Consider the following 72,089-nt stretch of genomic DNA (forward strand, 5'->3'; position numbering starts at 1 on the left):
TTGCATCCCTTCGATATTCCGTCAGAGTCACCGCCCTCGGAATAGCTACTGCACCGGGATTCTGTGAAGATCCTCTGACAACTGCTGAAGTCAAAGTGGCAGTCAAAAGACTAAAGCGCAGGAAAGTTCCTTGAGATGATGGCATCCATGCAGAATTTCCGCTCTGTGGACTGAGCGCTGTATTGCCGTCCTTGTGTGACCTTCTGCACGAGGTGTGGAAAAAGAGCAGTGCCCCAAAGCCTGGAGGGATGATACCGTTGTTTCTCTGCATTAAAAGGGTAACCCACAAGACTGTAATAATTACAGAGGAATCACTCTCCTCAGTGTTCCCGAGAAGGTGTTGGCGCAAATTCTCCTGTACAGGATTAGAAGTCTCATGCTAGAGGTTTTGCGTGCGCAGCAGAGTGGATTTGTTCCGGGGAAGTCCTGCTCGGAGCATATTTCAACTCTTCAATGCCTCCTGCAATAGTACCAAGAGAAGAATATACCTGTTGCCTGCTGCTTCATCGACTATGAAAAGGCATTTGACAGTCCTCATCGTGAATCTCTGTGGCAAATTCTGCTAGGCTATGGTGTCCCACGGAAACTGGTCGCCGTGATAAGTGCTCTCTACACCAATACAGAATGTCGCGTGAGAGCAGCAGGAACATCCTCTGACCTCTTTGAAATCACGTCAGGAGTCAAGCAAGGATGTGTACTTGCGCCCTTTCTTTTTATCATCATGATGGATTTCATAATGCGTAAGACGGTTTGCCCCGACAGTGGGATACGTCTACATCATGATGATGACACAACCGATATATGCAAATAAAGACTGTGCGACTTGGACCGAGGGAAGTGGCACCAACTTGTGCTTGCCCTATGCCCCAATGTTGGGACGTGACAGGGTGGAAGAAGAAGAAGAAAGAAGAACATACCTATACTTCAATTAAAACAAAATTCTGCCACTGTCATAGAAATGTTATGCTTCCAATACAATAAATCTTGAAGAATACTTACTAGGTGTACTATCAGGACCCCCTCAGCATATCCCAAAATTAAAGTTTTTACGCACTTGTACTTGCTTATAATATTATATTTTCAATTATACTATTTGTATACTATGTATATTGAATATTAGAATTAATTATTAGAATTAATAATTTAGTAAACATTAGAAAAAAAATAGTTACGGGGATTACTAATATTTAAAAAAAAATCTATTAATTAATATTCATTGAATAATAATATATTTTATTTATAATTTCCTAATGTCTCATATTTACTTAAATATTATGAGGTATAATATAATATTATGATTAAGAACAATATAAGCTTGCATATATGAATAAATTCTCAAAGTCATTAAATATTGTATCAAACAGTAAGAAATAGTTTTGAGACGATAGTTCCATGAGTAGCAAATAAATCTCTTTGAGACTTACATTCTTAGTCGCATGCTATGATACCAGATTAAAATTTATGTAAAACTTGTGTGGGTATATTTCGAAGTAATCTGAAGACTTTCGCCAAGAATTTTGTAGCCGTAATGATGTACTTATATTGTAACATTGTTCAATATTGTTCCTAATTAAGTAGGTATATAGCGTGGGGTGATTTTAGAGAGGGTTTTTGAATTTAGGGAGTTTCAACACTTCTACCTATTGTAAAGTTTATATTGTGAAGGAAAACTATTCCAAGTAAGAATTCAGTATAAGCATTATAATAATTTACATAAATATAGTAAAATAAAATACAACATCTTTGATATAAATGCTACCATAATAGTATCATTAGTATCATGACTGTATCGATAAAGCTATACCTCAGATGTTGAGGAACGGTCTAAAAAGATCGTGACTAGGCGATGCGCGGATTGTGAAAATGACGCGTACCGAATGAAATATAATTTGTCATGTACATTCAACATGCGTCCATTTAATGTTCTGTTTTTTGTTATATTAGTAACAATAATAATATATCCATTGACATGTTTTCCTTTTCAAGTAAATGGGTAACGTTTTTTAGTCATCTTTACACGATTTAATAATAAATACCCCCGTCGTCATCACGAAACAAATTTACGTATTCACAGCTCTCCGATTGCCAGCGAGTCCAAAATTTCGTCGCACCAATAGTTGAAAATTATTTACCGTTTCACTGAAGTACCGTCTTAAGAAGATACATAATTGAATATTATTTTACATAATATAGTTTAATGTCAGAAAATATGGACTTAGTATATTTATTTGTGAAATTTAAACGTTATAAATATTTTTTATATACGAGGGTGGGTCAATAATTCCTTAGAAAAAAGCATTAAAACAGTTTTTATTTTTGTATTTTTTTTTTATTTCTCAACATAATCTCTTTGGAGCTCAATACACTTGGTTAGACGTTTCTCAATTTTTTTTAAACCGTCAGAAAAATAAGTTTTCGGAAGGTCCTCAAAATAAGCATTTGTCCGATCGATGACTTCTTCATTTGAAAAAAAACGTTGTCCACTTAGCCATTTTTTTAAGTTTGGGAAAAGGAAAAAGTCACTGGGGGCTAAATCTGGCGAATACGGTGGGTGGTTGACCAATCCGAACTTCAATTCTTCAATTTTAGCCATTGATCGTAAACATGTGTGAACACGGGCATTGTCCTGATGAAAGAGGATTTTTTTCCTGTTTAAATGAGGCCGTTTTTCTTCAATTTTGTTTTTTAGCTGGTCCAGTAAAGATGCATAATAATCCCCTGTTATTGTTTTTCCTTTTTCCAAATAGTTAACGAAAATAATTTCACGTGCATCCCAAAATACAGTAGCCATAACCTTACCAGCTGATTTTACGGTTTTCGCCTTCTTTGGACATGGTTTGCCTTCGCAATCCACTGTTTTGACTGTTCTTTCGTCTCGGGAGTATAGTGGTGTATCCATGTTTCATCTACAGTCACAAAGCGACGAAAAAATTCATCCGGATTGCGTTGCATGAGCGACAACAGGGCTTTAGAGGCCACCACCCTATTTCGTTTATTGTCGACTGTGAGCAAACGCGGCACCCATCTTGCAGAAATATTTTTCATGCCCAATTTGTCATGTAAAATAGAAATGACGCTACCTTTTGAGATCCCTGTAACCTCAATTATCTCACTCAACTTTAATCTTCGGTCACTTAACACCATATCGTGGATTTTATTGATCATTTCTGGTGTAGTCATCTCTACAGGACGTCCTGAGCGTGGTTCATCCTTTGTTGATGTACGACCACGTTTAAATTCATTTAACCAGTTATAAATAGTTGCAAGTGAAGGAGCAGATATGCCGTGAACTAAATCCAACTCATTTTTTATTTCCTTTGCTGTTAACCCTTTTATATTAAAATGTTTAATAACAGCTCTAAACTCAATTTTCTCCATTTTCCATTTTTCCATTTTCCACAAGCAATTTTTTTTTTTAAATGTATATTATATAATAAAAGATATTATCTTAGATATTAAAAAAAAATAATAAGAGGTACGTAATTATTTGTTTAATATTAAAATATCTGTGTAATACAATATAGCAATATGAAAATAATTCTAATAGGAGTAAAGGTCAAACAAGACCACTAAATTAAAATTGAATCCAAAATATGCAAACGTTATTAATGTTATTAATATGTAGTAAAAAAAATCTAAATTGGATGGAACAAACGAACAACAAACTTTGTATTTTATATAATACTAATTGAGAAACCTTTGCAGGTGTGCGCACAACAACTGACAAAAGTTTCGTCGCAATCGGATGACTGGTATAGGAACGCATACGAATAGAAGAAGAAGATAATTTTCTAATTCAGAAATCTTCGTGGGCATGCGCACGGCAACTCACCAAACTTTCGTCGCAATCAGATGAATGGTATAGGAACCATACTAATAATAGAAAATAGAATGAAGAAGAAGAAGAAGATTATGATTATGACCACTTACCAAAATTTCATCGCAATCGAATGAATGGTATAGGAACGCATACGGGACAGACAGAAAGACAGACAGACAGACATTATTTTTATACATAAGATATAGCCTATACTCATTGCGCAAGTGCAAGCAATAAGTTGACAAAGTTTTATTGCAATCGGATAAACGGTTTGGCAGCGCATAAAATACGAACAGACAAACAAACAAATATTGATTTTTATATTATAGATAAAGGGATTAAAGATTATCGCAAGTGATATGGGAAGGTGAAATATTAAACAAATATATTTTAAGGTATCAGCATGAACCCAAAAACAAAACTGGAATGGAATGAGCATATTGGGCATAACATAGATATATCACAAACAAACAAATAAATAAGATGAGTGATAAGAGTACCCACTCTTATCAGTCGATCAGAGAACTGGACATGTCGCTTGGTCAGTGGACAACCGATGGACAAATGCTGTCATGTAGTGGTGTTCAAGAGGCCCTAAATGACCACAAAAACTCTCAAAAATCTGCTGGAAAGACGAACTCTTAAGGTTTGTCAGATGTAGGAGGCACTAAAGTACCCGAGGCCAAGAAGAATGGAAAAAGCTAGGAAAGGCTTTAATCTATAAGTGGATCGGTCTTGGCTGACGAGATTGAATTTCGACCCCTTCGTACGCCCTTTAAACTTAGGAAGATCAATATTGGTAGATTTAAAAATATAATAAGCCTATCATCATGAGCAGGGAGAAATACATAGGTAATAGAAACGGTACGTCTACCAATTGGAATAACTCGGAAGCATAGCTATTAGAAAAGTATCTGTACCAAATTTGATTACCAGGTACCTACCACAACCGTCCTATTATTTTAAAGTAAGGTTCTAGTCCTATTTTTTGATAAAAAATATATCTATATGTATTTAATATTTTAAATATATTTGGGATTCAGGAGATGAGGTCAAACCTTGATTGCTGTTGCTTCAGTGGATTGAAATTTGCGTCATTATTACTGAATTGATAAAGTACAATTAGTTTAAAGATATGTGTGACGGTTAAAAAGTGCAAGATGAGACGCGGCAAGAGAATGCTCAGTCCGAGGCGTGATGAGAGAGTGCCTCAGACCGAGATGTAGTGAGAAACTGCATAATATACACAAAAATTTGATTCGTTATTATTTATTGACATACGCAGAATTGAATAATGCGTTGACATGAATATTCAATAATATTCTATTATAGATGAAATGAATATTAAGAAAATTAATCATATATTATTGACTTCAGCAATTATAATAACAAATCTATATGCTGACAAGGTATTAGTTGTTAGTCCTACACACACATATATATTATATAGCTATGATACACTATGATATTTTTCCAACAACTCGGTATTTGATAGAAAAATAATATGTTAATATACATACGTCATGTATTATAGGAATACGTAAGAGGATAATCTAAATAACGACTAAATGTATAATTAACTATTTCTTTTATTCAACGAATAATTCACAAGATTTAAGAATATATCATTCTGATTATTGAACATAATATATAATTTAGAAAAACACTTTCTGAGAGTATATTATAACCAATAGAAAAAATCTTTTTTTGAAAAAAGTAAGCCACCCCGGCCGGGAATCGAACCCTGCATCTCCTGGGTTTACACCCCATCCGTCGCATTTAACCAATGTGCTACGACGTGACATACTAATTGCGACAAATTTTAACTATTGGTAAATTTTTAATACCTACTCATCAGCGCTCTTCCAAATCAAGCTACTTTGGCAATCGATTTTTGTTTCTTAATGATAATATATTCTTAAATCTTGTGAATTATTCGTTGAATAAAAGAAATAGTTAATTATAAATTATTAACAAGTGTAAGTAGGTAGTTACATCTAAAAAATATTGGAGAAATTCCACGACGTCGGTTAGTAATCGAAGTAATAGTAAATAGTTACCTACTTTGATTTAAGAAATAAAAATCGATTGCCAAAGTAGCTTGATTTCGAAGAGCGCTGATGAGTAGGTATTATAAATTGACCAATAGTTAAAATTTGTCGCAATTAGTATGTCACGCCGAAGCATATTGGTTAAATGCGACGGATGGGGCGTAAACCCAGGAGATGCAGGGTTCGATTCCCGGCCGGGGTGGATTACTTTTTTCGAAAAAAGGTTTTTTTTTTATTGGTTATAATATACTCTCTCAGAAAGTTTTTTTTCAAATTATATATGTTCAACAACTAAATGCTTGTATTAATACTATTCTCAGATTTTCTGGATTTCCCTTTAACGTATAGGAAATCAATATACACGTTTAGGTTGCATAGTTATTTAAACGGGGATCATAACACGGATGTCAGATACTGCATTGAACAAACAGGAAACATTCAGTAATTATTGAACAAAATACTGCGAAACCACGATTTAAACCTTGAAGTAATGAGAGAATAGTAAAATAATAATTTCCTCTATTTTCTCCTATATTAAGCAGTCATAGTCTCTCACTCAACATATTATGCCATGTAATAGAATAAAAGCTTTTGTTATGTTGATTTTTGGGAGTGTCTTATATCGATATCATGGAAAAAATCATGATTAATAATGTAATAACCAAAGAATAGATTTAAAAGGCGCAGAAATTTTTAGATCTACGACACCTGTCCTTCGTCATTCGTGGTGAAAAATAAAAATGAATTGGTAAATAAAAATAATGTAATGTTTGTAAATGTATGGAAATATTCCGATAGAAATGTTCGTATACAATTTTCATGTCAATTTCGAACAGTTTCTAAAAATACAATGTTCATTTATTCATATTATGGTCTAGACTAGGCTAGCCCTTAGTTTTGTCTTTCAACAATGAACTAGGTTAATTTTTTATATTTTTTTATGTGAGTAATGATTTTTTGTTTCAAAAGTAACAGTTTACTAAAGTGGGTGAAGTGAGATAATAGTTACAATACTGATCGATCAAATATTATGTTTTATAACATGCTAAATTAAGAGTGGTACCTATGGATATAACGTATAATTATTTTGTAAGTTTTGAAATAAAATTTCATTCCCACAAAAATTATGATAGTTAATATAGTTTGATAGAAAAAAAGCAGAACAATGTATTTCAAAGATAATGTGCAAGGATACCAAGAAGAAGGCGATTTTTTGAGTGAAGATTTTTTTTAAGAATAAGTTTTACTAAAGTGTTTTTCAATTTGTGTTTGGAGTCAGAGTATGGACCTAATATGTTGAGCAAGTGGCAATTATCCATTTCTCGTAAAAACAAAATCAGTTAATTAATACAACCTCTACTCTGTGGATCCTAAGGAACGAACATGGTAAAGTAGTAGTTTACCAAAGCAGAACAACGTATTTTAAAAATAATGTGAAAGTGTACCAGGAAGAAAACGCTTTTTTGAGTGAAGAATCTGTTTAAAAAGGAGTTTTACCAAAGAAAGGCCACTTTTTAAAAACTGGAATGAATAAAACCGAGGATAAAGAAATAATGACAGCCAACTTTTATTTAAAAGTCGGAAAATAAATAACAAGCTCAAATAAAAAAAATGACCAAGTACCATGGTTTCCAAGAGTACTGTCATAAAAATATAAAAGACATTGAAAAGGTCAAGTGACTCAAAATAATATTAAATGAAAATAAGATAAGCACCCACCAACGGTTTTTTTTTTAAATTTCTATCTTAAGTATAAAATATAAATTAAAATGTTAGCGGTAAAGAGTTTTGGGCGGAAATTTCCCCTTATATTGTGTTAATTGCGTTGGATAAAGTTTTTTCAATCGCTCTAAATTCAAAAAGCCCTCCCGCATTTTTAAACTTTACTTCAGAAACTCTATAATTATGAAAGTAATGTTAACTGGCAATTTATAGGCACATTGCCATGTAAATTCTTTATCAAGAAATTACGATCATAATTAGGCATTTAATTAATAATTTCTCTTAACATTTTGATCTTTAGTTGTTTAAAACAATCTTGTTTAACGTTAAAAACCAAAAAAAAAAATATTAACCAACATTATTAAATTGTTATCATCTCATTAATCTATTAAATATACCAATTTGATTTTGAAAAAAAAAATAAGTATTTATAAAGGTTGGTGTATAATGGGAGAAACTAAATACGTGGTTGCATCTAGGGGTTGAACAAAATATGTAACTGAGTATATAAAAGTGCTATTGAGAGGAGTGACCATTATTTAAGTTACCTGAATTTTTTTATTAACCCATAGCTTACGGGCCGCACAAAATTGTGTTTTTGCTAATTACTTTTCAAATGCAAATTAACACGTTAATTACAAAATTAATTAAAAGGGCCCGTAAGCATTGTATTTTAAGAGTGGATGGTAGGCTTAAATATAGAAAAAACAATGTTGTGTTACAAATGTTGGTATAACCAAGTTGCTACGTTTCATGGTACTGAATTGACATTTGAAATAAATTCATATTGTATCTAATAAATTCAGTTATTATAATATATGGTTTATTAACTTGCATCATTAACAATAATATGGAAAGGTTGCTGCAGTTGTTTAAAATATATCTTTAAACCATTATTCTTTCTTTTATACTACAACAGGTTATGCCTAATAACAGTAGTGTAGTGAAAGAGAAGTGTATTTAATAATCTAAGAAAAACAATCACAAACACCCAGGATTTTGAAAAAAACACATAAAAAAAACTGCGACATCACCGCTATTGAGTTCAGGGACCCCGGATGAAAGGCCAGCTCTCAGCCTGTCTCAGCCACGTGCAAATTCTCTTCGTTTTCAAATTCATCACTGAAGATGGACGAGTCATTTTATGAACTTGAGTATTTATAATGCGGTCGAATGAATATATCCCTACAAATCAGCAAAATCAACGATTTTTAAAGCTCCGAGACTCTTGAAATTTTGTAAAATACTATGATTCACAGGTATTAAAAATGCGTTGAACAACAGGCATCTTTTGTTCCTTACTAAAAATATATTTTTAAAGGAAAATATGTTGAATTATGGATATATGAGATGTTAAGTAAATTATTGAAAGAATATACATATTCTGAATTAAGTAAATCGATTCGAAGCTCCAATATGGGATTATAAATAATTATGGTAAAGTGGTTATTCACCTCTGACATTCCGTAAATAAGGTCTCAATCTCAAATTAGCGCTTATTATTATTCCAAAAAAATACATTTAGGTTTATTAACGTCTAAGGTTTTTTGAGGTCAACACATTCAAATAAGATACGTTGTTAAAAAAATAAAACTAGATTTTTATGTACGGAAAACACTGGAGTATTATTTAACGCTAATAGGAAGAAAATTGCTCGTATTTAATGTTAATAGTAGTTGCACATTTGAATTTAGTTTTACGGACAAATGATTATAATATTATGATGGTGTGAAAACTGCCTGATATATTATTTTGTATATGTCACGTATTATACTTAGCACCTTAATTTTTCTAACGATTATGTGATAAATTTGCAACTCTAATAATATACATAATATATCTTAATAGCGTAGTATGGTCGACGTCAATATTATTTACCGGTGAATTTATATCTAAATCTTAGTGAAATTATTTTGAATAATACCTATAAATACAATCGTGATGTAAATATTATAGTATAAAGCAAGCACATAATAATATTATACATGCCTAGCGAATAATGCACACAGTAATATTATAATAGTTAAAGACATTCAAAGTGTCTAAGGGTAGTCGCTGAAGTATAATTCTAATTGGCTATCTATGTCAATTACATGCCAAGTCAATATGCAAGACAAATTTGTAATTATTTAAGTAACAAAACCCGACCCATCTCCATTACAAACAAGAGTCAATGAATTTAGTATGGATATTAATAATATATTGGGTACAGTCTTCAGTGTGCATCGATGTCATGTTCAATGTCGTTCAAAAGCTTTAAGAGGTATATATTATGGCAGGTTTGTGTCTAGAATATACTTCGTATATTGTCATTCGCGCACATTATTCAGGAGCATTCTCCTCCATTGAGTATTACTTTTTCTTTCTTTTCGTCAAGACCTCATGACTGAGTATCGCGACCCGGATATTTTTTTTTCTACGGGTTAGTCTCACTCCTCTTGGCGTTCTACCACACACAAGACCTGTGACGACTGGAAGAACCGTGGCACTCATAAATTTATGTCAACTGGGGCATCCAATATTCTGATGCTGCATGTCTAAAAGAAAAAAAATGCTCGGACGACATAAACGGACACTAATGATCTCAAGCAGAAGAAAAGCATCGGTTTACTAGAACGAGCGAATGAAGACGCTGACTGGGGGTAGGGGTAGTAGAAAAAGTTTTGTTCACTCAAAAGATGACAAAATTTCAAGGTGGTCACGATCCTTAGTCATAAGGGAATGGTCAAGAAGAGATACTAATATAGTGAATATAGTTTTAAATAATCACACTTAATACAAACTCTCGACTTCTCGGTTTGTATTTTGCATAGACTGGCTGTTTTATTGATAATTATGCTCAATTATTGGTTTCATTATTGTGAATTGAAAATCTGATTACAACTCAGCATTCTCTCAAATTAGAAGTATGATGTTTCCCAACACATTATTTGATTAAATATCAAAAGCACACATAAGAGAGCAGATAATGAAAGCAAATCTCGTTGATTAGTACGATTGCAACTTCACTGAAGTGTTTTCAAACAAATGAGCAAACATCAAGCTGGTGATGATCGATAGGATTTGATATAAGAAAAATTCCAGTTAGTTTAACAAACACATACATTTTAATCAAAATGGTTAATAGATTAAGAATATAAAATCGTTGATAATTTAAAAGTTTGTTATTACTATTTTTATTAATGTGTCGATAGATTTCAAAATCAGCCAAGTCCACTTTTAGGTATTTTTGACTTTTTTGTGAATTTCTGAAGAACTACTGCTTTCTAACATTTCTGCATTATTGAAATATGGAACTTATCAATTTTAAATATTCTATACTCGAAATAATATAAGCTTTCACCCTTGTGCCTGTGTATTTGAGAAAACGGAAAGCTGTTTTTCTCCTATTCATTTATTATGGACTTGGCTGATTTTGAAATCTAGCGACACAAATATGATGCAACAATGTTTATTTCTTCAAAATAAAAGTTGCTGAATAAAAATTAGCTAGAATTTATGTGGGAGATCTCCATAATATTTGTTTTCACTCAATATTTTATCATTTTTAAGAGTTTTGAAGTATTGATAAACCCAGCTGTTTAAAAATAATAAATCTATCTTTACTTATCCATAGATTATTGTCAAATATTTTAGCGTGTAATAATGGGAAATGACTTAATAATTTAAAATTTGACACCATTCTTGTGATAATAATATGGTTTAGAAATATTGATATTAACTGTTAATGATTCCTAAGTGTTGCGCGAGGGTAGAAACTTAAAAAATGTCCCCATTAAAAAATGGCTTCTGATGCCGTTGCTTAAATAAAATTTTGAGTTCTATAATCTCTTTACTAAGCCTTGTTTTATCAAATTTATCACAATATGTATAAGATGGGGTAACCGAGTAACGTATTATATGGAAGCACAATGACATTAATATGGACGAATCATCTGGAAAAGAAAATCACACTCACTTTATTGCCGGGTCTGCCGAATGGCATAATCTGTTCTAACGCCATTACAATAAAGGTGATATTGCTATAAATTCCTGATGCTTTTTGTTGGGTCTGCTGAATGGTTCAGTTCGAACGGATTCGCTCAAATGAACATTGACATTAGAAAAACTGCTCTAACGCCATTACAATAAAGGTCATATTGCTATAAATTCCCGATGCGTGATATCGCATCATGGAAATTGCGTGACGTCTACCTATACAGGCGAATGCGCGAATTTACTTGCTAGCTACTGTATTGAGTGCGTCGTCCATTAATAATGTCATTGTGGAAGCACCGATAAATCTACTATTATTTAGTAAGTGGATGAAAGGTAAAACGGAGTACAGGAAGGCCACATATTTGTTGACTAAATAGTTTATATTATTATGAAGACTTACTAGAGTAATTATTGGATAATGGAAACAGCAGATTGAACAGGATCAAGGAATCTCTTTGAGGCAATTAAAGAAGAACCTACTAAGCAAAAAAAATTGATATGAAGAAGTACCAACATTGTTCGATAAAACGGGTCTAGGACGATTTGGCACCGCGAACTGGCCTCCGCCGATTGGCCTCCGGTAATTGGCCGCCGGTACAATCGGACGCCGGCCCAATTAGACGCCGACCCGATTCGACGCCGACCCAACTGGCCTCCGGGAGATTGGACGCCGCACAGTTGAATTAAATGCGCAAAGGAATAGACGTACGTTACGATTTGTTGGAGTAAATAAGCAAGTCAGTTTAATATGCTTCTATCTTCTCAGTAGTCGTACCTTATACATTTCGCGCTTGACACATTTTTAATATAGATTGAGAAAAATTATTATGCCTTATGATGTTGTGAAGAAAATAATTCTTCCCTCGCTAAAACTTAAAGATGTGCATAATCAATTAATTTATTGTCTATACATGGGTACTTATTTATATTTACAACAAATATTAAAAATAATGTTAGATGTTAGAATGAAAATTACATTATATTTCAGCGTTTTATCGACTTAATATTATAATAAAGCTTAAACATGTATATTATATGCATAAATGCGTATTTTAATGAAATTACAAACAAAATATTAAGTAAGTTATCTGCTAAGTATAAATGCTTTAGTAGTTTGATTGATAAACTACTTAGGTACTGGGTGCCAGACGAAATCTCGAAGGCCGAAATCCCGAAAGCCTAAATCCCAAAAGCCGAAATCCCGAATATCGAAATCCCGAACGCTGAAATCCCGAATGGCCGGAATCCCGAAGGCCGAAATCCCGAAAAATAAAAAAAATACAAACATCAATAATTGCGCAACTTTTGCAAGAGACACAAAAACCCATTTTTTGTGAAAATATAAAAAAAATGTAAAATACAAACATCAATAATTGCGCAATCGTGAATTGCGCAATTTTTGTAAGATGCACAAAATCCGTTCGTTCTACAAAATGGTCTCTCCTGAAAAAAATTGCGCAATCAGAAAAACCCATTTTCCGAAAAAATGGGATTTGTCTCTCTTACAAAAATTGCGCTCACGATTGCGCAATTATTGATGTTTGTATTTTACATTTTTTATATTTCCACATAAAATGGGTTTTTGTCTCTCTTGCAAAAATTGCGCAATTATTGATGTTTGTATTTTTTCATTTTTCGGGATTTCGGCCATTCGGGATTTCAGCATTCGGGATTTCGGCCTTCGGGATTTCGTCCGGCACCCAGTACCTAAGTAGTTTATCAATCAAACTACTGAAACATTTATACTTAGCAGATAACTTACTTAATATTTTGTTTGTAATTTCATACTATCTTAAAATACGCATTTATGCATAATACTCGTAATATACATATTTAAGCTTTATTATAATATTAAGTCGATAAAACGCTGAAATATAATGTAATTTTCATTCTAACATCTAACATTATTTTTAATATTTGTTGTAAATATAAATAAGTATCCATGTATAGACAATAAATTAATTGATTATGCACATCTTTAAGTTTTAGCGAGGGAAGAATTATTTTCTTTTAATAAACATCATCAGGCATAATAATTTTTCTCAATCTATATTAAAAATGTGTCAAGCGCGAAATGTATAAGGTACACCTACTGAGAAGATAGAAGCATATTAAACTGACTTGCTTATTTACTCCAACAAATCGTAACGTACGTCTATTCCTTTGCGCATTTAATTCAACTGTGCGGCGTCCAATCTCCCGGAGGCCAGTTGGGTCGGCGTCGAATTGGGTCGGCGTCCAATTGGGCCGGCGTCCGATTGTACCGGCGGCCAATTACCGGAGGCCAATCGGCGGAGGCCAGTTCGCGGTGCCAAATCGTCCCATTCCCCGATAAAACAAACCCGATTATTCAGACAATGATTGTGTATTCTTTTACTTTAATCTGTCAAGTTCCTCATACATTTTTAACATAAAGACAGCTGGTGAGAAAATGCTATGGAATATTTTTCAGTGGAAGTAAAAATGCACTTCGCGACACTGCATCTACTGACTCCAGTGCACTGAATGAATTGTTAATGAAGTTGGTCTTTCAAAGGCACATGTATGATGTGTGTTTTTTAAGCACGTCGTACTAGATACAATATACAGGGTATTTATAAAATGTATTAACGTATGTACCTACGTTTATTGAAGTTATACTTCTTTTGGCGCGTTTGGGTAATCAGATCAGAGTGTATTTTTGGCGTGTGACATGTAACACATAATTTATTTTTTCACAAGAAAAAAAACGCACTTGATTGTATTCGAACCACCGATTGTTCGGTTATCAGCCGAACGCACTACCTTTACGCCACAGTATGATACTACAATCGTGACGATTATACATTATAATATTATAGTTTATAATTGTTCCATTGCCAAGGCAGCGAATTTATTATTGTGGGCCATTTGCAATTCCTTACGTTTTAACGATTGAACGTCAGAGTGACAGTTGGTACTTTAAAAATAAAAAGAACGAGAAACCATTATATAACTTAGTAATACAAGTTAAAGTGTATAGAAATAAACCAACGGCTACAACAATTGTTTTTGTTTTGTTACGCCAAAGAAGTATTCTAACGCGCGTCCATAAGTACACACACAGATTTTTTTTTATTTTTATGTATTTCACAAATTGTATTTTATCACTGAATCATTAGGTTGTTTTCATGAGACATCGTATTAAATGTATACATTGGTGCTACATAATAATAATTTCTGTATTAACTGGCAAAAATATAAAGATTTTAACATTCCAATATTAAAGGATCGTGAGACATTTATACGCTAGAATAATGCAATGCTCATCGTATGTATCATCATTGAAAAATCAGGTGTAAACAAATAATTAGGTTGTTAAAATATTAAAAAATAATTAAGTGATTCTAATTACGTTATTTTATAATATAATATGCTTTATTTATTATATGCTAATTGTATCAGTGTATTCTGATCAAGGCAAATTTTCCATGAATAAATACCTATCCCGTTTTTTTAAAATCTATTAGCAAAGACAGAAAACCACTAGTGTTGACGAAAAGGCAACAATATGCAGTATTGTAATTTTTCCAATTCATATTTTATCAAATGAAGGGACAGCTAGCTGATAATAAATTGATAAATAAGAGTAAAAGTATCTATCGGCATTGCTTTAGAAATTTGAATCATATGCTATTACACGCAGAGAATACTTGAAAATATACTATAAATGTAAGAATAATGAAAAAGTTAGTTGATTTAAATTTTACAACATTTCCCAATTTAATGAACTATAATACTATGTTTTACCATTTTCAAAAATATTTTCGTTGATTTGAGTGAATTAAATAGAAGTTCAAATTCAAATATTATCTATTGATGATAGGTGCCTAAATTTTAGGTGTCCTCAGAAAACAAGACAAAACCAGCATCTTACGGTCAATGCAATGGCGTGAGCTATAGGTCAATGTTATTTATTTTGTATGTGAAAGTTCCGCAATCGGGAAAATTCCTCTATGCGGTGCTATCTTTACCACTTACTTGTGCCAAAGACGGATTTTTTGAAAGAATAAGTCATCGTTGAGCAAAATGGGATGGCATTTCATACATACACGTAGATCAGGTGTCATTGCTATTGTAATCGTCTGAATTATTCAATAGAAATCATTCTACGGAAACAACTTCTTCAGCGTTTGAACCCGATGTACTACAACAACCTTTTAAATTTAAATGCTACCAAAAACATCGAAGCTAAAGTCAAATATGAAAAAGAGACTGAATATTAATATCAATTCTTATCAATTTATTCAACAATCACATTGATACTTAGGATTTTTTTTGATCTTGAATGGAATAAACACCCAGTATTCAGCACCAACATTCTAAAACAAACTGTCAGCATTATGTGACAGAACGAAACATTTGCATTTGAAACCTCATGCATTTCTTCGCAAATAAAAAGTAGTTTCTGGGGATGTAGATTAAATATTTATTTATATAAGAACGTTTTATTATCACTATTTAGACGTCCTAACAGAATATAGTTTTATAAAATAGCTGCAAAAACGACTGAAGACTATCCACGGTATTTGTAATTAAATACCATTTAAATATAAAAATAATTAAACCATTTAATGACATACGTAGTGGGCTGTAAGTGTATATACATTATCAGAGTTTTTTTACTTTAACGCCACCATTACGTAACATCACCTTAGATTACCAGCCCATTAAGCTGAATGTATTTCATATATAATTTTGAAAAACACTTTCTGAGAGAGTATACTATAACCAATAGAAAAAATCTTTTTTGGAAAAAAAGTAAGTCATCCCGACGGCTAATTGAACCCTGTATCTCCCTACTTTACGCCTCATCCGTCGCATTTAACCATTATGGTCCGGCGTGACATACTAAAAGCGACAAATTTTAACTATTGGTCAATTTTAATACCTACTCATCAGCGTTCTTCCAAATGAAGCTACTTTGGCGATCGATTTTTGTTTCTTAAATCAAAGTAGGTATATTACTATAACTTTGATTACTTACCGACGTCGTAGAATTTCTCCAATTTTTTTTTATTTTTCTATTGGTTATAATATACTCTCTCAGAAAGTGTTTTTCAAAATTATATAATATGTTCAATAATCAGAATGATATATTCTTAAATCTTATGAATTATTTGTTGAATAAAAGAAATATTTAATTCTAAGTTATTAACAAGTGCAAGTAGTTACATCTAAAAAAAAAATATTGGAGAAATTCCACGATGTCGGTTAGTAATCAAAGTAATAGTAATATACCTATTTTGATTTAAGAAACAAAAATCGATCGCCAAAGTAGCTTAAATAGTTAAAATTTGTCGCTATTTGTATGTCACGCCGTAGCATAATGGTTAAATGCGACGGATGAGGCGTAAATTCGGAAGATACAAGGTTTGATTCCCCGTCGGGGTGACTTACTTTTTTTCAAAAAAGATTTTTTCTATTGGTTATAATATACTCTCTCAGAAAGTGTTTTTCAAAATTATATATGTTCAATAATCAGAATGATATATTCTTAAATCTTATGAATTATTCGTTGAATAAAAGAAACAGTTAATTATGAATATATTTCAGTTAATAATATGCACTTCACATTTCGGCTATTCCTTGAATAATCAATATTACATATAATTAAAATCTTGTTACTTTCAAAATCAAAGCAACACATAATATAATAATTGATATATATACGGAAGATTTCATTTACCTGCTATATAATATAATTATGCTAAATATTATAAATGCATTTTGCAAACAGAGCGTCAAATTCCATTACGAACAAAAGATCTAAAAGTAAATACGATAGAAAAAGACATATATATTCAATTGTGAGAAAGATGTGTTAAAATAAGGCATAAGAACGATAAAATATTATGACTTGTACGCTGTAAGAAGATAATATATAAATATTCATACGATTATCATTATGTTTTGATGCCTTTTTTTATATTTTTTTTAGATAAAACAGATATCAAATAATTTTGATGAAACATTCGACTTATTTACATTATTAGCTAAAATGAGCATTTTTCTATTTACTGTAATATTTTTAATTTTTTACGGTTACCCAAGGTCAAATTACGGGATCAGATGGAATTTATAAGCATCGTAAAGGGAAGGTTAATCAAATGGATAATTATAAAATGTTTGTAAGTGAATCAAAAAAGATTTCAAATTTGTGAAATTTTCGAATTATTATCATCTAGTATAAAGTAATAAATGGTAAATACTACCATTCTTATAATAGTCCAGTGTGTAAGGAACTGACTTTTCATACTAGGGAATTTTGAACTCGATATCTTGTAGATAATTTTTGTACTAGACGTTGAGTAATAATAATTTCAAGATAAAAAGAACTTTTTATATACATCGTTTTTACATTTTCTGTTGAATCATTTAAACTTGACTTAACTAGCTTAAACGATCAAAAAATTTGTACTTGATATAAATACTGAATAAATATACTGAAATGTCATTTTGACACTCCATATTGATTTCCATAGTAACGCACGTTTATATTAATATTAATAATTTAGTTGCTAGGACCCAATAGCAACCAATAATAGTTTTACTTTTTACGGATTTCTTCCGAAATAACTTTTCATACAAAACAGAATTAGCTGAAAATGAAATCAATTCTCCTTAAAGATGGCTAAAAATATTAAAGAATGCATTGGCATCGTGATCTGATATATTCTTAAAGTTTCAAATATCAAGCTAGTCAGGAAGTTAGTTAAAAATCGATTGCAAGATTTGTACCGGACAAACAACCACCGGAAAAATAAGAACACGAGCTAAGAAAAACGTTGTAATAAAAAAAATAGTAGTAGTGCTTAACTTTTTTTAAACAATACAACAAACCCTGTAGGCCAATTATAGTAGTGAAGTTATAGAAATAGTTGTTTTAGTGGTGACAGTGAAGTAATCATAGAAACAAACCGGTTTTGTAAAAATCGTACGGATGCCTTGGGATTATTGTAACCTCACCGAGAATCGAAAATAGAGCCCCCAGATAAGATTGAATTACAAGGACAGCCATGCTAAAAGAGTTATCTATGTAATAGGGGAAGGAGATATAATAGGGCGTAGGACATAAAAAATGATGCGAATTTTTGCTTACTGGGGCATAGCGATGTGTCTTTTAATAATAAAAATAATATAATTAATCTGAACCTATGTCATTCTATATATTGATACCTGCATTATGGTTGATATCCAAAAATAAAAAACAACCAACTAGAGGTATAATATAATAAATGTAATTTTAGGAATTACTTTTATATGTATAAAATAGCTAAAGGAATTTTGACAACATGGAACGTTAATATCCAAATATTCCAGAAAGGGTTCTACACCGAGACCGTGGCAACATTGTAGTCCGTTGAATGGGATATATTGATATGCAATGTAAAATCAAACCGATGTGCAACACTCTAATCTTTGTTGTTAAATTGAAGATATCCATGACTTTCAGAGTCTAATTCACGACTTGTCAACACCTATTAGGCAATAATTGGAAACTTGTACACTATAATAATAATTCTCCCTTTTAAGTAATCGACATGCTTTCATAGACGTTGTGTTATGACGTATTAACTCGTATCCCTGGCTACATCAATACAAATTAGGGTGCTGGTTACAATTAATATTTATTTCACTAATATTCGATATAGTAGTGTTCTTAACGGCCCATACGCTCAGCGTGGGTCAAAATGGAGCTTTTATGGATTTTTCAGAGCATAACGCTGGACATTCCTTAAACGTTGAAGATAATCTATTTATATGATTTTGAAGCCTTATTATCCATCATATTTATTTTAAATATTTGATGACTTGTACCTAACAGACTTTTTTTAAACGGTACATGTTCAAACACGCGCAATACCATGATATTACTCCCTACTTAATTTATCGTTTGTCAATTAATGGCTACGGTTGTATGTTGTAGCTAAACCACTGGGAAATGCCAATAGTAATGGTTTATTTAAAAAAAATACTACCTTATTCGTAGGTCAATATTTATTATTAAGCAATCATTATTCATAGGACGTTTATCACACTTGAATGGTCAAAGACACAGCTTATAATCAGTGTCTTTAGAATTATCTTTAGATGTGTTAATCGTGCCCATTTTTTAATAAAAAAATGCATAATTCTTGTCAAATTTGGGATCACAAAGATTATAAAATATAATTTTTTATCGTAAATATGTCACTATAATAGGTTAACATTAATTTTACTTATGGTTTTGTCAGTGCGTTTAAAAATTAATAAATCTAAAAAATCTAAACACCACTGTACATGGATGTACTGAAATATGACTATATTCTAAAACATTAGATCGAGAGGTTTAAAATAATACATTTTTTTGTAATAAAAATACTTTATGCAGTCATGAATGTTTAAAATAAATTAAAGGATAATAAGGCTTCAACATTATATAAAAAAATTATCTACAACGTTTAAGGAATGTCCAGGGTTATGCTCTGAAAATACCATAAAAGCTCCATTTTGACCTACGCTGATCATGTGGGCCCTTAAATATATATTTATCAATAAAAACGTTTCGTAACTCTGAGCCATTGTATACAGACGTCTTTTAAAATTCGCTTTCGGATTTACATACGGTGTAAAGATAATATTGCTAATCTTTATTTTATTTTAATTATTACCGAATATAATACCTATGTAATAATTTATTTTATATAATCATCACGTGACAAATTCTTGCTGAGAAACTTTTGCAAAGGAAAAATGGCATGGAACGATACATCTTTATCTATTTCAGAAGATTAGAACTCGTGAGTTATTGATCAAAAGCGCATCTTGATAACCTTTGATATATTAGGGTGTACGATTGTATTGAGATATATTTATATCAGTATACAGAAGAAAGCTACGTTGTTTTAAATTCGGTTTCAGTTTTGTTCGAAAGCCTACGAAGCGCATTTCAAATACAAAATGAAAGCTTTCGAAAAATAAAACAAAATAAATAACTCGACGCGCAGGAATCACGCCCAAAGAAGGTTTAACAAACAACGAACAGTGGTTTGAGTTTTATTTGTCCTTTAGACCAGGACGCCTTTAAGAATGTGTTAGAATTAAGAGAGATGAATGAGATCTTGATCCAAGAAACAAGAGCAGTAAAGTTAATGAAGGAAAATAAATATTGTTATATAATTAAAAAATGTGGCCTTCTTGAATAATGTTAAAAGTCAGGTCCCTAAAGAATAGCAAAAATAATCATTCCTCGGTAGGTTTACACTTTACAATGTCCTTCTTAACCGTTGTTTCCTAAATTGACCGCTACCGTTCCCTGTAGACGTTGGAGAGATCTTGGGGCCGTACCTAACACCGAGGGCAGTAAGAGACATTGCGGACTATACATGAAAAGTGAGAAATAATATAGATCATAATATTGGAAAATTGGTAGCAATACACCAGTCTTACCATTCTTACTTTTTTTTATTTTTAATACTGTGGATTTGGTCGATTACTTATTGCAGCTATATTCTTATTGGATGATAGATTTTTTTAAAGGAAATTTTTTCCTTTAAGTCTTCTCTCACCCTCAGAGGATGCGAGAATAACCCGTATTGCTATCAAGTATTTCACCATTCTATTCACGTTACTAATCCAACACAGTCTCAGCATTTTCATATATCTTTCAGATTTATATTAAAATTATAAACAGAGTTTGTTAATTAGTGGTTTACATTTTTAAAAGTTGTACATTTTTTTTGATATACCTATAAAAATATCTAAAAAAAATACTTTGAAAATAAAATTTACAAGTATAAATTATATACAAAAATACTACTTCCAATTTATTATAAATTACGATATCTACATACTATATTATTTTTCTTAAATACTGATACCGAGTGAAAACCTATTTTGGTGTGCCCTAAGAAAAAAACTAAGGGCGTCACCTAACAAGATTTTTGGAAACCTATGATGTGCGCACATATTTTATGAAACGTCAATGTGTGGCCTACTTGAAATTAATAACTAGATTTATAAAGATATTTGTAAATAATTGTACTGTTAGGTACTTTAGAAGACATTTGTATTTTTTTCAAGAGTTCAGTAGTGATGAGAGATTTTAATATGTCTATCTACGTCATGGTATACGAGTCTTTGGATATACGGTCTACGAATTGAAGAGGTATCGAAGGGTTGATTTTATTATTTTAGACATTATTATAGATACATGGAGCAGGAGGCGAACGCCAGTGTAACGGAATGACTGGCAGAAGAAAATCGCCGGAAAATCCATAATATCCATCGCAATCATATTTAGAGCATAGATAAGAAAGAATAAGCTGGTTCTGATTCGTCAGTAATGAGAGTTATGACGAAAAAGATTTACCACTTCCGGTGTCTTTATTCCACGGCGGAGCCCCCTGGGTGCATGTGGCCCTCCACTCACGATACGCTGGCAGGAAGAAAAGTACCTACCCACTATTAGCTTCTGACGATAATTTAATGTTAAGGTTCCATTATTCTGAAAAATAAATCGACAACACCCACGTTCTTTTTAGATATAAATAAATAAATCGCTAATGACAAATCTGTTGTATCATAGAATATTTTTTTTTTAAATAATATTGTACTACCTACATGGATGTCTATTCTAAGAGTTCTTATTCACTTCAAAATTTTAATTTAAAATATTACAACATAAGCATCTGTGGATTCCAATTCTTTTGGTATACGGAAAATATGCTAAAATGCTTTTTGATAGGAATGAACGAACATGACCCAAAAACCGTATAACAAAAACGGTGCAGATTTTAGGTTATCTTTTTAAATTATTTATTTATATGTTTATTTAGAAAAAATAGTAGTATGACATTACAGCGATTGGCCAATGCGACGCAATACATAATAAATACAAAATATAAAAATGATTTAATTACAAATAACAACTAATACAACAATATAGTAGAAGAGAAAGTATGTTCTATTATTCTATGTTAGTATTAATAAAAATGATAAAAACAATTTTATATATTTGACACATCCATGAATATTGTTTAGTTTAAAAAAACAACCTTTATGGTGCCATTGCACAGGTTAATCGCACAATACACAGCATCATGAAACATCACATCCATCCTGCAACAGGGTGTGATTAAGACCGCAGAATTACGAGTAATATTGGTGGTAACATGAAAATAATATTTGGCAGTAAAGACAGATTGTAATTGAACCCATGAAAAGGAAAAAAGAAATACTAAGAGCACTCACTCTTCGGATGGACAAGAATTGCACACCTACCCAGAAGAAAACAAGTCGGAATTTTTTTTAAATTACCTAATATTATTAACATAATATACTCGTACTAAAAGAAAATATATAGTGAGCTATCATCTCGATAATATTATGTATTATGATGATATTTTTTTGAATCAAAAATAAACTATAGCATTTTGTTATGTATTATTATGTTTATACCATACTACTATACCCGTAAGAATGCCATGAACGATCATACTTTTACACCATCCATAGCTCATGTTTAACTTATTTCCCTCTAGATTCTAGATTTTGCACCCTCATCAAACGGGTGACGTTTTGATAAGGGTGGTATTACGAATCTCAAGGAGCCCCAGTTATTCGGGTAAATGTGTATTGTGAAATTCGCAGATAAAAAAAATGTGACCAGCCCTGGAAAGTTTTCGGAACGGGTCCTGTGATTCGAATCAAATACTAAGATTCTTAATTAAATCAGGATTAAATGTAAGTATCGCATTGTTCTTTTATATAAAGAAAACTAAGCCCGGTATATATCTACAATACATATGTAAAGACTTTCAGAGTGTTTATAGATTTAAGATTTTAAAAGATTACCATTAAATTGTAACTTTAGTATGTAATTAACTACTTCAATATAAATTGATCTACGAGGGACAGTGAAATAAAAATTGCCACATATAACTGATTGGTTGAATATAAGTAGACGTGTAAACGAGTTGAGTACACTGACGTTAAAGTTTATTATTATGTAATAAAATTGTAACTGGTTTTTAATATGTTGTAAATAAAGTTTGTTCTAAAACGATCCATTAAAAAAATTTCAAGAAAAAAATCAATTTTTATTAGTTTTTAAGTATTTGAATGAAGTAAACTAGGCCAAAACATTTAAATTATATACATTGCAATAGAAATAATAACAACTTATTAATATAGGATATCATCATCAGCTAGGGTCAATCCACTGCTAGATGAAGACCTTCACAAGCTTTTTTCAACTCTTTTGGTCCTGTGTCGTTTGCTGCCAAGTATTTCTGCCGAACTTTACCAGTTCGTCAATCCAGCGGCTCTTAGAGCGAGCCTGTGGCCGTTTCGTGCCCCTTGGGTACCACTGGATGACGGTATTTTTCCAGTGCCCCGTCCATTTCCATTTCAGCTGTTTGGCAACATCTATTACATCGCGTACTTCTGTCTGCTTCCTAACCCATTCGTTTCTCTTACGGTCCTTTCGCGTGATGCCCAACATACACCTCTCCATGCCTCGCTGTTTGACTCTTAGCCTTTGGACATCTCTCGTGTTGAGGGTCCACGTCTCTCAGCCATACGTGAGCACGGGTAACACATATAAGGATATAATACAATGTAACTATAAATTTGTTGATGTAAAACTTTTATTCCTCATTAGCCAGAATTGTCGATCTGCATTATTTATAACTTCATTCTACCAATTTATTTTGAAGCGATGGTCACATCAATTTGCATGAAAATAGATTACTGGTTGCACACACCGCAAGACCCAAGGGCCAAAAGTTAGATGGACACCCTCCTTTGCCATAATACGTTCGTGATTCGTGAGGCGTACGTCTGCTAAGCTCCCATACAGTTTGATGTCACTCGTCTTGTTTCTGTTGTTCATTCACTTGTCACGAGAGGAGGACATGCATTATGAAATAACAACGAGCGATCGTGAAGGGTATCGGGACACACTTGACATTCAGTGTATAAATGAAGAGACTAATCGAATAATTTGATTTGTCACGAGTGACGTAGACATTTCGGAAAATTCCGTGACATTTCATTAAAGCGGATATCCGAAATCACTCTTCATCGTGAGATTCAATGACAGATAATTTTCGATTCCTGTTCTAATTTCAAAATATAAATCACCAATTCTATTTCAGAAAACTGAATATAGTGTGGAACCCCAATATTCATTTTAATTTTATATTTCATGTGTGCAGAAAAGTATAACATACCTAAAGTAATATATTATATAAAACATACACATACTAAAAAATACTTATTTACTCTCATTGTTCTATCAAAGAATTGTAATCGCAGTGCACAGTTATTGCTAATATTTTTAATGCGATACGGTCAACTAATGTTTTATTTAAACCTTAATGTCTTCATTTTTTGTATTTTAAGTATATGAGATAGCTAGCACCACAACCAAAACTTGTAAGTTCGTGCCGTGGCCCAATTATAAAAGGCCTTATGCTGTACCCTATTAGATTTCAACTACCATCAGGCTGATTTTTTTAACGTCTGCTATCTAATAATTCGGCTGAGCTGCATTTATATGAGTCACGAAGGTCTTTAAGCCCTGAAATGCAGTACCTATCACATTACTTTACAATATACTCTTACATAATAAAAATCTTTCGCTCAGCACTGCAGATTTTATAACGTGGTCAAATTTTTTTAGGATAATACTCGTATTATTGATTCCATATAGAATATTTCAGTTCTTTTTTATATACATGGAGATGTTATAATATTTTGTCACTCACAACTTAAGAAATTTTAAGGATATTATATAATATATAAATATAAAGACACATCTTAAAAGCTTCAGCTCTAAATAATATTTCTTAGTTTAATAGACCATAAATATATGCTATATAAAAAGGTTAAGATGACATTCCTAAGCGTTAAACAAATGCAGTCTCAGGTTTCGGTTGAGGTTTATTCTAATTGTCACATAATAGTGTTTCGCAAGCTCTAAACTGAGCCCCGAATTCCAAACGCTTTTGAAAGCTTAAACATCCAGATCTCTAAATTAGTTTTTCATTGCCGGTTTCCTGTTTTATTTCGTTGCGTCGCGTTGGTTACGTCTTAAAAAAATCGGTGCATATCGTTAGGTCACCTCAGTGCTTCAAATTGCCCAAGTTTTTTCACCGTACTTTTCCCTTATTTTGACTAGATCTGCGTATGTATGATGTAACTTTTGAAAAGATAGGGATTTACATATTATTTTAATAAAAAATATCTAAAAATCTTCAAAACCGTGTTTACACATATTACATATTTTATATTAGGTATCACCATCTGAAATATGTATTATTTCGTGAAGCAATTAAAACACACTGACAAACAGCCAAACTTACTATAATTCACTATACTAAAACTAACTACCACACAAAAGCAATAAAAGTACCAAAACTAGTAGAAGAATGCAAAGAAGAGTTTATTGAGATAGTATCATGACCTTGCCAAAAACTTTAAATTATTCCCAATACAATTTTTCATGGAATACATACCCAAAGCAGATGATCCGTATGATCTGTTGAAAATCATTAAATAATAAAAACAACACAAAACACAATATCCTGTTTACTAGAAAGATTAATTTAAAAACTCGTTCTGGCAAGGATAAAAACTGGTTTATTGAATTTATGAACGAAGAACTTGGTCCAAAAATTCACAATAATCCCGTGCAACCTACCATGCTAAATACCAGTGAGATAGAGCACAATATTAAACCAGGCATCTCTAACTTAAGAGCATAAACTATGCTACACACAAATCATGGTTAACATTTTTAGAGATATGTGTAAATACATATATATATATATATATATATATATATATATATATATATATATATATATATATATAACAACTCTATATAAAAATTTAAAAACTTCAATTAACTCCTTTTCTTTCTTTCAACATTCCCTTACTCAAGCAAATGAAAAATCGAAACACTCAACTTGTTAACGTGACGTATGCTATTCAAAACCCTACCAAAGGACATTCAGCATTGCAAATGGCTTTAAATTTTCTTTGATATTGTATTACCGTCATAAGATTTATAATTTTGGTCTTAATGTATTTATACTTTTAGGATTGAATCGTGCATACATTTTAGTTAGTGTAAACTACTCTGCATTAAATATATAAATATATATTATAGATGTTGTTTAATTCTATAATAAACAATAACTAATTGTTATAATATTAATTTTCAAAATAGTATTGCAATTTTATTTGTCTCTAAATAGGCTCTGTGTGATGTTTTATTCTTCGCAAAATTAGGTATTAATTCATCCCAACTTAAATAACGCTAAAGTTTTTGGCTTCCCACAAAAATGAAGACAAGAAAATTTTCAACGATTATTAATAATTATACGTAGAATTATTTCAATAATTGCTTATAACTAAAATTGTATTCTGATAATATTTCAATTAATTTAATTGTCGAAAATATTCAGGATTGTAGTCTCACTAAATATTTAAAAAGGTATGCCAGATATTTGAATTAGCGGATTTTGGGTAAAGGAGTAAATCAGATTTTAATTAAATATTTGCTTCGCTTATGTACGTTGGCAAAGAAAAACCCTTAAATTGTGGGAATTAATTAACTTTTCAGCGTCTTTCGTTGTTTCGAGAATTCCTTAAAAACGGTCGCTCTAGCACTGTGAACTTAGGGAATCTGAAAGTCAGCACAAGTTTCGAATTTCGATAGACGACCGACGCGCTATTTTTATGATTACCGGAAAATTGTAACATAATTAGTTTTTAAACGTAATAATAATTGCGGCTTAATTATAAGATTGATCTGGGCATTATTAAATTGTAATATAAATTTTTCGAGTAATAAAAATATTATATAATGAATCGCAAAAAATACTATTTAGTAATAGAAGAATACTCTAGATATTCTATACTATAGAATTCATTAATTATTATTACAATTTAGTCGAAAATAAAATTCTCTATCGAATCCCTGGGCTGGTTAATCAGTAGAAACGCCGAGCTTTACGAGTAATCTAAGCCCAAATAAGTAACATCATGAAGGTATAGATGGACTGTGTAGAGCTTTCTGTCGTTCCTTTATAAAACAGTTAAAGCTAAATTGCATGACTTAGTTTGACATAAGTGTCATCTTGTATTTAAAAAAACGGGCGGTACAATTAAACAATTATAAATTCCAACATTTTGGTTTGTTGCGTACTTAGAGATCCTAAGAAGATCATATTATTAGCCTCCACTGAGTAGAGATTTGTATGAAATATTTTTTTATTTTTATGAGAAATAGATCGCACCCCTAGTTTTAAAGTATGACAAGTCAAAAAACAGCATTCTGAGATAATTGGATTCAAAGATTCAAACCCTCTCAACTAAATCTAAAAATGTATGTACCAAACCGATTTTCTTGCTCAATGTGTATCAGGGCTTGTATTTTTGTATGAAATAATTATTATATTGAAAAATCATACAGAAAACATATTTTTAGTAGTATTTTTGAAATGTCATAGTCTAAAATTGGACTATTTTGATAAATTTTGAAATAACCCATCATGCACACAATACAAACTAATATAAAACAACATAAAATCTCTTCAATATATTATGCATATCAAGTAAAATAATAAACAAAATGGTTATTTGAAATTTTTATTTCATAATAAAATAACTGGGACAGATAAATCATCACATACTTACCGATTTTTTAAAATATACAATTGTATAAGATTATGATTACCTATTCAAGATTCTTGACATTATGTTATGAAAATTATTATATAATTTAGAATTAATCAGAGTAATTTCCATCACTCTCTTCGTGAACCAAGTCATTTCTTTCCACTTGAGTACTATTAGCGACTTTCAAATTATTGTAAAAAACGTGGTACGTCATCGGTATCAATTTTTTTGCAAAGGGTTAAAAGATCTTGCTTTTTCTGCATGGTTATTCCTGGTGGCTCATTATAAGTTTTCAGTATAATTATCATATTCATAGGAACCGGACGACCCGTCATGCGATGCATTATATCAATTTCCTTATAGGAAGAATCATTAATATTGGTTTTAATGAAAAAACTATACGGTGATTCTATTTTCAAATGCATGACTTTGAGTGCTTGCCATGTTACCTTCGTACCTACGGTAGTTATAACTTAATTTTGTCCCAGCTCATCGGACAGCAATTTCATGTCAAATATATCATCAGTTGCCATTGCATTAACTCTATAAGGTTTACCATTATTTTCAGCCATGGTTATAATGGGTATCCATTGAGCTGGTATGAAGACTGGAGCACTTTTAGTTTTCTTTTTTTTTTGAGTGGATCGCTAACCAGTATCCACTAGGCGGCTCTCGTGGTGCAGTGGGTAAGGCGCTCGCCTTCCACCAGAGAGTTCCTGGGTTCGATTCCCGGTCATGACAAAAACATTTTATGTGTTTTTCTCAAAGCCTGGGTGTTTGTAATTGTTCAAAAATTACTAACAACCACCTTGTACGAAAAAGCAAGGATATGGTTATTAATAATTCTAAAAAAAAAAAAAAAAAAAAAACCAGTATCCACTGATTTTGTGTGTGACCCGTGATCAAATATTTTTGCGTTACAGACTTTATATTTTCTGTTTTCTTATTTTGTCCAGCACAGTTATCGGACCAAAAATGCCCATTCTAATTTAGAATTCCCTTTTCAAGTAATGGTTTATAAATACAACTACCAATTTCATTAGAACCTCTTTTAGCAGTCACTTCGTTCCAGATACAACAAAACCTTTTTTCGCAGCAATATCAAATATAGTGAAATATGTTGCAAGTTTTTTGGTGCAATAGAAGTTTGAGACTTCGCCACAGGGTTATGAAAGAACTGCTTGCAAATCGAAGCATGAAACTATCATATCTGGATCAGGGATAGCTCCATTTTTCACGTCATTTTTTCTCCTCTCGTGCTTTTTCTTTATTTGGGATATGATTATTGAACGAAGTTAATTGTTTTGTTTTTGTGTATTATTTAAATTTGTATATGCTATCCTGACCATTGATCTTTTTTTGTTACTGAAAGCGCCCAATATTAAATTCTGTGTTAAACATCGTAGAATACTGAGATAACTTCACGAAAGGTCGATCATTTTGTTGGCACTTTCCTTTGTATAGCATATAGTGTTGCTAAATTTAAAAAGCCATCAATAAATTGTCTGGTAGTTAGTCTGGTGTAAGCGTCGGACTATAGCGTCGTGGGTCATAGGTTCAAATCCTGGGTCTGGCAAGTACACATATTGTTTTTCAATTTGTGTATGAGTCAGAGTATGGACCTAATAGGTGGAGCAAGTGGCTGACATCCATATCTCGTAAAAAACAAAAAATCTGTTAATACAAACCTCCACACCGTAGAGGCCCATATGATCTTATTAGATCGGACATGGTTGAAAATTTGAGCTCTCAGGAAGTGGGATTCTACCCTAGGAATGCAATTGATGTGATCTCTAACATATTGTTTTAATTCGGTATCAATTTTCTTATGATTTTCGTGTGTTCTTCTGAGATCCTTTTCTATGATTCCATCACTGTTTGTTTTATTTATTACTATATTTATCAACAAACTACTGTCAAATTGTCAATGTTTTCAGAATGACCAGTCACCAGTGTGACCACAACACAAGTTTTATTTACTTTGTCCATTCCTGACCTATGATAATTCAAGATGTCATAGTCTTAAACTCGCTGAATTTTTGAATCCTAATTTAAGACCATAACAACTCAAAATAGCATAGTCTTTAAATATCACACAATACTATTTATGAAAATTATAGACTATTCTTTCTGTCCTGTACTTCCGTAGAATTTATTTAGACTTGTGATAGTCTTTGACCAGATAAATAATGATATTTTCAACCTTTCTGCATTATTAACTCAAAATGTCAATTTTTTGACTTGTAATAGTTTAAAACTAGGGGTGCGAGATGTTAGCCAGTTGTTAAACCTATTAGGTATAAACACACATTTGAGAACAATATGTGTATTTAACATACAGAAGAATCTTAGAAAATATATTACCTACTTATAACTCAAACCTCTGCATCTCTCGGGTATTGCGCCTACGTACATAGACTACTATGCTAAAGGAGTCACACTTAATTGCGACAACTAATGGTTTTTAATACTCACTGAAGCGCTTTCCAAATTGAGCCTTTATTGGCGATCGGCTTTTGTATTTTAATTAGACTGTTACAGTCTTAAGTCTTGTAAATTATTCGTTAAATAAAAAAAAGGTTATTTAAACATATATGTATTTGCCAGACCTATGATTCGACCCTGGAACTCACGAAATTATAAAACGCCGTCTTGCACTTGATTAATTTAGGCATTGGTAATGTATTTTTTTTTTAAATATTACAGTTAGTTTCTCGAAAATCATCTGTTACAATCTATCTATCACAATTTATTTATTGAGACTTATATATTATGATCAAATGAGAATAACAATAGATAAAAGTTAACAGTCTGTTGATTGTAATATCGATTGTAAAATAACTGGTTTAGACGATCGCATAGTTTCAACGATTTAGATAAAATGTCATTATGATATTATTCACACGTAGCATTCGCCAAGATGTTACGACAAACATAGAGATACATTTTGTCACATATGCTGCTATTTTCTGCAAGCGCATATCGACAAAAATATTTATTAAACTTTACTACTACTTTACTTTTAATTACGTTAAAATGGAGCTTTTATGCTATTTTCAAAGCATAATCCTGGACATTCCTTAAACGTTGTAGATAATCTATTTACATAATTTTGAAGCCAAATTATCTTTTACATTTATTTTAAAGGTTTGATGACTGGATAAAATATTTTTATTACATAAAATAGTATTCTTTTAAACCTCTCGTTCTAATGTTTTAGAATATAGTCATATTTCAGTACGTCCATGTGAAGTTTTTTTATATTTATAACTTTTTGAAAGCATTTATAAAACTCTTAGTAAAATTTATGTTGACATTATTATAGTGAAATATTTACAATAAAAAAATATATTGATAATCTCTGTGATCCCAAATTTGACAAGAATTAGGCATTTTATTATTCAAAAAATGGGCAAGATTTACACATTTAAAGATACTGATTATAAGCTATGTCTTTGACCATTCAAATGTGATAAAAATTCTACGAATAATCTTTGCTTTATAATAATTATTGACCTAAGAATAAGGTAGTATTTTTTTGAAATACGCCATTTCTATTGGCATTTCCCCGTGGCTAAGCTACAACATACTGCCGTAGCCATAAATTGACAAACGATAAATGAAGTAGGAAGTAAGATCATGTTAACATGCGTGTTTGAACATGTACCTAACCGAATTTTTTTAAACGGTTTTCTCCGTAAATATATCAACTGCGAATTACGGACAACATGGTATCAAAATGATAAAACGTTACTCTTAAAAAAATCCAGCAAAGACTTAGTATTTCAATATTATTTATTTTATATTATGTAGTCGGACAATAATACTCATAGAAAAATAACACACAGTTAATACAACGTTAAGTTACAAAAAAAACTTATTACAAGAAAAATCAGAAAGATAACCATCAGCTTTCAACGAACTAGTCACGCTTAGAAATCTTTAGACATGCAAATTTATTAGAGCTCAGTTTTTTTCGGTTATAAATAAATAATCAATAGTTATGGTTACTACAATTTGAAAACAAGGTTTAATATTAATAATGTGTATAGCTTTAGGAGAAACGAGGAGAACAGAGCATATTATGTCATGCAGACTCTTATTATATTGACAGTGAAAAGGCGATATTGGGCCTGGATTAGCCACGCAATGCGGACCTAACCCAACCGAGTCCTGGAAGACCTCGAAACACCACGAAATATTGATCTTGGAAGACGCAACAAGATTAGTGATCGAAAGAAATTCTTTGAGGTGCTAGGTGGTATCCATACGTAAGGAATAGTTACACTTAAGAGTCATTAGATACGGTGAAAGAGAAGATTATTTTTTAATTATAATATGAGTTAATTAATTATAAAATATTAATGTGTATATAGTGTATATAATTTGAAAAAAAAATCTCAGGTATTTATATGTATACCTATTATGAAAAATGCTGTTTATCTTATTTAGTTATGACGTAATTAACTTATTGTTTTTACACTTTTGAAGTGCTTCATCAATTGCGATAAATTTGGCAGTCGGCTTTTTTAGTTTCAAAGTATCAACAACCTTTATTACGAGTATGTGTCAGGTTCTTTTCAAATTTTAATTTTAACTTACGTGTTGGTACGTGCTAATAATTAAATAAAACAATTTTAACAAATAATGTACAAGAATTGAGAATGTAACATTTATTATTGAATTATCTACATAGTAATATTATATCTGAGATGTTTTTCAAATTTTTATATTCAATAAACAACGTTACATTTTAAAATTTTGTGAATTAGTTATTGAACAAAAAATATTGTAAAATACACGTTAAAAAACGAAATGTATTTTTTTTATTTAGTTATAAGAAAAAAAAAATTGTCATTATAATATATAATAATTTTTGTAGTGTAGAGATAGGGCTGTGTCTTATTTTTCACTATATTATGTAGTAGGTATGTCGGCGATGGCAAAACAAGAATTATTTGGGGAAATTAAAAAATAAACATATGTATTTAATAAATCTATGAAATCATCCAGTTTTATTTGATGTATGGCTGAAGCTCCTTCGATTAAGATAATAATATGTGAAACTCTATGATATGTCCAGTTGTCGGAATCTCACTATATTCACAAAATTGGAACCCTAAAGCTCCACTTATACATCGTATATGAACCTGTAATGCATTTACCGGGTATGGTTTAAATATACATCATATTTTTGCGAGAGCTTAAAGCTCGTCAAATGAACTCACAATAATTAATATTGAGTTTCTCATGCCCAATGCTTGTAAATTACATTGTCAAATATACTCCTGCACGCCGTTTTTCTACGCCAGTTTCTGTAATTCATAATAATTCGTTCATCGAACATTACTATCATTACGATAAATACTTTGCATTGGTTAAATCAAAAACGATTCAAAGTAAATTTTTGAAAAATATGACGCCAACTACTAATAGTTTTTAGTTTCTCCACGTTTCGGTGACGTATGTATAAATATGTCAGCAAAAGTTTATTTACGCGGAAAGCCGTTATGATATATTCAAAGGCTTTCTTTTGAACCGGGAAATGCATTTCCCACCACATCTACGCTTTTCCAGGCATCTTTATGTGCCGGTTTATGTGATTCAGGCGAAGCTTTTAAACGCGTGGAAATTTTTTATGAATAAATTACCTACGTGGAAGATAACAAGAATAGTGATACTCCGATGAACTGGTCGACCATGATGTTTCTTATTCTATCATAATTAAAACCGTTATTACATAATATTAGACATTTTTAATTCTCAAATCTATAGCCAACCTTGATCTACCATAGACTCTTTCCAAACGATCAACAAAATAAATCCTAGTTTAATGTGGGAAGATAATGTTACTCAAAATTTTTATTAAATTATACTACATAATAAAATAAAATTCTCATCAGATCTATTTTGAGCAATATATCAAAATTGTAGGCATTATACACATATTTGTAAATATTAATATTTAACTATTACAATATAACAATAATATATTTCTTGCATTACGTATATAATATATAATATAGCAAGTAGCTTAGTTACAATTATTATAACATAATATACAATATTGTCATTACAAATGTCCAGCCTTAATAAATACTCTTGGAAAGGGGTGAGAGTACTTACATCCTTACATATGTTTTTCCAACTTTTTCATATAGCTTTCATAAAGCTAATCCAAGTGTCGTATATGTTAACAATGTCAAAATACAACGTCATTGTAGATTTTTTTATAATAGTCGATTAGTCACACTACTAAGTCAGTCAATGTTTTATGCATAAATTAATCTATTACGACTATACTGTACAAAAAGAAATACAACACCGTTGCAGTTCAGTCAATGCTATATGCTAGCAAAAAGAGGTTGTATACGTTAACAAATGGTGATCAAAGCTATCCTCGTGATGTATGCCTAGTATTTCAGAATATCCGTTTCTGAAACCATAGATCGCGAGATCAAATCATGCATATACCAGAGTTACATGTTGTTTTTTTAAATGTGTGTTTTAATCCAGAGCAAGGATATAATACATTAATGGAGAGGCGTTTGGTTTCAAACACGGTAGTTTACATATCTCTACATTTTAAGATAGTTTCAAAAAACCAGAATTTAAGACAGAAAATAGAATATTTTCTCTTTAAAAACATATAAGTAAATAATTAAATAATCAAAAAGTGTCTTAAAAATTTAAAAAGCTTGTTTAAAGTCACTTGTAAAATATAATCGATGGATAAGTAAAAATGATTTTGCAATCAATATTCGATTCAATTATAGTTAAATAAGAAACGGAGCTGCATTTCATATTTTATGAATAAACATAATAATTTATGATGAAACAGTGTCGAAATTGAGAGATATATAAAAAAATGAAAATGAAAGTTAATGATTGTGAAACTAATGGCTTCATGTCATAAAAAAGTCTTTGAAAAATGGTAGATTGTAATACACTAAAAGATATTGAATGGGTATTTTAAAACTTCTATAGGTAATTAAAAAAACTTTTAATTTCCTGCCTATAATTTTCTTTTGAAGGTTTCTATAAATTTATTTTCAAAATAAAATCATTCAATTCGAGCAATAAAAGAATTCAGATAAAAAGTTTGATTTTTAATTTCTAAGGGGTGCCGTATAAAAAATATAAGCAACTTTGTTCGGCCCATTGTCTACTGTGCTTTGTGCGTTGATTTTACAAACAGATTTATTTGTTTCAAATATTTTATCTTTTGGAATGGAATTCATAAACTCTGATGCAAAATTAAAACATTTTTTATTTGTTATTGCCGCTTTACCGTTTTCATTGAAATTTACGGCCTCTAGAGCATTCCGTAATGGAAAATGAGGCGGAAAATAACGAAAAACGAAACAATTGCAGCTTTCTTTAGATTATGGATTTTTAGCACTTTGAATATAAGTTATTATATCCATTTGCTTTCCAGGAAAGAATACATGGCTTAAAGCATAGATTGATAATCGTTAGATAAATCTAATCATCCAGTATAAAAAAATGTGGAAATTTTCGAAAGATATAATATGAGACGATTGAATTAAAAATAAAAATTTAATTCGGTAAAAAATCGTAGTAAAGCAGTTCATAGAACTGATACATCATAAATAATTCATTAAGAAATCCTTTTATACATTAGTGGATTAATCTAAGCTAATGAATATGGCATAGTTTAATGTTTTGGTTTAAGGAAAGATATTTAAATAAAATTATATTTCTAGATAATTCTGTATTTTTTGTGACATCTTGGTAAGAACGTGATAATTTGTAAGAGCTCATTGCCAGAGGAAATGTCGTGAAGTGTCGATATGGAATAAAGATAGTCAGCATATTATACAACTATCTGGCCAAGTAAAGTAAGTACGCAACGGATTTCCTATTACCTTCTAACCAGCCAGACTACCAACTACTTGGATAATTACGCTCCAAAAGCATAATTTTTCTTCTCCCAATGCATCTGTTTTAGTTCTTTTCATTATTAGCTGGAATAAGTTCACTAGAGTAGAAGTTTGTAGCTTTGCTGTTTGGTTGTAAATATATGTTTATGCAAGAAGCTCAGGATATGTATGTTCAGTTTAGAAAACCTCTGTCATGTTCCGATACATCCATATCTCAAAAGCTTTCAGTTTTTTTTAAGTTGAGTTATAAATCCAGGTTTTGAGTACACTTACCAGTACTTCACTGAGTATCAACAAGTATATTTCAATTGCAGAAGAGATTTTTCTTAAATTGCTCCATGCTATCTCTGTTCTGATTATAATCTGATATATGTTATTAATATAAAGTCTGAGTAAGTACACTAAATTATGAGTCTTCTGTCGTGAAGTGCGATGAATATAAGTAATGATAATTGTATTTCAAAAAATCTACTATAAAAACGTAAATGCTTATATTCAATTCGTTGAGTAATTTATAATTCAGCTTAAAAAAGAAAAATAAATAATATCTACCTACGATGAACTAAACATTTTCATTCGATTGATCGATTTATAACGAAGACATTTTTCAAAAAAGTGGCACAGTGTCAAAAAAAGTCTTTTGAAAATTTATTCGCCGAGACTTTTTCATACGTTATACCTTCCTTTGATAAGATTCTCCGATTTGTCTTAGTTGAAATGTTGTCAACCTTGAACGTTTTTTCTTGTGAGTAATTTTTCTAAAATCGTTCGAGTCTTTTGAAGCCAATTCACTTTTTTACGAACTGGTAAGGATACTAGCTCTGATTGATTAGATATTCTTTCATACGAGTTTGTAATATTAAAGCCTACGATTGGTTTTGGTTCACAGATTTTTTCACTTCCGTATTATGCCTAGCTCAGAAAAACTATAAAACGTACACTACATAGTTGAAAAGCATATTTTCTGCCTACTCTAGAATATAGTATGTAATGCACTGAGAGAGCGAATCTCGGGGCATACAGCTCAAATGCAGTTGTCTAGATAAGACATCTTGCCAGCATTGACTCATTATCTAGACGCAGCTCATAGACAGTATATGACGTGTATGTTCGTAAAATCTGTCTTAAACATATTATTATTATAATATTATGTAATACAAAAATGATTTCTTTCTATATTTTAATATGGTTGCACTTTTCAGACTGATTGCAGAATTATTGTATTGTTTTGCTAACGTGTCCGAGTGACATAGTATTGATAATAAAAAATGCTGTGATTTTGTTGTTTGCTGATGACTTGAACCTCTTTATGGAAGTTGTCATCTTGGACGATTGTCATTAGCTCCAACTTGATATAGTTACAATATTAGATTGGGGCAGACGTAACAAACTAGAAATCAATGTTGATAAATGCAATCTTTTGTCGTTTACCAAAGCCTCAAAAGTGTTGTTTTTCGTATACTCGATGCATGGCAGAGTTTTGTTACAAATATCATCTGTAAGGGACCTCGGAATTACGTTAGAGAGTAAAATTATATTTATTAGCCATATAGTACCACTTGTAACAAGGCGCTTAAATGTTGGGCTTCGTCATGCGTACTTCCCGGGTCTTTTCGGATGTCACGGTATTAAAACTTTTGTTTAATTCTTTAGTTTGAAGAAGGCTTGAGAGTGGGTCTATTGTTTGTGCATCGCAACCAGCGCAGAAGTATGGCCTTATGGTGGATAGGGTTCAGAAAAAATTCTTGAGACTCCTTTACCTGAGTATGTATGGATACCATCCGTGGCTTTATCCAACTGACTTTCTCTTAGGTATGCTTAAATACTGCAGTCTGCAATTTAGAAAAAAAACATTGTTAAGCTACGTATTTTTTTCGACTTATAAGAGGTATAAATGAGAACTCTGCCATTCTGGGCAATGTTGACCTGTGTGTCCCTTATAACCATCTCAGAAAAAAAGAAATAAACCTGCCTTTGGTAATGCCGATTAGGAGGGCGATAACTATGTTCAACCAAATTGCTTCGGGTGTTGATATAATCCACTTACGTAAGGATGAGTTTAAGTGGACGCTATTTCATAAATTCTTAAAATAGGGTCTTCTTAGCAAAATCGGTGTACTTCTTTTAACTTCTATAGATGTATAAAAATTGTATAATCACTGCTTTTGTATGATTATAATATTATTATGTTCTCTTTATTGTTGATTTTAAGTTGATTTTTAGAAAATAACATCATTAAACATACAAAGTTTTAGCCAGCGTGATTTTGTCTGTGTGGATATTATGAGTTTTGTTTTCATAATAATTGTATCGTTAATAACTTGAATATGAATGAATGCAAATAATATTGGTAGTTTTCAAATCTATTTTTTTTTAATTCTACTTTATTGAGTTATTTACGTTGACAGCTATTTAAGACAATAAAGCAATTTTCGGTCCGGTCCACTATAACTATATAGCAATTGACATTGATTAGTGGAAAAACTTAGAAGAGTATTGTAATATTATACGACGTTAATTACCATTTCCGTTCCAAGGAATTCTATGAGGATCTCCATAGAATACGTTTTTTAAAACAATTCTTATTCATTATTCACACGATGTAAAAAATATTACGGAATTACTACTTTCTAAAATCTAAAATATCTTTATACAAATTTAGTTTTGTGCAAAAATTGCAAATACTATCTAACTCTAACTAAATTGAATCTGCCAATTCGTTAGATACACACCCATATATTATTGACATGGGCTCGTCAAAGATGTATTGAAAACTTGGCCAGGCAAAAAACAAGAAAACGAATCGACTTTACTCTTCTGCAAGAGTGAAACTCTGACAGAGGTTCATCGCTGACAAAAAGTGTGGTTTTCTTTTGTTGAAATTTGATAAGAAATTGGTCTATTGATTGGCGTATCTGACATAAAGAAATAAACGTGAAAGACTCTCTCCAGGATAACAAGACCACAATTATCATTAATGATGTCATTTTATGATGTGATATTTTAGTTTATTAATTCAAAATGCATGGTAATTATAATTACAAAATACTTCGTAGCAAGAAATCAAAAAATATTAATGCGTTTTCTGGGAGATTGTGACACACCTATTATAAAAATATAACAAATAATAAAAATTCTTCATAAATAGATGTATATAAATTTAATATAAGTTTCTTTTTATTAATATCTATTATATATGTCATTGGCGGTCAACAACCACAGGCCTTGTCAACGCGTTTGAAACAACGATATAATAAGTGAGTTACACAAGTATCGCATATCACACTTATATACGTCGATGAGAGTTAGTAAACAAGTACAGGACTTGTCAGCAAAGTTGTAATAGTACAAAAGTCATGATATTGCCCGATTGTGACCTACATCGTTAATAGCTTGCCACAATTTATGGAATATTCATGTCAATAAAAATAGCAAAGGACGATGGTTGATGGAAAGGTACACTAAATCATAACTTCCCGTACTGAGGATATTTTCCCGCGTAGTATCTGGCACTGTTAGCTTCGCACCTGTATTTTGTATCATTGTATTTCTTCATTCGGTCAGATAAAATCTCTTCTTAATTCACTCGAGTAACCTCCAAATCGTATTTCATGTCTAAACCTTCACCCCTAAATATGCATCCACTGCATAATGTACATCTTATTAATGTACGTCTTTTTTAAATTCACAGTCAATGTTTCACACACTTAGATTAATGCGTAAATAAATATTTTTATCCCAGGTACCTATTATGTCGAGAGACCATGTAGGTGTGTTTGTTAATTTACAGAATAGTTTTTTTTTAATTATTTATTTCATATAATATTTTTCACAATCTATTAAAATATTAAAAAATAGTCGTTACTTTGACACGCAATACTAAAAATAATACTATAAACACTCTAATCTAAAGATGTAGTATTTTACTATGTTTTTATTAGCTTGTGCTCTTGTTTGTCCCGTACAGATTTTTTCTTGTTTGTCCAAGATTTTTAACTAACTTTCCGACTAGCTAGACATTTGAAACCTTTAGAATATATCATATTACGACGGGAATGCATTTTTTTTACTTTTGGCCATCTTTAAGCAGAATTGAATTCATTTTCAGTTAATTCTATTTTGTATGTTTCGGAAAAATATAAACATAAAATAAATAGTATTCGTTAAAAGTAATATTTAGTACTCACTATTATTGGTTGCTAAGTGGGTCCTAACAACTAAATTATTAATATATACGTGCGTTACTATGGACATCAATATGAAATCTCATTTTCTCACTCACTCTCACTTCATTTCAGTATTCTATATTTATTATTACATAGAATTGTCAAATTTATTTATATGATTCAACAGAAAATTTAAAAACGTGATATATAAAAAGTTCTTTTTATCTTGTAATTAGTTTAATTTATATTAAAAAAAATCACTAATGCAAATACTACTGTCGGTTACGCGGATGCTAGAGGCGGCATTATATATGAAAGTATGGTGAAGCCGGCAAGTATGGTGAAAAAGTATGGTGAAACAGGTTGGTAATCAATTTGCGGCAAAATTTCCACGTTAACATTATATTATATGGGTATGTTATAAAGATCAAAGAAATCCTCCGTGAAGCCCTGCATTTTTTTTATCGCGTAGCCATTTCTCGTGAGTTATCGGCTGTTGTCGGCATGCTTCATTCAGTTGTATGAGGAAGCCAAATCGTTGCCTATCTCTACTTTTAATACACCTATGCTCGGATGCCTAATAATAATACTGCTGGTTGCTAAAGTAACCCTAGCAATCAAGCAATTTACGTAGAATATTTCAAATTGTACCAGATTTATAATTATGTGTGCCTTGCCGTAAAGGATTATTTTACAAAAATCGACAATATTTTTATAAAAAACACAGAAAGTGCTATAAATGCTTATTTGTAAGCTTTGTATACAAAGATAACTGACGTAACTGTGTATTGAATTATTATTTTTCGTAGATTTATCAGTATTTTCATTGTTGTAAAAAATGATCAATTTTTGGAATGTAAGTTTTTTTTTCAAAGTTTGTACTCTAAAACGGGGTGAATAGGAATGGTGTGGAGAATAGGAACAGTTCCTTACTAAAAAAATCAAATATTAAAATTGCCAAAATACTACTGTTTTCATTACAGCGTGTATAATATGATTTAAAGATAAATGTGTCTTTATTTAATTATGTTTTTTTATTCAAATTTGCAGTTTTTCTTTTATATTTATTTAGTGTTCCTGTTCACTCCGTCTCTCTGGTAAATAGGAGAAGATAATAATTGTGGGAAAATTACGATTGCGAATGAACAATGAGCATTTACAGTCACTAAATCATACTGCTGAATATTTGCAAATACAACTTTTGACTCGCAAATTTAGCTTTTCAGTCATTCATCATATGATTTAAATTGAATATAAAATTTGAAAACATTGCTATTCACTTAGTTTTATTCTACATGTTAATAATGTTGTACAATATAATTCAAGCTATTTGATCTATTTAGATAATTGTATGGGCAGTGGTCTACTAATGTAATTGATACAAAACATTTTATTCATTTGGACTTACCTAAAAAATAGCATTTATCTTGAAATAAAGTATGAAAGCATCCATATTTTGAAAAGCCAAATTAAGTGCATTTTAAATAAATGTAAATACAAATATATTCGCAAGATATACTTATAATTTTCTGAAATAAATACGTTTATCTCAATTAAATTTTATGAATTGACCTAGATTTGGTTTGGTTTTAATATTTAATAACCTATTCTTTTATTCAAAGAATAGTTCACAAGATTAGAGAATGTAACATTCTAAATATGAAAATAAATAACTTGACCTACTAGAAAAAATCACATTTGAAAAAAATACGACGCCTGACGGGATTTGATCCCGTATAAACACTGGTATCGCGCCAATATGCTTTAAGCAATTTAACTACAGGCCTCCTACTTAATTAAGATCATTTTAACAAGTAGTTCTCATAGTAAGACTCAAGTAGGACTCATTAATTGCCCTAATTACTAACTGATGCCCGGAATTCGCCAAATATTTAGTTATAATGTCTACTTGAACTTGCTAATAATTTTAATTTCTTGATTTAGTCTAGTAGGTATATAGTACTATATCTGAGGTATTGACAAGCTATGTATGGTAAATATTTTATTATTTTAATATATTAATAATTTAATAATTATAATAATCGTTTTTATTTAAATATTAAATAAAAACGATTATATAAAATCTTAAAACTATGGATTATTTAAAAATCCATTTGATGTTTTCAACAAATTTTGGCTAAATAAATATTAATGGTAAACACACCCATAAAATACTATGTAGGTACTAACAAAATTGAATTCCTTTTCTAAGGTTTTTTTATTAGTTTATGGATAGTTATTAAATTGCAAGATTCATATTATTTTCCTGCTATGTGACTTTATACAAAGCATTCACATTATCTATTTCTTATTCTAAAAATAGTTATTACATAACTAGTAGATACCTAATGATATATGTTTCCACTAACAGTGCCTGAAACTAGATTTTGCATACTTTATAAAACTTTGTGATCAATTCTAAAAAAAACTCCAAGCAAGGAAATCATATTCTGAAACGAAAAACAAAGTATTCCAAAAATAATACAACTCCCCATCAATTTTCCACGCATCAAAGATATCCTAATTTATTTCCCCCACTTTGAAAATTCCAAACACACGCGTTTGTTAAGGGTGAAGAGTGAAAAATCGACGCACCTATGCGAGGCATTCAATCGTGGCTTTTCCAGTATCTTGAAAATTAACATACAACATATCCGCTCTCATCAATCATAAAGAACTGGCATCAAAGCATTTCTTCGTATACAAGAAAATGTTTTTTAATAAAAAAATTAAAATATTAATATAATTTTTTACCCACAGTTAGATTTACTAGTTGCTAGTTATAATATATTCAATCAGTGTAAAACAAATCCGTATTTTATAATATTCATATTAGAGAAGTAAAATAGCGCGGGCGACTTTTTTACTGTTAGAGAAACGTTGTGTGTTTATTTCGCTAAGCTGGTCCCCTCAATGCCCAAGCCCCCAGGATGAGCCCTGCCAGCCCCTAACCTTTCTCTTAGGTATGCTTACATACTGTAGTTTAAGTGTTAGAAGATATCAATATTTGGCCACGTATTTTTTTCGACTTATACGTGGTGTGAATGAGAACTCTGCCATTCTTGGTAGTATTGACTTGTGTGTCCCTGATAACTATCTTAGAAATTGGGAGTATCAATTGTTTGTTCTCCCGAAGAGTAGAACTAACCTGCCATTGGTGATGCCAATTGGGAGGGCAATAACTCTGTTCAACCAAATCGCTTCGGATGCTGATATATTCCATCTAAGTGAGGATGAGTATAGGTGTACGATATTTTATAAATTCTTAAAATAGGGTCTGCCTAACTTATCCGGTGTACTTTCTTGTACTTGTATACTTAATATTTTTTGTATTTACACATTTATACTGTAGAATAACTTAATACTGATGTATCTTTTTTGTTATGTACCTAATACTATTTTAATAATATTTCTTTGTTTCTAAATGTCATGTTGTGAACGTCATAAACTTATAATTTGTAATGTCTACAATATGTAAAATAAATTGAAAAATTGAAACCTAAAGGGTGCCTTAACTGTAACATTGCAATATTGCACAATATTTTTCCAATATTCCACAAATTGCGCAATGTGTATCTATAAACTTTCAATTGGTACAATTTAATACAAAAACCTTCCATCAATTCACATAAATCAATATAAGCTTGCACAATATTCAATAAAAGTTAATATTGGTATCATCTTATACGGCTTTCCCACGATCCTGTTATTTTTTTGATAGTTATATTAACGGTTTGTGCAATATTGTATGGCTGATAATATGATGAAGGTTTTGTTTAATTATATTGAGTTTTCTAAGAGACAATTTTTGACATGCATTTCTCTCTGAAAAGTTGAGTTAATAAAATTTAATAATATTACACCTGTATTTTATGTCTTTATTCAAGTCACGTAAATTATTCATTTCTGAGGCAACTCTTACGGTTTAGTGCAAGATTAAATTACTTTAAATATATAATAATAGGCAAAGTGTTCTGCCAAAGGGTGAATATTACATACTTTAGAATGTTTTTTTATCATCACATACAAAGTCAATACTGCTCCACTGTGACTTATTTTTAATTCCCAATAACATGGATTACTATTAAAAAGATGAGTATTAAAATTAATTTTCTTTTCAAAAGCATTGGTATTAATACAACTACGAAATTATTTATAAAAATATTACAAAATGAAGACAGTTTAAATATTTTGATATATCGTTGCAAACTGTACGGATATCGTATTGTAGAATTTTATTCTAATAATAACTATGTAAAGCATGCTTTAAAAAGGGCCGGAAAGAGATTCTTTCATTACTGTGATATAAAAATTGCGAGTTCAGCAGAGTTTACAATGATTGGTGATCGTAAAAACTTATTCTCAATCAATTTTAAGTAAGATGAGTCGGGGCAAGATCGTCAATGGGTCTAGTTCGTCCAGTGCCTTTATTTTCTTATTGCAGCGATGTGGGTGAGTGCCGCTTCGTATCTGTGTTACCAACAATCATACTCAACGTCCTCCACATTTGCAATGAAGTCTCGTAGCTTCAGACTAGCTTACGTGGCAGAGGAGAGAAGTTTTGTCGTGATTCAACTTTTATATGGGGTTAGATCGTCAAATCGTAAAATATCTCGATAATCCAATGCCCAAATCAACTGATTTTTGGTATGTATCTAATTTACCTATACCACTTTCTATTTTAGCTTTTATTTTTTATTTTTACATGTGCCTTCAATTATTATTGACTGCTGACGGACTAACCCCACTAGCTTGGTAAACAGCAGATAAGTTTGTCACATGTATGACGATCTATACCAGTATTTTTTTTTTAAAATATTTGGTTAGTTCGTACGAGTATACCTACTTAGATGAAATATATTTATTTTTACCAATAAAAACTCAGTTTTAAAAACCTTATAATTTCTGGTTTGTTACAGATAAAAAGCCGTGATAATGCCTCAAACCTACAAAAAAAAGTCTAACAGAGCCATGTCTTACACAAAAGAGCAATTGATCATGCTGTTGATGAAGTGTTATCAAAAAGAATGAGTTGATATCAAACATCTAAACTATTTAAAATTCCACGAATGACACTCATGGACCACGTCAATGGAACACATGGGCATAAATCCTCATCGATGGGCAATCCAACTGCTTTATCCCTTGGATCTAGAATGGAATTTGGCAGAAAATCTACACATAATGGAGCGAAATGGTTTTGGATTATCGAGGAAGGAAGTTATGGAGTTACTGGGCATTGTGTCCAAATAAATAAAATAAAAACTCCATTTAAAAATGACATTTCAAAGAGTGATTTGTTTACAGCCTTTGCCAAGCGAAAAAACTATATTCAACGTCAAGCTCTGAAGATGACGAATACTTCACTTCAGCATCATCTGATACTGGAAATATATCTGACTTGTTGCCAGACACCGATGAAGAGAATTTTAATGACCCTTTAGAAATAGATGATGCAATTGTAGTACAAGTTGTAAATGATCCTCAAGAGAAAAAAAATATTGAAGACTGGATTTTAGTCAAGTTTGAAACCAAAAAGACCATCAAACACTTTGTTGGTAAGATTTTGAGTTTCAACAAAGAATACAAACTCGTGGGTTTACCAGGAGAAAGATTTTATTAAAAAATATGGTCTCGAAAAAGCAAACAGTTTTTATATTTCCAGTTATTGACGACATTTCTGATGTTCTCAATGAAGACATAATTTGTACTCTTCCGTAACCTTTAATTTTAGGGAGAGGTGAAATTATGTTTAATTTAATCTTAAACAATTCAATATTCAATAAAAATTCCATTTACTTATTCATTTATCGATAATAATATTTTTATATGTACTATGTACTTTGCTTTTTTAATTAATTTTCTACGTAGTATATGATGAGAATAATAAACATTATATTTTAAACAATCTTTTAATACTAGATCCGTTTACTGTGCCTAAACATTTGTGATGGGGTTACATCGGCATACATTTGATATGCCAAAGTAACCCCATGGTTGTGAAATATGATCATAAATGATATTTTATTCCATGTATTTATACTTTTGGTATGATACTTTTCTCGACCAATAACCATATTTTGACGATCTAAACCCGTGTGGTTCTCAAACGTGTTATAATGAAAATAATTCTTCCTGACGAACTAACCCTTGGTGAAGGGGTAAGATCGTAATAAGGGTCATTTTTACGTTTTTTGTCAAAATAATGCCATTTAAGCCATACGATACTTTTGTAACAAACTTTTATTAAATAGTATGTTTTATTCAACAAATCTAAAATATATTAAAAATCTCAATTACTAATTCCGTAAAATTAATTTAAAGTCACACTCTTCAATTTGTATGCCGATCTTGCCCCGACTGACCTTATAAGATAGTTTTTTATATGTCCAAAATTAATATTTTGTTCAGCTGGGGTCAATCCACTGATACATTTCCTTAATTTTTCTCTATCTTAAGGTTAAGAAAAATATTTATTTATTGACACACATAATTAAAACATAACAGCTGACGCAAATACAACATATTGTTTACATTCATATGGAGGGGTGCATGTCGGTGGGTTTGGATTGGAGGCAATTACATTATATGTATATTTTCCTTTTCACACAATATAATATAGGACATAGACGTTAATTAAAATAATGAAAAACAAAGCTTAAAGTTTATATATTAATTGTTAAAATGTCATGGGCCCTCTTTAGAAGGGATACATTACTATGTATTTCCTTTATGCTTTTAATTTAAGGATTTAGACCTATACAGGCTAAAAAATGTTATTAAAATATTGACATTCACGTGACTTGTCTGAAAAGAGGCCTATTTAGGTTTGTGACGCACGATGGCACGTCTGTATAGTAAGTACTTTTCCACTATGCCAAAATTCGTCAAATTTATTCATATTCAGTTTCAAAGCTAAAAATACAATAATTGCCAGTAAAAATATTTCTTCAATGTATGTATTTTGCAAGATTTTTGATAGATAATAATTTTAAAATTTAGTAAGTTAGTTGGTATTAATACTATATATTTGATGTAAATGTGTAATATGCATTTTAAAAGGCTTAGTTTAATAAAATGTAAGGATGAATCAAACACAGTACGTAAAATAAAGTAAGTATAATAATATATCAATTTACTGAGTTTTGGGTCAAACCTGTCACTGTCTAGTGCCAATTGGGTACTCCCTTTGACCAAATTTATTTAACAGCTGATTAAAAATATGTTTACATCAGTATTTACCCTTTTTGCTTACTTTTTGATTATATCTTTTGTGATTTTAATGTTTAGTGTCATAAATGTCGAGCATCAGTAAAAACCCATTTAACATTATTGAGTTGGTCAAAATATGAATTGATTTAACCATTTTTCTTACGCATTATATTTATATTCATAAAGTAATATAGGTACCTTCATAACTTCATAAACGAAAAAACAATAACTTAGTAAAATCCTATTATAATATTATTTTAGTAAGTTGATATCACGGCGTAAAACAATTTGAAAGTGTTCACATGTTAAATGAGTCCTTGCAGACTCACGATGTGATATCCAAGTTTCCGACAAAGACAGATTGCTTCACCTCTGTGAGGGGAAATGTAAGTATTGAATTAATCTTCTGTTAGCGGATCGGCTTATTCATTATGAAAGGAAAGTGTTTGAGTCTTATATGTAGTATATATACAAAATGTTTCCGTTTGAAGTTGCAGGTTAATCATGTTACCTTTAAATAGCATCAATATTTTTCTTCGTTTTGTTGCACTTATTAATTTGCATTAAGTTGCGTAAGTAGTTTGTTAAAAGATTCATGTATTTTATTAATAATATGTTCTTAATACCTTTATAAATTATAACTACTGTATTATAAACAAAATTATTATGTAATAACCACTGGATTTATTTCAGTATTTGATAGCTTAAATAAAAGACTTTTGTTTCAAGATAAGTGTAGTTATAAAATGTAGGTACTTACCAAAAAAAGATAACAAAAAGATATAAGAGCTAAATGATTATAAACTCTATAATACTACATACTACGTACTATTATATAGAGGTACTATTTTAAGCTTCGTTATAACATCTATATTAGGGTGGTTGTTCCAAAAATTCACTAGTACTTTGCATATTGATAATTTATTTTGAATTATTGATTGTTTCAACATATATAATATATTATTTATCAATATCATCATAATAAAATTATCTGGAGTCAATCCATTCCTGGATGAAGGCTCTTTCCACCTCTTTCGGTACCTAGTTCTTTACTGCTACGTATATCAATGAAATTATATATAGATCAACTGTTATTTTTTATTGCTAAAATTAATTCTCGGTTGTATCTATATTGAATGTTCTATAAATTGAATACTGTCAAATATTTTGTTCTAATCTAATATATAAGAATCAATATTTGTTTGTTGTTTGTTCGTATTTTATGCACTGCCATACCGTTCATACAATTGCGATAAAACTTTGTCAACTTATTGCTTGCACTTGCGCGATGGTTATAGGCTATATCTTATACATAAAAATGAATGTCTGGCTGTCTGTCCCGTATGCCTTCTTATTTCATTCATCTAATTGCAACGAAGCTTTGGTGAGTTGTTGTGTGCATACCCGCGAAGGTTTATGAATCAGAAAAACCATCTTTTTCTTCTTCATTATATCTGATTTTATTCGTATGGTTCCTATATACCATTCATCCGATTGCAATGAAACCTTCGTCACTTGTTGTGGTAACACCCGCAAAGGTTTCTGAATTAGTATTACCATCTTCTTCTTCTTCTTCATTCTATCTTCTTTTATTTGTATGGTTTCTATACCATTCATCCGATTGCAATGAAACTTTCGTCAGTTGTTGTGCCAATACTCGCGAAGATTTCTGAATTAGTACAACCATTTTCTTCATCTTTTTCTTCTATTCTATCTTCTTCTATTCGTACGCGTTCTTATACCATTCATCCGATTGCGATGTTATTTTGATCAGTTGTTGTACGCACGCTTGCAAAGGTTTTTGAATAACAAAAATTATCTTCTTCTTCGTCTTCTTCTTCTTCACTATATATTCTTTTAATCGTATGGTTCCTATACCATTCATCCGATTGCGATAAAACCTTCGTCAATTGTTGTGGTAACACCCGCAAAGGTTTCTGAATTAGTACAACCATCTTCTTCTTCTTCTTATATTTCATTCTATCTTCATTTATTCATATAGTTCTTATACCATTCATTCAATTGCAATGAAACTTCGGTGAGTTGTCATGCGCACGCCCGCAAAGATTTCTGAATTAAAAAATCACCTTCTTCTATTTGTATGCGTTCTTATACCATTCTTCCAATTGCGATGAAACTTTTGTCAGTTGGTGTGCGCACACCTGCGAAGGTTTTTAAATTAGTATTATATAAAATACAAAGTTTGTTGTTTATTCCATCTAATTTTTTACTATATATTAACGGCCCACATGCTCAGCGTACGTCAAAATTGAGCTTTTATGCTATTTTCAAAGCATGATCCTGGACACGCCGTAAACGTTGTAGATAATCTTTAAATAAAGTATAGAGTAAAATCATGTTATCTCGCGTGTTTCAGTCAAATCATCAGTGAGAATTAGACCACGGAGCCAGCCTCATCATCATTTAAGGTCAGTGCTTGGCATCCTTCGTATAACCCCCCCCTCCATCATCCTTATCATTTCGTCATATCACAGTCCACCGAAAAGTGCCGCCAGTAATTTTAATTGTTAAATGTTAATAATATACTTTTGGGTGGTATATAAAATATACAAAAATAATTTCCACAGTAGGGATAAAAACTATTGTAGAAAGTTAGTCGTATAGCACTGCCTATTATTTGGTCATACAGGTTGGTCGTTGAAATACGCCAAATATTTGCCCGCCTATATGCCAACTTAGTTGAAAGTTTAACCATTTGAACGGCAGACGCAAGTTTGCGTAAACTAGAATCTTAAACACACATCCTTCGACTCAATAAGCTCCTCTTAGCGTATATGAGCTTCTGACCGTACGTGTAAATTATTAAGAAGAGATTAGAGAATTTTCCGTAATAAAGTCTATAGTAACCATCGGTAAACATTCACTTATGAGTCCTAAAAAGTAATAACTTCAAACGCTACCATAATATAATATTAATTATGGTTTATTATAGTCCCAATAGGGGAATTTCCGTCTATTGATAAACATTATTGTAGAAATCCCAGGCATTTAACTTCTATGCAAGTATATATGCCTCGATTATATACTACGAATATATATACATGATTTACGTATATAATATAATATGCGTTGTGATCAAATAATTCAAATGTATGTGAGTGGGGAGAAACGACCGAGAAAAAAATAATTAATACCTGCGTCCTGTATGCTTTGTCGCCAGGACTTTCTGTCATCCTCTCAACTGATGAAAAGCATTGAGGCGCTATCACCCTCTCTATTTAATATGGAATATGTCCATAACTGCAGTTTATTAACGTGTGTATTTATATGCAGTACTATAAATAAACTTACCGCCATATGATCATATTATGGAAAGTAAGAAATTAATATTTAAAAAAAAAACATAATAAAAGTAGATTAGGTACTTAACAATATAGACAGATATTAATTACTAGAAATAATTAACAGGTGGTTGTGTCAAATAGCAACATTCTTAGATTTGGATTTGGATTTGTTTCTGCAACATAAATTATTTTAATTAAAATCACATTTAGACTTTATTACTGGTTATAATTTTTTTTATTTTAGTGTCACTTTGTTGATTTTTTGACACATTCACTTCGATATATCCACAGGAAATATATTCTTTAATTTGAATAGATTATCTATATTCTTATGGAACTTGACATTTTAGAAATCATTTTCAAAATCGTGATTCGACACCATACTTCTTTATAACTTTCTGTCAATCTGTCACAAATTGTTTGGGAAATTATTTAATACTCTCTATGTACTCTATTTGCTGGTACTGTACTGTACGCATCTGTCTAACTGTTATGAGAATATCTTATAATTATTTGTTTTATTTCATGACCCGATTAAAATAAACGATTCTCTTACTTGCATGTCAGTTTATTTTTCAAATTTAGAATTTGCGTTTACGTCTGAGTTTTCTCTCACCTTATCCCCTTTAATATGTTTCTCCCTTTTTATTGCTCTCTCCTATACATATGACATATACATAGGTTTTTTCTTCTGCGTTATTGTCAGACAGAATATATACACAACTTTTATTATTCCAATAACATGCGTTTATTTTATGCGCGTTTCTTTCTTATTCAAGTTTATTAATTCAAATTTCTTACACAAAGCAACATTTTTTAGAATATTGATTTTTAGGTTAACAGAGACTTTGTTTAATTTGATAATATCCATAGCAAATATTCATAATATAAAAAAATCAATACTGGTAATTATATTTTTATTATTTTTTTCTTCTTTTGAAGTAAGTACTTGCCAAACTCAATGTGTGTTTTCTTTTTAAATTATTTATTTTTACGTAAAAAGCAATGGAAATGAAAAATTCTACCCTGTATAGTTAAGTACTTAGCATTAAGCTTTTTTTGAGTAGTTTGCTTGTATTTTTTAACGATAGCTTAATTAAACGGTGTTTTAAAGTAATTTATTTTTACTGAACTATAATAATATATTTGATGTAAAATTTTTGTTGCAATTTTAATTTGTAATTTCTCAATAATTCTAGTTATGGAGGAAAGAAATACCTACATCCTACATTACGTTTCCATACGCGGTTCTCCGTAAAAACATCACTTAAGGCCCAAATCTCAGGATGTAACTGTATATGACAGGCCGACTATCTTTTGAAGGGTTAAGAAAATACAGTGTAAGTAAACCAAGTTACTAAACCCTTTCGCCTCCGCTGATTTCAAAGATATAAAACGTGATGGGAAAACTGCGTCGCCAGCAGGTTACAAGTTTTGAAACCTCCTGAGCGAAAGGGACAAGGGTGTTAACATGCTGACTAGCCGAAACTGAAGACTTGCTATAAGAAAGACTTATATACTTCATCGCATAGTTTTTCAATTTAATGATATGAAATCATTTCAAGTAGATTGGTATATCATAGATAAGCACTCAATAATATTGAAAGTTTTACCTTGTATTCCTAGGTGAACATCGTGTGCATCCATGTTATACATTTTTTCTAATTTGTATTTATTAGTGAAAAATAGCATTCAATTTTGAACATGTCTTGTACAAACTCTTTTTCAGTTTCTTAAATAATCAATTAATTTTGACTGAATTGAAATAAATTTTTTATTATATTTAAATTTAACATGGTTTTAAAAAAAAAATCTTTTATTCAACAATATGAGAATGTAACATTATATATTTATACTGATATCTACTTTAATTTAATATACTAAAACCGATAGCCAAAATTATAACGCAATTCGATAAGCATTTCATGTAACAACTACTACCTAGTTAAAATCTTCGCAGTTAAATAAAATGCCCGTGGCATAATTAGAAAAGTATACTGGCCCAAATCCAACTGATACAGGTTCAAGTTTCGTCGGGTGTCGTTTTTTTTTCTTTCTACAAAATGATTTTTTTCTAGTGCGTATATGCATGAGATGTTTTCAAGTTATGTATATTACGCAGGTGTTTGAGAAAAAAATATTTTGACAACCGTCTTAATTCGTTTTTTGCAACGTATTGTGTACTAGAGTCTATGCAGCAAAGTTAAAATCAGTGTCAAATAAAACGCCAAAAAAGCAACGTCGATTTGCTAAGTGTAAAAAAATGAATGAAAAGTATATTTCATAAAATAACGTCATAAGAATATGATGTCGATTATTTACACATTATTGGCATTCAACACCATCTTCAGGTTAGTTTTTAAGGTCAATATATTGGTTATCATATACAGTAACCCTTACGTCAATGCAGCATGCACGAACTATTGCAACGAATAGTCTATTTTTATTATAGATTTTACTGTGGAATATGGTAAGATATTGCATATTCTAGAGTAGTATCTTAATAATATTATGTTTCAATTTTCAATTTTTTTTTTTTTTTTACATTTTGTGGACATTACAAATTATAAGCTTAAGACGTTCACAACATGACATTTAGAAACAAAGAAATATTATTAAAAACAGTATTATGTAATACTGTAATTATGCAATAGTTAGTTATTCTACAGTATAAATGTGCAAATACAAAAAATATGAAGTATATAGGTACAAGGAAGTACACCGGATGAGTTAAGCAGACCCTATTTTAAGAATTTATAAAATAACGTCCACCTATACTCATTCTCACGTAGATGGAATATATCAACATCTGAAGCAATTTGGTTGAACAGAGTTATTGCCCTCCCAATTGGCATCACCAATGGCAGGTTAGTTCTGCTCCTCGGGAGAACAAACAACTGATGCTCCCGATTTCTAAGATGGTTATCAGGGACACACAAGTCAATATTACCAAGAATGGCAGAGTTCTCATTCACACCACGTATTAGTCTAAAAAAATACGTGGCCAAATATTGATATCTTCTAGCACTTAAGCTACAGTATGTAAGCATACCTAAGAGAAAGTCAGTTGGATAAAGCCACGGATAGTATACATATAACCTCAAATAAGGGAGTCTCAAAAATTTCTTTTGAACCCGCTTCACCATAAGGTCATATTTCAACTGATGCGGGGCCCAAACATTCGACAGACTCTCAAGCCGGCTTCTCACTAAGGAATCATCAAGAATTTTTAATACAGTAACATCCGAAAAGACTTGGGAAGTACGCAAGACGAAGCCCAAAATTTGTAGCGCTTTTTTACAAATGATAGCTATATGACCACTAAATGACAGCTTACTGTCAAACGTAATGCCAAAATCCCTTACAGATGGTATTCGCGAAAAAACTCTGCCATGCATCGAATATTGGAAAAATAACACTCGCGAGGCTCTGGTAAATGATAAAATATTGCATTTTTCAATATTGAAGTCCAGTTTGTTACGCCTGCCCCAATCTAATATATCAAGTTGGAGTTGACGACAATCGTCCAAGGTGAAAACTTCCATGAATAGTTTCAGGTCATCAGCGAACAACAAAAACATAGCATTTTTAATGAAGAAGTCTAGCGAGTGACAGGGATACTTGTAGGTGTATAGTGTACATAATATGCACCAGCTAAGGGTGGACATGGTCGAAGCAGAAAAAGAAGAATTTGAAATCTTTTTATAATAGAGTGTAAGCAAATACTGGTTTATTTGATTAATATATGTTTAAAAAAACTGCATCAATAGACAGTGATCATGAATATGTAGCACTATGAACAGCAAATAGGACTAAATAGGACGATTATACTATTAATTGTCAATGTCTTTTGATAATCAACAATAACTCAATACCCTCTTAATTTTACGTTATTGAAGAAGAATTGGAAGAAGATAACGGGATATATTGGTAAGCCTTTCTAGCATCACTGGGTGTTTTTCTGAAAAAATAAAAAAATACTTAATAATTTGGAAGCATCTCAGAATAATAATTATATATATTTAAAAAATCCCGTAAAAAGGGTTAGATTCGGCAGGTTGAGAATATCTAAAGTTTGCTTGTTTGTAAAGTAATTATGTATAATGTATTTCTAAGGGACGTTTTTATGTATTTTTTTAAACGTGATTCTATTTATTTCTTTCTGTCCTATAATTACATAATACTATACAGCGTCGTGGGTCCCAGATTCAAATCCTGGGTCTGGCAAGTAAACATATAGTTTTTCAATTTGTGTTTGAGTCACGGTATGGAACTAATAGGTTGAGAAAGTGGCTGAAATCCATTTTTCGTAAAAACAAAATCTGTTAATACCAACCTCCACTCTGTGGAGGCCCATTTATGATCTTATTAGGATTAGATATGGTCAAATAAATAAATGATGTACTTACATAATATTTAAAAAAATATATTTAATAATACTTTTATGTCATAAAGAAATAGGAAGATATTAATTTATTAATCTAACTGGAATAGTTTTAATTTTATAATTGAAAGAGCGAAAATCTTTTTTAAAAAAGAAAATTTTAAATCTCTGCAAATTCTTACAACGAAAATTTTAATATTTTTTTTTCAAAAAATGAAGAATTTCAGTTTAATACTAGAAAAGCGTAAAATTAACATCGGTGTGAATTTAAAAATGTACGAACGTTTTTTCATGCCGGTACACGTGCTACGTTTGAAATATTAGCTTAGTTAAATCCAGTCCGAAGATAGGAAATGTTGTTTCATTATTATTCTGTTTCGCAGCATAGAGAGAAGCTTTTTGCATCCACCGCAAGTGCAATTTACGAGAATGATAAAAAATGCATTTTTCCTATGTAAATAATGAAAAGCTTTATGAAACATGTTTTTTAAGTCCGCTGTATGACCAACGTTCGTTTGTCAGCTGATAGAGTAATTTTGTGTAATAAATGGCCATTAGTGTTTTATACAGTCAATACGTCAACTATTTTTAATTTAAAAAAAAAATGTTAACTTATTTAAAAATATTTTTTACAATTATCTTCTAGAAAATGTTTTAAAGCATATTATTATCTAATAAATAAAACACTAAAACATAATAATTATTATACTGCGTAAAATATTCTACTAAATTTACTTTAAAAAATGATCAATAATCATATTTTTTTGGTTTGTACGGATATGTTATGTTTTTAGTTTTTTTATTTAATCTTTTAAACCTGGATTAAAGTATTTTATATATTCAGTATTCTACAATATTATAATTTTATTGATAAATCTCTTGCCGTCTACTGAAATTTTAGTAAATCTACTGATATTTAACTTTGGATTAAAGATCACATTATTATTTACATGATACTTGTAAGAATATAACACGGTTTGAAGGCTAGTCATTCAACTTTTGATTTTTATACATTTTTTTCCATCTCCTGAATTCTGATAATAACATCTGGAAACACTGAAAAATACTATAAATATTTTATCATAGTCTAATCTAATCTATGACAAAAGGTAATGTCGTGCCACATTTTATAAAAGATATTTTATAAAATGTACAATTTTAAGATATTTTATAAATTATTTTTTAACATCTTTGATAGTTAATTACTGGCCTTAGTAATTTTCAATGTTGTAAATTATTATTTTAAGCATCGGAAAGACAATGTAATATCGATCTCGAGCCCATCCAAAAAAAACTGTGCAACTGCCTTCTACAACAGCTTTAGTTACATTTTGTATTGTATGTCTCTTGGTATAAGTTATACTATATCCGCCTCAGTTAGGGTATTCCTCTTCCTTTTTCCATGGCTGGGTGTTCTTTATCCTAGCAACATATTCTTCCAACTCGCTAAGATACCTCACGTTTACACGTAAGAAAGAGATCAAAATGCATACTTATCATAGTTGTTTCTCTTAAAAAATATTTATATATTCAGCCAAAAACCCTTCTCAATATCATCCAATAAAATATACTCACGTTTATTTCTTTTGTTTGATAAAGCTCAACAGTCAAATCAGTCAATTATTACTTATGTGCCTGGGGAAAGTTTTGTGAAGCTTTTTATATATTTTTAGATAAGTTTTTCTCTGAACTATCACGGAATAGAAGATAAAGAAAGGAGATCTCGACACTTTCACTGTCTGCTTGTAAAATATTAAACCGGTCATCTAATTTAACATTATTCAAATAAAGAGTTTTTAACTTTATTGTATTTCTAATAATATTATGATAAAATAAAATATATAATTAAAAAAAATATTTTTTTAACCAAATTTCAAAAATGTTTTTGGATAAGTGAGGAGCTGAAATAAAAAAAAAATAACACGTGACATAAGTAAACGTAAGAAAAAAATTAAGAACAGCAGTTTTCTTACTACCAAGTAATCAGAAACATGAAAAAGAACTCCAATATTTATGTAACTGCTTTGTAGTATTTCACGCAAAAGAAAATTTTCATGAAATCGTATATAAATACAACAATATTTTTATTTTTATAACAACGTACCAATATTAATAATATATGAAGTTACTTAAAAGAATTAAAAACATTTTTCTTGCAATATTATTAACCAGACTACTTTTACAGGATACGTAATTTGTATTATATTATTATAATTTAATCAATAAATTTATTTAGTTAATTTTTTTGATTTTAATCGTTGTAAATTGAAGATATGTGTATTTATTTTGATACATTGTATGTAAATAATTATAATTTCTTTTATGTATGACCTTAACAATATAAAATTTGTATTACGTTCTAAGAAATATGAAGAATATAACGTGTTATGATGTAGGAATATAATAAAAACAGCGGAAAAGCTTCCGACAGCTTTAAACTTTCAATTATTATTAAAAAGTCTATCTAAATACATCCTAATTTAAGTCATATAATATAATTACAGACAATTTAGTCGAAGATTGTTTGTGCTTACTGAATCAGCATAGCAAATGGAAGATTAGGTCAACGTTCGTATTATGTAAAACCTATAATGAAGATCGTTTACAAGAGTTTTCGTGCATATGGCCATATAGCCATAAGAGATTATGCAGCTATGATAGCAAAAGCAATGCAATTATCCAACATATAATCCTATCATGCTATAATACCTCTTGCGGTTGCAAACACTGTCAATTAAAAATAGGTATATACTATTTGAATGTTATGTTATATAATATCATAATACATACTATTATTATTGAGGTTCAACATGCATTAGTTCGTATAAATAATTTAAGTGCTAATGCTTATTTCATTGTTTCACATTTTAAAATTTAACTTAGTACATAAATAGACTTATCCTCATTACTTGCCTTCTGTCTTGTAATATATGCAATAGGTAAGGTGTTTTTGCAATGTAAAAGAGGACCAACCATGTGGTTGGTAACCCTACTAAGTGGGGCACCTCTTGGTTAGTACACCCATCACCGAATATTAACATGATATCAGCGCATGGACTCGTGTTCGTAATGCGGTTGTACTAATTCACTATCACGTTAGCAAATGAAAAAAGACACTAGATTGATTTTATCTTTATACAAAATGCGACGCTTGTGGAAAGAGAAAGGCTTTTGATTCATTTGATTCGATCACTTCAACCTTCAATTCATACATGGATGGATCTATTTGCTGAATATTTTACCTTAGCGGTTGCCTTTGGATGGCATCCATTTAGTTTCAGGTGAATATGTAACTTATTTTAAATGTTTTAATATAGTCAGTTTATACCAAAGGACAAAAGAGATTGAGATACGTATATCTTTGATGTTTGTAAAAATTACCTGTCCCAGCGATCCAAAGATCAGAGGTCTGAATTATAAAAAATAACATGTATTTTCTTTTAGATTGATTTTGTTTTGGTTTTATTAATGTTTTATAGTCTAATAATTGTTATTAACTTAGGTACCTAAATAACAGTGTTTTTTTAACATCTGCATTGCATCGCGAATTTTTTAATTTGTGACATTATTACCTATGTAGATATTTTTTATTCTTATCTCTTTTATTAGTACAGTTTTATAAAGCTACACTTGTACCAATTACAAAGGGTTTTACGCGTTTGTTAAGTTCGTTACTATTATTTATCTCTCCTTGGATAACAAGTTTGAAAAATATGTAAATTTATTGTCCGAGGTGCTGTATTTTTTTGATTTTAATACTATGTAGGTCTATATTATAGAAAATGATTGAGACAACAAAAGTTAGGTCAGATCTATGTTCAGATATTGATTGCTTTGGGGGCGGCTCATTTCAATAAAGACACTCCTTGCTTACGAAAGCGATAAATTTCACATTGTTCAACATATCATTATTAGACTTAAAACAAATTGTAAAATAAATATTTCTAACTTCATTGTATTATAATATTATATTTAAATAATAGCAACTTAATGTTGAAGTACAACATGACTATCCCACAACAAACGCGATTCCATTGCTCACTGTGGTACTTATTTGTCTTTTGGTTTTGAACTTCTGTTATTTGCAATAATGCTGAAATTACATGCAAGCTAAGCGATATTTGAGTTTGTACAACAATTTAGAGTGCGCACGAGTTAACAAACCATTAATGACTTTAGTACTAAAGGGAAAATTCCGAATGCGTAGTTCGTCATTTTAATTAATGACTATTATGAGAAAGTTGGGTCAAATATATTATTACTATTACAGAACACAACTTAACTATTATTTGAAAAGGTAAACTAATATCTTATTTAAAATATTTAAAAAAAGATATAATTTTCCAGCGTCTAAAATCTGTAGCAATTATATCACTCAGCATTAAAATATGAATGACACACTTTAATAGTATGTTTTGGTATCAAAACAAAGCAATAGAGCGATAATATTGGTCAGCATTTTCTCAATCATAGCAATATCAGTAAGCTCTGTTATGATTGGTAATTGCGACAATATCTCTCGTAATATATGACGTACTGCATTTGTATAAAATGAAAGAACAATGTAAAAATCCTCACTAAACTCACTTAGTCCATCACGAGACCCATTACTATCGTCACAAGTCCTTCACTCGACGTAGTTTACCATCACTCCACTAGAATCAAGTCTCTCAGTTTATTATTAAAAAAAATCAATCTCTTCATCATATCGATCTCACCAGTAGGCACATCCGTATCCGCGATTATAATCGCACGCTGTCATCTTAATTAACGTTGGTAGTATTATTGTATTTATTGTATTTTTGCATCAATCAATAAACTCTCCTCTCACAATGTACAAGCTACTATGACCTTCTATCTTTTCCAATATCATCTACCTCCAAAAATCTATGAATTATTAATTTTACTATATTACGGGATCATGGCACAGAAATTAAAAAGAAAATCAATTGCTATAAAAAAATTAATAATTAACAAAAAAAATAATAAAAAGTCCCTGCGACTCATTATTCAGTAGTTTTCCGATATAAATTTCCATCGGTTCTATTAAATTAGCATTTGCAAATTTTTATAGGCATCTTTTTCTCACACTATTTAATGATTCTTTACTATTGACAGTAGACTAAATCAAAATTGTATTGCAGTACTGCTTTGCTATCAAATATATTATGTGAGGGAATAAATTATTATATTAATTTTTATATAACATAATATAATATACATTTTTTAGATTAGCAAAAAATATTATCCGCAAAAACCAGTTTCTCTTTTCGTTAAAAAAATATTTTTTATACGATCATCTACTTTGTTTTATCACACGTTATTAATGACTATATAATAAAATTATAATACTGTGTGATATTTTGCTTAACATACCATGGATCTAAAATAATGTATATTATATTATTTTCCTATGTTAAACATGTCATAATAAAGACTTATTATGATATAAAATATTTTTACATAAATTAAAATTATTAATAAATTTCTATCCTATTATTATTTTTTGTAACATTTTAGATTTTTAGACAGTTATTTTGACAATTAGTTATTTGCGTATTATAAAGTTAACGTGCACTAAGTATATGACTGTTCCTCGTAGTCCAGTCCGTAAGGCCTTTTATTTGGTAGCTCCGGGTTAAATTCCTGGTGAGGTTACAATATATTTATGTGATTTTCTTGAAGTCTGGGTATTTGTAATTGTTTTACTTCTGTTACTAATCATTAAACATTTTTATCGCTACACTATAATTGTCATTAAGCTTCATAGCTTATCTCAATGTTAATATATATAATATATCCAATAAAGATATATTCTAAATCAGCGTAATAATTATAGAACTCTTCTATTTTAGTTTTCAGTAACTCAATAGCTTAAAACATCACAACAAAGACACAAGTTTTGTTATTCACATCGAACCAAACGCTTGACATTATTTCAACAAAAAATAGTTAAATGTCAATAAATAACATCAATAATTTAAACAGTACCTAAAGACAACCTATATCGACTTGATACGCCTTCTTAGTCAAGACCGGTGGTCGGAAAACCATGGCTCGCGAGCCACACGTGGCTCTTTGGTCCCTTGAGTGTGGCTCTACCACAAATAACCACGTACGGACTAAAACAGTGAAAGATAAAACAGTCAAAATGTCTTCGAATATAACCAACCAGCAAATCGAAGATCTTAAATTGGTTTTAGCTTTATTAATAGTAGTTGACGAGTTTTGTGATATAAATGATACAGGACAAATTTGTACGATTTATTTCATCTACAGGTAATAAAGAAGAACTTTTAGGATTATTGCCGCTCAAAGGTCAAACACGTGGAGAGGATATTGCAAATGCTGTAATTGAGTGCATGGAAAAACATCATATTCCACTCGATAAAATTATACCAATTTCAACAGATAGGGCGAAAATTATGACCGGTGTAGGATAAGGGTTTGTTACTTTTTTGAAAGAAAAACTAAGCATATTGCATCATTCGTCAAAAAACGCTTTGTGCGCAGACATTTCCAAAAGAAGTTTTCAAAGTTAGCTCTTAATCATCAACATTTTTTTTAGTTAGTTTAGTACGCAGATCTTCTGCTGCATAACAAGGTACGTTGGTTATCAAGAGGAAACATTTTAAAACGTTTTGCTTCCTTATTAACAGAAATTAAAGCATTTCTCATTGAGAAGGGTGTTCACTATCCAAAAATAGGTAACGGACAATCAGTTGACCCAAAAAATTATTTCATGGGAGACGTTATGTCTCATCTAAATCAGCTAAATTGTAAACTACAGGGGCAGGAAATACATTTTTTTCGATGTTAGAAGAAGTTATTTTATTTGAAATCAAATTATCTCTTTTTGTTTAAGATTTCGAAAGAGAATTTTCAATTCACTGCTGCTGCAACATTGCTACGAAAATAATTCTGATATTGACATTTGCTATTTCAAAACAACAATTTTAAATATGAGGGAAGCTTTTCTCAACAGATTTCAAGAATTCAGAAACAGCAAAGTAACGTTAGTCTTTGTTAAAAAAAAACCTCCTAATGCTACGGTAATAGAATTAATTTTTTCTCCCTTTAATGTTGACATTGGCAACTTTGATATTTTGAAATTCAAAAATGAAGAATTATGGAGCTCTAAATTTTAACGTCTCTGTGCTAATATTTTAATATCTATAATTGGAGAAAAACAAATATAAATATGGTTCATAGCATAAGTAGTTTACTTTGAAAGACCTGGAGAGGGAAGACATGATGATTTTAAACACCTGGAATAGTATTCCTGACTCTTATTATGATCAATTGAAAAAACTAGCGATTGCTGTTCTTTCCCTTTCCGGTTCTACATATTCATGCGAAAAATCTTTTGCAAGCATGAACATTATCAAGAGTAAATTGAAAAGTCGTCTTATTGATGAAAACCGGGAATCATGCCTAAAATTAAAAACGACAACATACAACCCTGACTTACCCAAACTTTTCAAGGAGAAGGAAGGCAATTGTTAATTTAAAGAGATTTGGTGTTATTTTTATGTCTATAGACTTTTATATACATTATTGATTTAATTTTATGGAGACCTTACTTAGAATTTAATATTTATCATTAAATAATATCATTATTAAGTAAGACATCAAGTTTTTTTTCAGTGTGCCTTCCTATAGTTTAATTAAGACTTAAAACTTTAATTAATGTTTATTAAGTTAATAATCAGTTTACCTACATCTATAATAGTTTAAGTTTAAGAAATTTGGCTAATCAAAGAAATCGCAATCGTTGTACTGTTGATATTTAGCTCTCTTGACTCATGAGTTTGCCGACTACTGGTCTAGACATACGACTATTTTAGGACCACTGTTATAATATCCTCCTAATACTTTACTATGACATGAAAGTATGTACGCTAAATCGGAAAACTTGAGAAGTTTTCGAGATGTGACGACACATAATAGGTATTTTAAAAATTCTTTGAACTGACAGGATAACAAACAATCTTCATTGATTCATCATAAGGTTGAAAAAGAACTGAGAAGTTATACGTAGGTAGTATAAAACCCAAAAAACTTCAAAACCTCTAAAAAAAAAAGAATTGAAAATACATTTCCGAACATTGGAGATAATGGCTCCACCTATCCACATCTACCACGCACCACATTCTGGTTTAGTTAAGCGTATCACGGGACTATATATTATGTTTGTAAGTGAGGCATTATTTTTTATACACGGGAATATGTAAATAGTAGTTACCTATGACTGAAATCGACATTCATTCAAAATATGTGCTTGACTGAATTAAATTTACTTTCTTCTTCGGCCATATTCACTCTTAAGTTAAAGGATATGGACACCGCGCGGTGCCTCCAAGCACCAACATCCTATAGCTTTGCCGTATAGACTTTATAAATTGTATTTATTGTCCTTCCAGGATGCCGGAAACCAGTTGGCTTGAATAACTCAGGCAAGCCAGGTTGGGGTTCTCTTTTGGCATCGTAGCCGAGCCAGGTCCAATGTCACCTCTTTATTCTCAGCGTGTATGTGAGTGTGTAATATAAGGCTGTATTTTATGGGTACGAATAACAGCTTCAACAAACTGTTTCAGGTAACAAACAAATATAATAATGTTAGTGGCCGAGCTCTGATAAGAAATAGCACAATTAAAAGAATAAAATATTATATACCTACATATTGTTTAATTGATATTATGAAATAACCTAGTACTAACCCTGGCAAGCCAGTGTATAAATTTCCGGCCTTTTATACGTGGGCCCCAAATTCGATTCTTGGTGAGGTCACAATATATTTAATGTGATTTTCTCAAATCCTGTATGTTTATGATTGTTCCTATTATAATATGTTATTGTTTCACTACACTTCTGTCATAAGGTTTCATGGCTTGTTGCAATTTTAAAAAGAATACATTATGTAATATATAACAGTTGCGATTGGAAGTAGTATTTAAACCATATAGAATTTTAGATATTTTATAAAATAAGATTTTTTTATCAATTATTATGCTTTGGTTAGGCAAAGTTTAATTGATTTTTAAAACAATCTGAAATTTGTATTATTAGTTCAATGAAAACAAATACTTAAGTATGACTGACAAAGTGTGCATTATTTTAGTCGTATCTCCACAGTCTACCTCTACTATTATGGTTTGTTCTAGACAGGTTTAATTGAATTTAAAAAAATTGCAAACACCATCTGCAAAATCAGAGGCTACCTTCACCCTTCACCACTGATATAATATATACTAATCTTTTAGCACTATACTAAAAGCATGTTTTTTTAATTTAAATACCTAGCGTGGGAATGCTTTATTTAAAATAAACTGTTTAAGAAGATTATGAGTATTGTTGTAAGACTCAACAAGTTTATAAAAGTTTTTCAAATTCTTTTTATATGTCATACTGAAATTCATAAAAAGTACATTTTACTTAAGTTTAAAAATAAATTTAAGCTGACGCAAACATTCATGGCCCCGTGGCACGATAACTTTTTAAGTGTGTCGTAATTCTCAAAGTCAAATGATAACGATTTTTCCATAACACAGTTAGGGCAATGTATGAAAAATATCGTTTTTACTTATGTAATAATAATTTAGTATCTCGCGATACTCAGTGTTTTATGGAGGCTTATATTTGCCATTGCGTGGATTGGTTTGATAGCGTAGTATAAAATTTTGAAACTGGGCATATTTTTAGCTGCCGTTTATACGTGAATGTTTTCCTTTTTATAGGATTTTCCGTGTAATCAGTATTTTGCAACACGTATTATCAACCAAACTTGCATTTTATGTGATTTTATAATTACCATAATTTAAAAGATAACTTTTCATATTGATTATCGAATTGATGTGAGTATAATTTGTTATTTATGTTTCTTACCTTTTTTCATAGGTAAATGGAAATAATATGTAAAGTATTTTGATCTTATACCCCGTTTACATATGCATGGATTAAATGCTAACAGTACGTATTATCACGGCCATAATAAGAAAATGCACGTGTAAACACGTAATATCGTGTAAATTGCAAGATTGTATGCATGTTAAAAAAAAATCGGAAGCTTCTAAATTGTCACGCTACAGTTGAGAATTGTTCGATATTTGCGCTTGCGCAGTAGAAAGATAGTAGCAAACCCACCGTTAAGAAAACTAACTACAACGCCGAGACTCATTTTGAGGTTAACCGATTTTCACTACCTGTCAAATAGTACCATAAAATGATGAAATCATAAAAGTTATTATCGCGACAGTTTAAAATACACACTATTGGTGCAAGTAAATTTATGCACATGTACAGGCGCTATTATGTTATGTAGATAACTGAGATTTATGTATAATACTAATTCAACAATTGTAATAATCATCATCGGACTATTTAGAGAAAGAGAGAGAGAGAGAGAGAGAGAAGAGACTGCTGCTTTCTTGAAGCCTGCATACTGTTCCGAATTTTATTGGGGTCGTTCGCGAAGACAACAATGTCATCTGAATAACGTAGAAGACTCAAGTATAAAATCATATTACTAGCAGAACCAGCTTTCTCATTAGACCTTGCAGGTCGCTTGGTGTCCTAATCTAATAGCAGTGAAATTTAATAAAATTGTGAAATAAGTCTAATAATCATGAAACCGATTGTCTTGGCGTGCTGATTACTTTATGTAGTAGATAATTTTAATGGGGTTTTTTCATTAGGACGAATTTAACGCGATTAAATTGACAGGAGTAAAAATAATAATATGTGTTGTGTATTCAATGGAGAAGGATTCCATTAGATGTAAAAAATACTCAAAACTGTTTATCGTATAATATATTATTTAAATTATAAGGGATATTTTTTTAACATGTATATGTAACTACATCCGTTTTCGGTATTCGAATTTAAAAAAAATCATTATTTGGAAAGACAAATAAACGTGATATCTGATATTATTGTATACTACCTATTTTTATGGTAGTTATCGGTAACATGATGAGATAATACTTAAAATAAATGCATTTTAGTGTAAAAGTCATACGGCGATATTTCTGAAACTTATTTTTTCTACCGATTTACGATGACAAAGATCTTTGTATTTTCATTATGCTGCTGATCTAACAGTAAGTTACTGACATTATATTTATCAGAAACACGAGTTTATTTTCCATGCGTTAATAAAATCACCAATTACAAAAATGAGCTATAAATATTTTCACAATACTAATTTTATTCACACTATAAAATAGCAAATATCACGCCGTGCTATATTTCCTCCAAAAAGAGTAGTACCAGTAGCTAGTAATATTATTATTATTATACATATACGCTATGATTTATAGTACATACCTATGAAATTTATTTGTAGTTTAAAAGTTTTGATCTCGAGGCTCGTATTATTATTTTTTTAATGAAATAAAACTCAAAATATTATTTCCATCAAAATGACACAGCTTCACAAAGCGACGCATTTAATATCAACAACCAACATTCAGGAAAGTACTTACGTACACTGAAACAGCGAAAAGCATCGGTGGTAGTAACTTGTACTCTGGAAAGTTAAGCTAAAGGGTGGGTCTCCCCCATTCATTACCTCCAGTAATTTGTCCTTTGAACCGAAAAGATAATACCCCATCGCCTGAGCTCCCCACAATGAGGGAGTGAATCGTCTAACTAAAGATTATGAAAGGTCTTTAGATAGATGCTAAGAAAGCTATGTGTATTTGCTTTAGTCGTAGGAATAATATTGATTTAAATCAAATTGATTTGATTCTATGATTTGCATAATAGATTTATTTTAGTAACTGTCTCGGGAAGTTATTAATCAATTGATATTTCTTGATCTTATGGATTGATAACCAATACATTTGTAATACATCTAATGTTATTAATTTAATTGGTATAACATATTGATATACAGTAATCTGTTAACCATATATTCAATTCACTAAATAAAGAAATCATAAATTTATAATTTCAACCCTAATTAATCTCAATTATATTTAGTATTATTATCAACTCAGATGAATTTACTGCTACATGCATAAACCACCTTGAATTATAATTAAGTATATAGTAACAGAAACGACACAGCAAATTCTAATTCGACCACTGCATTTTCATGGTATCATCTTTGGAAAATCGACGTTTTATCTCTGACCAGTACTTTCTTTTCAAAAATTTCAATGGTTTTGTTGACTCGCCAAACCTGCTCCAACGGGTGAATTTTCTTTGTCCGTCAAGATTTACGCGAAACCAAGTTTTGTAGTTGTTAATGATACTTATTTTTCCACCGTTGAAACATTCAATAATTATTCACCTGCTCGAAAATGTTGTATAATGAAACTAATCTGATTTAAAATGTATGTCGTTTCTCTTTCCTTAGGTAGGACCTATATTATTACTCATGTGCGAAAATTTCAATAATTCATTATGAATAATAATGTATTCTGTAATAATTTACACATATAATATATTACAAAAATGTTACATTTTCATCTATAACTATTCAAAATTCTTTTTTAATTTTTTTATATAAATAGTTTCTATTTATATTCTTCTTACTTTATACTATCTTGATATGTTTTTCTATGTTACAATTATTTATATGGAAACTTTTCTGATTGCAATATCTCTCTCTAATCTATTTTTAAATATATTTATAATCGAAGTAACTGTTTATGTTCATTAATAAATAAAATAAAATAAAAAACTCGAACTAAATAATATTGATGTCATCCGACCACCTAGAAGAAGCTCTTCCGTGTCTTCTCCAATGGTAATTAACCAAATACCGTAAGTTTATTCAAGTTCTCACCATGCCTGGGAGTTATGGGTATGTGACCGAAAAAATTAAGAAGCCAGCATATTATCAAAACTAAAGCGAAGCGAAAGTTCACTGATGATTGACTCATTCATCCATTTGAACATCAACAATACCTACTATAATATTACCTTATAAATTTTTCTCATTTACCTACCTATTTATCTGTCTGTAACGCATGAGAGAGAACTGTAAATATGTAGGAAAGTATGAGATAGGCCAATAGGGAGAAGATGTATTTTAATGGCTAAGGTGAGAGAAAAAATACACGTCTTAAATTTGAAAAATAAACTGAGATGCAAAATACAGGAATCGTTTATTTTAATCGGGTCGTGAAGGAAAACAAATGATAGGATACCCTCATAATAGTTTGACAGATCCTTACAATATAATATTATGGAGTAAATATAAAGTATTAAATGACATTACAATTATTAATTTATGACAAATTGATGGAAATGTATATAAGTATAATAATAATTGATGTCGAAGAAAAAACACGATTTTGAAAATGAAAATAACAGTATCAATAAGAACATGCTGAATTTAAACTGAAGAGATTTTGAGAGTGGGTAAATCAAATTCCCCATTCATAATTTCTAATGCAGGACTAAGTAACGTCCAAAAATGTTGACAGGCTTTGCCACCTGGTAATTTTTTCTGGTTTCAAAAGTTATATCGTTATCTTGCCGTAATCATCCATAGTCACATATTCTAAAGACCAGATATATTATTTATTAGATGCATTTTAGTTGCATTGGTAATGTTTTTGCTCTTCAAAATTTGTTACAGTTTCAATTTTTGAGTATGTTAAAAGTTTCATCACCTATAATTATATTGATATATGCGAACAAAGATAATTATTATCCAGAGTTACAGAGTTACTGGTTTTTAGGAAGGTATATTATCATATTGTATTCATATTAGGTACGAGTATATACTGAGACACTTAAATCATTATTAAAAAGAAGAATAAAAACTATCTTAACACATTTACTGCTGACCAGATAATTACGAATTAATTACAACATTTATATATCATGTTAATTAATATCTAACCAATCTATCCAACTAATGCAAACGCGCCAGTCGCGTAATAATACAAAAAATGGCTACTGTGCATATCATAAATGAAAAGTAACCGTTTTGATTCTAACCTGCTATTTTTATGTTAACCTTACATTCACCCCTATTAAAGATTCTCGACCTAGTTATGTAAAAAATTCTTTATATAAAATCTAATAACATGTAGGTACTCCGTCAATTTTTGTTACCTACCCATAACAGGCGTATTGGAAAATTTGATTTATATCAAAGTCAAGCGTGTATTTTTAGTGAATTCCCTTAGGAAAAAAACCTGCCCAAACACTTTCGGCTCAATAGCAAATGATTGATCAGCCGTAGTGTGTATTGAACCACGTTTTTTAATGTAAATTTACCTAGGTACTTTTATTTAAATTTTATTATCAAGGCTTGCTTTAATGTACCTATATTATAATGTATTCTTTTCGATTTACATTTTAGATTTTTTTATAAAATTTCTTAGGTAACATACATTACAACTGGACCCGACAGGTAAACTGGGAATTAATAAAAAAAAGGTACGGATAATTTAAAGCAGTCAATATTTTATTTTAGTTTATTTTACACCATTTATTTGTTTACTTTGTGGAATGAATTAAATAATAATCATCCACGACATTAAGACAATTTTTTATTCGACCATGTCCGATTCTAATAGGATCATATCATGGGCGTCCACAGAGCAGAGGTTTGTATTAACAGATTTTGTTTTTTTACGAGAAATGGATGTCAGCCACTTGCTCAACCTATTAGGTCCATACCCTGACTCACACACAAATTGAAAAACAATATGTGTACTTGCCAGACCCAGAATTCACACCTGGAACCCACGGCGTAATAGTCCAATGCTTAAGCCGCGCGGCCACCGTGAGCAAAGACTCACATAAGGCACAGATATACTCAATAAATACCCAAATAAAATAAACACTTATAGCAATATGGTTTCGAAAATAGATCCATAACTGGCGCGGCCCATTGACTGAACACCGCAAGCGCTATGCAGACAGATTAGGATTTAACTCTATGTTTAGCGGTGTGACTTCAAAAAGAGACCCATAGATAGCGCTGCCCATTGACTGGCCACCGCATGCACCATGTAGTCGGATGAGGATTTAACCCTTTGTTGACTCCGTAATTGTGATCTCTCACAGATCTCTCACAGTCTTACAGCCAGTCAGATTAGTACGATTAGCTCTGACTCTTTTGATCATACAGGTCCTCTATTTTGAAACTAAGCACCTTACACTATTGAGATTCGTTTTTAGTGATAAGTGTGGTATCTAGTTGTCAAATGTGATTTCTTCCTGAACTGAACTAATCCTTTGGCAAGTTCATCTGGTTATTTGGTCGAACGAGTCATCTTATCTTGTTAATCTGTTTTCGTGTACCCTTTTGAAGTATTCTCTGGTATTTTTGATTAATCTCTGTGAGTTCGGAATAATACTAAAACTAGAAGTGTTTCTATTTTATAAATACTATAACATACTATAACTGGCGACCAACGTGGGCCCAAAGTGTTTCTATGTTAAAAATAAATATAACCATCCTTATACACTTCAATACACGAGAATAGTCGCTACAACCACCCCAAAATGTTAAGAGGTTAGAACGAAGAAAAACATTTAGTGACAACCCAAAATTAATCCATTATGATAATAAACAACCCTTATAATTTCAAATATAACATCGTGGGTTTGTACGTTATATTTGTGGAAATATTATTATTATTGTTATATAATAGTAAATATTTTTTATATTCAGTAATTTTATCACAGTGAGTGAATCATAGATCTTTTCAATCTTTTGAATCCATTGGCATAGTCCAGCGATGAAACTGAGTTGTTTTAAAAACGCAATATTTTCAGTACTATTATTAATAGGTAATTATATTATTTTTATTTCACATTAGTAAGCTCTATTAAATTATAATCCTGGTATTAAAACATTAAGGTAGGTACGAGTACTTAACATTTAGATCAAGTGACTAGTAATACAACCAAACACATTTTATTGAAATACCTACCATTGATATAAATTATTAAATACAGAAACAATTTTAATTTATTACATAATGCAAGTAATAAAGGTACCTACTCAAGTTTTGTCAGAATAGCGTCAACAGATATGTTATTATTGGCATTTATTAATACTGACAATTAAATTAGAATTGTTCTTTAAAATAGAAATCATTTCAAGTTTATAATATTTTATTCCATTTAAAAATGTATGATGTTCAATATAAAACTCTTAAGGGGGGGGGGGCATGCTTAGCGTAGGTCAAAATAGAGCTTTTGTTCTATTTTCAAAACATGATCCTGGATATACCTTAAACGTTGTAGATAATCTATTTATATAATTTTGAAGCCTTATTATCCTTTTTATTTATTTTAAACATTTGATGACTACATAAAGTATTTTTGTTACATAAAATAGTATTCTTTTAAACCTCTCGCTCTAATGTTTAAGAATATAGTCATATGTCAGTACATAAATGTGCAGTGGTGTTAAGATTTTTTACATTTATTAATTTTTAAACGTATTTATAAAACCATCAGTATAATTTATATCGACATTATTATAGTGAAATATTTACGATAAAAAATTATATTGATAATCTCTGTGACATTATCGTGTACCGTTTAAAAAAATAAAAAATAACTTCGGTTCGGTACATGTTTAAACACGCGCGTTAACATCATTTTACTCCCTACTTCAATTATAGTTTGTCAATTTATGGCTGCGGCCGTATGTTGTTGCTTAACCACTGGGGAATGCCAAAAGGAATGGCGTATTTAAAAAAAACACTACCTTATTCTTGGGTCAATAATTATTATAAATCAATCATTATTCATAAGTCGTTTATCAAACTTGAATGGTCAAAAACATAGCTTATAGTTAATATCTTTAAATATATCTTCAAATGTGTTAATCTTGCCCATTTTTTGAATAATAAAATGCCTAATTCTTGTCAAA

The sequence above is a fragment of the Rhyacophila brunnea genome, unplaced genomic scaffold (assembly GCF_057557595.1).
Source record: "Rhyacophila brunnea isolate RB1 unplaced genomic scaffold, BYU_Rbru_1.0 scaffold_15, whole genome shotgun sequence".
Taxonomy (NCBI): Eukaryota; Metazoa; Arthropoda; class Insecta; order Trichoptera; family Rhyacophilidae; genus Rhyacophila; species Rhyacophila brunnea.